The sequence below is a fragment of the Macaca mulatta genome, chromosome 6 (genome assembly GCF_049350105.2).
Source record: "Macaca mulatta isolate MMU2019108-1 chromosome 6, T2T-MMU8v2.0, whole genome shotgun sequence".
Classification (NCBI taxonomy): Eukaryota; Metazoa; Chordata; class Mammalia; order Primates; family Cercopithecidae; genus Macaca; species Macaca mulatta.
The window spans coordinates 91,890,509-91,962,597 of record NC_133411.1 but is presented as its reverse complement, the minus strand read 5'-3'; positions in this window follow the sequence as shown (position 1 = coordinate 91,962,597).

The following is a 72,089-nucleotide window of genomic DNA, read 5'->3' as shown; positions in this document are numbered from 1 at the left end:
GTAGACATCTACAGAACTCTCCACCCCAAATCAACAGAATATACATTCTTCTCAGCACCACATAGCACATACTCTAAAATTGACCACATAATTGGAAGTAAAACACTCCTCAGCAAATGCAAAGGAATGGAAATAATAACAAACAGCCTTTCAGACCACAGTGCATTCAAATTAGAACTCAAGATTAAGAAACACACTCAAGACTGCACAACTACATGGAACCTGAACAGCCTGCTCTTGAATGACTACTGGGTAAATAATGAAATTAAGGCATAAATAAATAAGTTTTTTGAAACCAATGAGAACAAAGACACAACATAACAGAATCTCTAGGACACAGCTAAAGCAGTGTTTAGAGGGAAATTTATAGCACTAAATGCCCACAGGAGAAAGTGAGAAAGATCTAAAATCGACACCCTAATGTCATGATTAAAGAACTAGAGAAGTAAGAGCAAACAAATTTAAAAGCTAGCAGAAGACAAGAAATAACTAGGATCAGAATATAATTAAAAGAGATAGAGACATAAAATAAACCCTTCAAAAATCAATGAAACTAGGAGCTTTTTTTTTTTTTTTTTTTTTTAAAGATTAGCAGAATAGATAGACCACTAGCCAGAGTAATAAAGAAGAAAAGTGAGAAGAATCAGGTAGACACAATAAAAAAATGATAAAGGGGATATCACCACTGATCCACAGAAGTACAAACTACCATCAGTGAATACTATAAACACCTCTACACAAATAAACTAGGAAATGTAGAAGAAATGGATAAATTCCTGGACACATATATCCTCCCAAGACTAAATCAGGAAGAAGCTGAATCCCTGAATAGACCAATAACAAGTTCTGAAATTGAGGAATTAATTAACAGCCTACCGAACAAAAAGCCCAGGACGAGATGGATTCACAGCTTAATTCTACCAGATGTACAAGGAGAAGCTGGTACCATTCCTTCTGAAACTATTCCAAACAATAGAAAAAGAGGGACTCCTCCCTAACTCATTTTATGATGTCAACATCATCCTGACACCAAAACCTGGAAGAGACACACACATGAAAAGAAAATTTCAGGCCAGTATCCCTGGTGAACATTGATGTGAAATTCCTGAATAAAATACTTGCAAACCAAATCCAGCAGCATATCAAAAAGCTTATCCATCAGGATCAAGTCAGCTTCATCCCTGGGATGCAAGGCTGCTTCAACATATGCAAATCAATAAACATAATCTATCACATAAACAGAACCAATGACAAAAACCATACAATTATCTCAATAGATGCAGTGAAGGCCTTCAATAAAATTCAACACCCCTTTATGCTAAAAATCTCAATAAACTTGGTATTGATGGAATGTATCACAAAATAATAAGAGCTATTTATGACAAACCCACAGCCAATATCATTCTGAATGGGCAAAAACTAGAAGCATTCCCTTTGAAAACTGGCACAAGACACAGATGTCCTCTCTCACCACTCCTATTCAACACACAGTATTGGAACTTCTGGCCAGGGCAATCAGTCAAGAGAAAGAATAAAAATGTATTCAAATAGGAAGAGAGTAAGTCAAATTGTCTCTGTTTTCAGACGACATGATTTTATATTTAGAAAACCCCATCATTTCAGCTCAAAAACTTCTCAAACTGATAAGCAAGTTCAGCAGTCTTAGGATACAAAATCAATGTGCAAAAATCACAAGCATTCCTATACACAAACAATAGACAAACAGAGAGGCAAATCATGAGTGAACTCCCATTCACTATTGCTGCAAAGAGAATAAAATACTTTGGAATACAATTTACAAGGACTGTGAAAGACTTCTTCAAGGAGAACTACAAACCACTGCTCAGAGAACTAAAGGAGGACACAAACAAATAGAAAAACCTTCCATGCTCATGGATAGGAAGAATCAATATCATAAAAATGGCCATACTGCCCAAAGTAATTATAGATTCAATGCTATTCCCATCAAGCTACCATTCACTTTCTTCACAGAATTAGAAAAAAACTACTTTAAATTTCATATGGAACCAAAAAAGAGACCGTACAGCCAAGACAATCCAGAGCAAAAAGAACAAAGCTGGAGGCATCATGATACCTGACTTCAAACTATACTACAAAGTTACAATAACCAAAACAGCATGGTACTCACACCAAAACAGATATATAGACCAATGGAACAGAACAGAGGCCTCAGAAATAACACCATATATCTACAACCATCTGATCTTTGACAAACCTAATGAAAACAAGCATGGAGAAAGGATTCCCTATTAATAAATGATGTTGGGAAAAACTGGCTATCCATATGCAAAAAACTGAAACTGGACCCCTTCCTTATACCTTATACAAAAATTAACCAAGACCAATTAAAGACTTAAATGTAAGACCCAAAGCCATAAAAAACCTAGAAGAAAACCTAGGGAATACCATTCAGGACATAGTCATGGGCAAGTACTTCATGACAAAAACAACGAAAGCAATTGCAAACAAAGCCCAAATTGACAAATGGGATCTAATTAAACTAAAGAGCTTCTGCACAGCAAAAGAAACTATCATCAGAGTGAACAGGCAACCTACAGAATAAGAGAAAATTGTTGCAATCTACCCACCTGACGAAGGGCTAATATCCAGATTCCACAAGGAACTTAAACAAATTTACAAGAAAAAATCAAACAACCCCATCAAAAAGTGGGCAAAGGCTATGAAGACACACTCCTCAAAAGAAGACATTTATGCAGCCAACAAACATATGAAAAGCTCATCATCACTAGTCATAAGATACATTCAAATCAAAACCACAATGAGATACCATCTCATGCCAGTTAGAACAGAGATCATTAAAAAGTCAGGAAACAACAGATGCTGGAGAAGATGTTGATGCTTTTACACTATTGGTGGGAGTGTAAATTAGTTCAACCATTATGGAAGACAGTGTGGCAATTTCTCAAGGATCTAGAATCAGAAATACCATTTGACTCAGCAATCCCATTACTGGGTATATACCCAAGGGATTGTAAATCATTCCACTGTAAAGATATATGCACACATATGTTTATTGCAGCACTATTCACAATACAAATTCACAATATCAAAGATTTGGAACCAACCCAAATGCCTATCGATGATAGACTGGATAAAGAAAATGTTGCATATATACGCCATGGAATACTATGCAGTCATAAAAAAGGATGAGTTCATGTCCTTTGCTTGGACATGGATGAAGCAGGAAACCATCATTCTCAGCAAACTAACACAGGAACAGAAAACCAAACACTGCATGTTCTCACTTATAAGTGAGAGCTGAATAATGAAAACATGTGGACACAGGTAGGGGAATGTCACACACCAGGGCCTGCTGGGGGGTGGAGTGTAAGGGGAGGGATAGCATTAGGAGAAATACCTAATGTAGATGATGGCTTGATGGTGCAGCAAACCAACATGGCACATGTATACCTATGTAACAAACCTACATGTTCTTCACTTGTATCCCAGAACTTAAAGTATAATTTTAAAAAATGACTGAAATAAATAATTTTTAGACTACAAAAGACTTTTAATTTGAAAAAAAAAAAGGAAGAAAGTGGGAATTTATATATTATTTGTAAAATGAAGAATAAAGCTAGACAGCTGCCAACATGTCTATAAAAATGATACATATGCATCTTCAATGGTACCCTATAATTCAATTTGTATTATTATCTCCATTTTACAAATAGGAAAATTATATCTCAGTGGAGTGTTAAGGCAGTCAATAAAGGGCAGAGCTAAGTTTTAACCATAGACAGTGGGACTCCAAAAAGATTTCCCTTAAGATGAAGTGACTTTAATTCAGGGCCTTACAAACAAAGATATGTGATATGAGTAAATATTAAGACTAGCCAAAAGGGCAAGCAACTTTTAAAATGTTGCATACAATAAAATACACCTGCCATGATTGTTGGTTTCACAGATTTTATGTCCATGTGCATTCCGTTTTAAAATTAAATAGGTAACTTTTATGAATTCACCCTTTAGTCTTTTGAGGATGAGTAGTGTAATGTGTACAGATTTTGTAGAATAAAACTAGCATTAGCTGAACTTTCACTTGGTTCTTAGGCAGAATGAATTTGCATAAATAATGATAAAGGTTACTGTGAATATATATCCAACACATTGAAATTTGGTGGTTTATTCAATCAGATTAATACAAATGGACATAGGTGATGATATATTTGTAATGGTGTCTCTCTCTCTGAAAGAGAACAACAATTACGAATAAGGCTTTGCAAAAACAAGACATTTTCTGTCCTGAAGAAAAATATGTTCTCTTATACAAATATACCTTATTTCATGAGCTTTTATAAGGATGGGAAGAAATAACTTCCAGCCTACACAAGGCATGATTTATCTGGAAAACAACCCTATTTTTGTGAAGACAGGGCTTTCAGTGAATATCCACTTCAGGCATACAGGGATCTTAAGAGGCTAAATTTGGCCCTGTCTCTAAATCCCAGGAAGGGGCAGATGGCCAATCCATGTTTATGCCACCACGTAATCTACTCTCCCTAAGTGACTGTGAATGAAATGGGAGTTGAAAACTCACTATATTAAATAGATCATTATAATGTATTTATTTGACCTAAGGACTACTGGAGTTATAGAAGGTACTGTTTTTTCTTAAAAAACTATGCCTTTGTACTTCTCAGGAATAAGTGGCTTTCACAAGCTTAGTAATCCCTACATACACAAGAGGACATTTATCCCTTCCACATAGTGTGAATGACAATTAAATATATGGTCCTTTTTTAGATAAGAAATTATTATTACTCCAATTAGAACTTCAAATAAGACTTAATAGTTTGCTATTTATATTTATATGTTTATATGTACACTAGCCTCCATACAAGCTTAATATTTTGCATACACACACTTATTAAGCACACAGCTATCACTCAGGCACTTGACTTTACACATTCTTCCACACAAATGGACATAGTCTATGATATTTTGGCCCTATGCTTACTATAATAGATGAGCTCAATTCATTTGTTGAATCCCTAACCCCAAATGTGATGATGATACATAAAGATGGAACCTTTAAGGAATTAATTAGTGTTAAGTGAGGTAATAAGGAGGGCCTAATTCAATATGATTGGGGTTCTTAGAAAGAGAAAAACATCAAAGATACTGTGCACAAAGGCCTTGTAAAAACACAGTCAGAGGGGAGCTCTCTGTGAGTCAAAGAGCAAAGCCACAGGAAAGAAACCCACCCTGCTGTCATCTTGGTCTTGGACTTCAAGCCTTCAGAACTGTGGGAAAATAAATGTCTATTGTTTGAGCCACCCAGTTGGTGGTATGTTGTTATGGTTGACTTAGTAGAATAATACACTCATCTTTGGCTTTTGACTTGGGGATATGGTGAACACCACCAGACACTGAAAATGTAAAATGTATCATGAACAAGTTTTAGGAAACATAACTCAAAACATGGAACTTCCTGCCTAGTATTCTCCAAAAAGCTGTGATGCAGCAAATGTGTTTATTATTTACAAAGCTTCTTTGGTGGATAGTGGTATAGTCAATGACCCTGGCAAGGAAAAAGCAATCATCCCCTGTTAATGGTGACTTTCACTGAAGGAAGCAATGGAAACTCTTACTATCAATTGGCAGAATGATTTGCTAAATAGAGACTATGTTTGTGGGTAAAAACCAGTATGTAATATGATTGAAAAATGCAATATTAGAAAATAAATCCCTAAGTGTTTAGGTATAATATATACTTTATATATTTTATTATACCTTCATTTACTAAATTTGTTATTTAAACATGGTAATAATATAAGTAATGCTTATTATTTATAATTCTTTTTATATCTATAGGGAAAAGAGTCATTGAATGTATTCTCCCATTAGGTATATTTAATTTAAAAAATATTTGAGTGCCCACTTTAATTATCTATGGCATACTTGGATTTTGTCTTTGGAGGCTTAAAACTTAGTGGAGGTAACAACTTATGGGAAGGGGAAATTTTAATAACATTACAAGATTTAATAAAATCATAACAAAAATAATCACAAGACAGTGTATATCTATGACATGAATATAAAATTATCGTATATTACAAATTATGTCAACATTATGAAAACTTACAGAGTTTATTGTGGACTACACTGATAGGATCAGGTAGTGTTCTATGCAGGACCTAAAAAGGACATTTCCAACTTGTTAACCAAGTAAGAAACATATTAAATGTAACCGTAAATGAAAAAATAAAGAACAGAAGATACATTTCACCAGTCTATAGTTAGAACTGGAGGAATAGGTTCTTATCATCAAAATGATAATAGAACAAGGCACTTAGTAAACAAGGAGAAAAATAATAAATACTTGTCAAGCTAAAAAAAAAAAAAAGCTTACATCTAAATATCAGACTCTTTAAGTACTCTGAATTTCATAAGGCCAAAATGGAGTAATAATAGAAAAAAAACAGAAAATATTTTCCCACTAGCAATCACTTTCCAGAGAAAATCACAAAAATTTAGCAATATAGATCCTTTATCCAGAGAAGGAGTAGGGTTGAAAACAATAGAAATGGAAATCACTTCTTTAGCTAAACAGCAGTCTATAAGTCTCTAATATTTTTCTATTTAGAGAGTAAGGCTATAATTGCTGGAAATTTAGGAAATAAAATATTCAGAGAAATTTCAGTAGTACAGCCCATTTAAAATAATAGAAAAATATTTGTAGAATACTTTTTAATGTTTGGCTACACTGGGGGAGAAGAAAAGTAAAGATATTCCTTGGAGATGAAAAAATTCAAATTAATGATGTATATAATTATAGGCACATACGCATATATAAACATACATGTATTTTCTAAGGAGAAACACAAGATCTCTGGAATAGACCTTTATGTAGTCGCAGGGCATCTTAGAAGTGCAAGTTCCTGACAAGCAAATTCCTCACGAGGTGACACAGTGAAGACCAAATACACTTTCATGTCCAGCCGGATTTGTCCCACAGGAGAGGAACTCAAAAATTATGAGACTGAGATTGAGACCCTATATTCGGTGACTGAAATATCTGTTCCACTTTCCATCTAGAGAGAGAGAGAGACCTTTATCTCCTAATGTAAATAAATACCCTTTACTATAGATCACTAACTGCTCCTTTCATCATCATCTTCTCTTTTGCAAATAAGAGCATTTATTGTGGTTAATAGCTTTCTGTTCATGATGATATTTTTGATATATAGAAGACATATAACTTGTTTTTATTTCATAGTTCTCTATAACAAAAGAAGTCTTAGCTGGACTCAATGTCAGTCACAATATACTGAACCTTGAGTATTTTGTGACCATAAATGGATGAGAATTTTAGGAGCCTTTTTGTGTTACTAAGTATATTTTGCATGCATGAAGGATATAAATATTAATGTATCCATGAACTATCATCAATAGTTCAGAATGAAGTCTGATAAATTTTATTGTTGTTTAGCAATTACTCTGTTTTTATGTCTCACATCTATTAAAACAGCATACTTCCTCTCCCTTTGATAGTAGGGTTGGCGTACGACATGTTTTGGACATAGAATATTAGTAATTGAATTGTGAAATGAGACGTGAATGTGTTAGCACAATTGGCTTTGGCTCCTTGGACTTCTGCTAGTCCCATGAAGTAACATGTCCTAGTATCCCACTGGCTTGGAAGAATTAGACACACAGAGCAGTCTGGAACTAATTCCATACTTGGTAGTCAAGCCAAGCTACATGCTGCCTAGAAACTCCAGATATTAGATGACTCACAGAGGCATAAGCAAAAAATACATGATTGTCAGTTTATTTTATTGGGTTTTGTTATTCAGCCTTATTTGGGTAAACCTGATTGATGGAACTACCGTCTATCATTATATAATATGCAGCAAGTTGACTATGATGGCATTCTCCAGAATATTACACTGTTCCACGATATTAATGACTTCATGTTAATGAGTCCTGGTGAACTGTTTATCAGAGGACAGAAGATAAATGTACATATATTCAGGAGCCAATTTCATTGATGAAGTCATTAAAGGGCCAGTTACCTGGAATAGGCCATGATATTCTTTCTAAAGTAAAGCAGAAGGAACTGTACTTTGGGATGTCTACCACTAAAATATAGCAGTTTTGTGTGTGTGTGTGTGTGTGTGTGTGTATGCCTTTTTGAATCTGGAAAAGATAATATACAGCAGTTGATAATATTACTATAACCAACTTCTCAGTTTACTTTAATGGATTCTAGCTTTAAAGGTGGTCCATAGCAAGCTAGATGTCTGTAACTAGACATGATAGAACAAAGAGAGCTAGAGGACCATTTGAAAAAATATGTTTTTTTTTTAAAGTAACTTTGATATGTTTTTAATCACCACGTAGATTTAAATATAATCCAATTAGTCACCAATATTTAAAATAAACAAGCAATTTTACATGAAAATGTAAATTATAGTTTGTCTTCCCAAATTTGGCATTCTGAGAATTGTTGCTATCTGATCCCATGTTTCATATGTCTAAAATAGGGTGGATCTATAGAGTGACCAACCTTCTATGACAAGACATTTACTATTTAGTTTCCTACAGTACATGTACAATATGCTTAATCATCTAATACTGTCTTCATTAATTAAATCCTGAGACTAGTATTGATGCAAGTAGTATGCCAGGAAATGGTGGAATTGAAACACAGAAGAAAAGAGAAAAGATAAATAATAAACTCCAACTTGAAAACAGTTCACCATAGTGGATGACTAGAGAGCAATACTGTTGACAAGCTCTGGGAAGTCATGCATAAACACACTTCAGAAATACCCCATCTGTGGGATGAAAGATTTGGAGTAATTATACACCAAATGTGGTGGTTCATTGGCTGGGAAATTGTCTTAGCCCATTTTCTGTTGCTATAACAAAACGCCTAAGACTAGTTAATTTCTAATGAAGAGAAATTTGTTTAGCTCATGGTACTAGGGACTAGGAAGTCCAAAAGCATGCCACTAGCATCTGGTAAGGGTCATTATGTGGTGGAAAGAGCATGAGAACAAGAGAGAGGAAATCTAGCCCAATTCATTCTTTTTATCAGGAACCCAATCCTTTGCTAACAAATCTACTTCTACAATAATAGCATTAATCCATTCACGAAGAAAGAGCTCTCATAACACATCCACCTCTTAATACTGTTACAATGGAGACCAAGTTTTCAACACACGAAATTTGAGAACACACATTCCAACCACTGCAGAAATGTTCCTGGGGATGGTTCATTGCCTGGCATGCAGGACTTGTCACATGTACACTTAGTAGGGCAGCATGGCTTTCCCTTAGTAAAGGAGGAAAAAAAACTCTCATGCACAGAGATGTGGGTGTTGGCAGTTCAAAGTCAACTGGGTCATCAGGAAAGATCTGAAAAATTAGGGTGTCAGACTGATAGCTTTGTTTTTTCCCTACTAAGTACCAATTGAAGCCTATTCCAGATCCACCTTGGAAATTTCTTTACTTAGATGTATAAGCTTTACTCAAAGAAATATTCTGAAAAGAAGCATGAAACAGTATTTTTTCCCTCTGATGCTGTGGAAAACATAGTGATTTTTGCTTTGTTTTGTCTTGATTTTAGTAGTTAGAAAATGGTCTACAGAGATATGGTCCTCTCAGTTGAATATAGGAAAGGAAAAAGCATGAAAAATATCTTGAAGTGATGTACCAAAGATCTTTTTATATAAATCATATGATTAATTATTTGGCTTATATTAATTAGACATATTTTTGATCTAAATATAACTCAGGCTATCTCACATGGCAATTTTATGAAAATGAAGAAAAATGGAAGAATGAGTCTGACATATATAATATAATCTTGAAAAACTTGTTAGTAAAAAGAGTCACCCTTTGAGACATGTATACTTTGATGTATCATAAAGTCTTTCTCTAGATCAAACATATAGGCAGCAGAAAATACAGGATGTAAGTCTATTTTGCACAACACCTGTATTGGACCCTAAAGCATAATTCCACATAATGGCTGCCTGAGTTATATCTCTGGACATTTGGAACAAGACATTACCCTTCTCACATCCCATATCTTTCACAGGGTATGTTATGGAAAGATATTTGAGTCAAATGATCCTTAGAATTTATAGTCCATTTACTTTCACTGGCCAGTGTTGATTTTATTCTGATTACAATAAAAGAGTAGCAGGAATAATACTCTAATATTCAACCACATTATAATATTTTATTGCAGTCTGTTAATTCACAATAGCAAATTACTGTCTTTTTTCAAATATAAAATTATATGAAATTCTCTGTAATGGAGAAGACACAAACAAAACCATGGGACAAGAAAAACTATAATAGGCACTTTATAGACCTTCCAAAAATAATAAATAAGAGTGCAGATTTCTATTGAACCACATTAAATAGAAATATTATTAAAGATTTTCCACTAGTTATTACCAGCACAGGATCCCTAGCCAGTAGCTGTGACATTCGCAATGTCACCAGGGTTATATTGTGCCAAAAAGAGATAATTCTTACTTAGAAAATTGTGTGGCTTTATTGGTTTTGGCACACATACCAATTTCAAGGGAGTAAGAAGTATGCCTCAAATCTAATTCTGAGGACTAATTTTCTATGAAATGTACTACCTGTAACTTTTACTATAGATCCCAACAATATTCTCTATTCTCTCCCAGTTTTGTTAATGTTGAATATCATAACAACACACATCCTATTGCACAAAAGTCATGAATGGTATCTAGAGAAGAATTAAGAGTGAATGATATTTATCATCAATGATCTCATCTGAAGATATTTTCCTCTTTTGGATGTTTGGTTGGCATAAGTAATAATTGTCAAATAGAAATTAAAAATCCTCCAGATGGATTAGGAAAATTATGGCATATTAGTATTAGAAATCCAGATAGCATTTAATTTTTTAGCACTGTTATGTTCAGCAATACTTATTAATGTCAAGATGCCTGAAATGATTAAATAGATGCAGGATATAACAATGAATTTTAAAGATGTCTGATTATTATAGTCGATTAACAATCATATCCTTAAAAGTTTAAACCATTTTGGAAAGATTTGACTCACTTATTAAGCTATTGTTCAAAATGAGATATTCAGAACCTTCCAGTTTAACATTTTAAAAATACCTTCAAAATGACCATTAGTTATCTTTATTAAAAACATCTGACAGCATTTAAGAAATATAAGCCAATCATTCATTCTAAAACATGAAAGCTACCCAATTGGAAAGAATTTTTGACACCCTTCTCTCCCTCCTCCTCTTATGACCCATAGTTATCTCTAATCACAACTCTTTCTCTTTGTTATAATAGGTAATAAAATAAATTTGGAAACAGCGAGATCATGGTCAAATTAGAAGTATTGTTTGGGAAAAAGATTAAATAGCCTAACTCTGCGGACTTTAGGAACATACCTTAAAAAGTTTCAAAACTTTCAAGATTATCAGCTAATCTACATAGAGGGAGGGGTTGGGACACATGACACATTATTCCTGGACTAGTCTGTGATTGAATTGAGGATATCATAAAGACATAACATCAATATTAACTTTTGAAAGGAGAGCTATCTTGACATTTATTCACAATCACTGGTTGAATAAGGAAGATAAATTGCAGACATGCTTATTTCTTTCGCACTATGACTGTGATTATCTTTGGACATCATAAGACATCCTTGATCTCACATTGATACAGAAAACGATATGAATTGGAAAATGTAACCTGAAGTATATATTCATGTATTATACATTTATCATGTTCTTGACTGGACAGGGTTTAACATCCTGTTTAGAATACTAAGATATATAGAAAGGAGAACCCAAACTTTATAGAAACCAAAATGCAGCAGATATTCTGCCATGATCATATGAACTAATGGTACATTCAAATTGAAATGACTCTGCTTAACTGTTGGAATCAGCAGGAAGTATCAAATAGGTGTAAAACTAAGTTCTAGGATGTATAAAAAGCCTGTAGCAATTGTGAGACCCTGTGGCACAGTGACAAACATCTGCTGGTGACTGCACCAGAAACAGTGTCCTAAGCTTGCCATTCTCAATGAGGGAATTGAACAAATCTTGTGTCATTTTCTCTTACTCTCAATAATTTCCCCTGCTTTCCTTTTTGATTCAATACGTGAATTTGGTTTGAGTTTAAGTGATAGTATTTATGGTTCACCACAAAGAAACCTAGAAATTTTTGTATCAGAAGAGTTGAATACTAGCAACATTTCAGAGAAACAAATGAAATCTGAAATTGGCTACATGGCTTACTTGGAAGTAAAATAAATAAATAACACTAAAGAAAGAAAAGCAAGGAAATCATGGAAATAAAACAGAAATTATAAAGTAAACTACTGTCTCTGAAATTATAAAATAAAAAGCCTCTAAAAGTTAATAACTTAGGGGACAATAGTTTATGTTCTGCGCTAGTATGAACAACGTGTGTAATTCCAAAACTGTGGGAAGGCTTATATAGCTTCTAATGTCACTGGAAAGACCAAATGAAGATAATGAAAAGATCAAATGCTTATGCTTTTGACTTGAGGCATAGACTGGAAACCTTCTAGCATATAATCAAACGTTTCTATCTTTATGGCCTAATCATTTGAAATCAAATTTCAGATAGGTAGTTTGAGCCTGCAGTTTGCCAAATTACAAGCCTTCATCAGAAAGTTCTTATGTGAAAGTTTGGTCCCTGTCCTGGAATGAGTAGCAACTGGAGAATTTAAATGGTATTATACGAAGGCAGTCATATATGAGCACATCAAATCCATAGCTTTCGTAAAGTTTTCTTGCCTGAAGAGCTCCCCTCTAAAATTGCTTGTTGAAATGGTTTCTTTATTTTGCCTGAAGACCCTGTTACAGCCTCATTTGAGCATTACTTTGAAAGGCGAAATAAATTCCTTTCTTGCCTTTCCCCATCATGTTACATTGTCTCCAGCTCCACAGAGTCAGCATCCCCTGTGTTCCAATAAACAATTTCCAAGTAGAATTTGAAAAGGAAAAAAAATACTGAAAAATTGGAAAGACTCACGTTTTCACATTTAATAAACATAATTGACTATATAATTTATTATATGAATGAATTTTGAACTCACTAGACAAAGGATAAAAAAGGATGCATCTAAATTAATTAATTTAATCTACAATAAAGTGAAATATGGGTGAGCTTTCAGAAATTCTGGATTCCATGTGATAATATTAATTCTGAGGATCTGAGACGCCTCAAATGCTAATATGGTCCATTGGAGCTTATGGCAGCATTAGGTGATAAATGACTCTAGTCTGTTTTATGATAGATTCAGTAAAAAACAGAATTTACCTTGTAGTTATTTACTGGTTATATAGTTGAGAAAATTATTCTTATCAACTGGAAAAATCTCTATTCAAGTTTGTGATAATATTAGCTGTTAAAATATTGACTAGAGTTAGTGAATGAGGCAGACGAAGCAACACAGAAGACTAGACTGATGTCAGTATTTTCAACAAAATTCCCCTATAGAAAGTGTAGGCTTCCAAGGGGATATTTGACCCTGACTACTCTAGGCCACTTTAGAGCAGCAACACCTTCACCTCTCTTCCACATTCCCATACAAAAATACCCAACCCTTTCTTGGTCTGCCTAAAGGCTGCCAAAAGCCACCTGCATTCACTGTGGCTCTGTTTCTAGGCAACATTCATAAATAACATGTTTTCAAAAAGTAAAGATTTTTCTTCACAAACTTTTATACTAATATTTTAATAGCTAATGTTATCATACAATTGTGTACTGGCTAACAGACCTGGAAAATGATTACATGAATGAATTTGTTAAGATGGGGCCAAGAAAGAGGGTATATTTTTGGCCTTGTGATTTGCTATCAAAAGGCATCCCCTCTGAAGAGGTGGGTCTTTGCAAATAATTAGGTGTGCAGATTTGGACTTATTTTTTAGATACAATTCACCTTTCTTATCCAGCTACCCCACTGGATTTATGAGAAATGTGGTCATGGTCACAGGAATGAAAATTATAACCTGTCTCAGTGATAGGAGCATCCCATTTGCAAGTCTGGCCTGGCTACAACCCTGCTATGTGCTCAGCAGGTATTAGGAGCAATCAAAGAGCAAAACGACCTGAAATGATAGAGAAGGAAGGGAAAAATAAAGTTTAGAATGGAAAGTAGTGAAATAGAAAACAGAAAAACTACAGAGAAAATCAATGCAATGAAAAGTTGGTTCTTTAAAAATAGCCACGGAGTATATAGATTTAAGATCAGCCACATTAACAAATAAAAATAGAAAACACATAATCATGAAGCATATGCATGAAAGAAGAAACATTATCACTGATCCTCAGAAATCAAAAGAATTATAAAGGAATACTATGAATAACTTTATGATATAAATGATTTAGCTTATATGAACTAGACAATTTCTTAGAAGGCCACCATTTAATAAAACTGAGTCAATAATAAGATGAAAATCTGAATAGATTTAAGAGTTTAAGAAATTGGATTAGTAATTTAAGATCTTTCAAGGAAAAAAACAAGGCCTAAATTTCTTCACTCTTGAATTTTATCTAACTTTAAAGAAGAAATAATACAAATTCTTCACACTCTGCCAGAAAGTAAAGGACAATGAAACATCTGTAAATTTACTCTATAAGGCCAGTATCACCCTATACCAAAGCTAGATAAATATATCCTAAGAAAGAAAAACTACAGAACAACAGACCCTATTAATATGAATGCAAAAATCCTTGGCAAATATTAGCAAATAAAATCCAGTCACATATAAATGAGATTATACACCATCATTGCTAAATGAAATTTATCTATTGAATACAAAGCTGGTTTGTCATCTGAAAGTAAGTTAATGTAATGTTTGATATTAATAGAAAAAACAACTAAAAAGTCATTTTAATAGACATAATAAAAGCACTTGACTATAATCATTCGTGATAAAAACTCAACAAACTTGAAAAATAACTTTTTTAACCTGATGAAAGGCAACTATGAAAACTTATAGCTAATATACTTAATGGTGAAAGACTTAGGTAAAGATTTCTTAAATACAACATCAAAAGCATAGTACATAAAAGAAAATAATAATAAATTGGACATCATCAAAATTTGTACCTTTTGCATGTCAAAAGACAATTGAGGAAAAAGAGCAACAGAGATAGTATTTGCAAAGCACCCAACAAAGGACTTTTGTCCAGATGGTATAAATAACTCTAAGAATTCAAGAATAAGAAACAAATAACCTAATTAAAAATGGACAGAAGATTTTGCCAAAGATGTACAAATGGCTAATAAATACAGGAGAAGACGTTCGAAATTGTTAGTTATTAAGGAAATACAGACTAACACACAGTAAGATATGCATACCCATTAGAACGGCTTTAATAATCAGACAAACAGTAACAAATGTTGTCAAGGATGGGGAGAAAAGAACCTCTCGTTTATTGTCGGTGCAGCCATTTTGAAGGAACTTTGGCAGTTTCAATGAATGCGAAGGAATATTATTCAGCAATAAAATTTAGCGAACTACTGACACATGCTTATGTCTTGGATGAACCTCCAAAGCCTTGTTATTAGTTTTCTATTGCTGCGTTAACACACTACCACAAACTTAGTGACTTAAAACACCACTTATTTATTATATTAAATTATGTAGATATAATTCTGATGAAAGGTAACTATGAAAAAAAAACCTATAGCTTTAGAGTTTTGATTCAGATCTCATTGAGTTAAAATCAAGGTGTAGGTAGGACTGATCAGTCCTGAAGGCTGTAATGGAAAATCTGCTTCCTTGCCTTTTCAACCTTCTAAAAGCAGCCAACATCTTGGTCCATGGCCTCCTTCTCCCTCTTCAAAGCCAGCCACACTGCATCTCTCTTACCGTCCTTCAGAAGTCATATTCTCCCTCTTTTACAAAAGCATATAAACATTTTCCATTTTTAAGAGCCTAGATGTTTTGAATTTGTTCCCCTGAACAATGCAGGGTATTTCCCATATTTAAAATGTCCATACTCTTAACCTTACCTGCAAATTTCCTTTTGCTATGTAAAGTAACATGTTCACAGATTCCCGGGATGAAGGTGTGAGCATCTGTGAAACCATTATTCTGCCTACCAAAAACATTATGCTAACTAAGAAAAACCAGACCCAAGAGACCACACTATTTTATTTATAAAGAATGTCTGAAAAAGACAAATATATAGAGACTAAAAGTAGGTTAGTGGTTGCCTGAGACTGGGGATAAGAATGGAGTTTTACTGTAGATAATTATGAGGGATCTTATTGGTGGAATGAAAATGCTCTAAAATTGATTTATGATGATGATTGCATCATTAGTAAAGTCACTAAAAATAACTCAATTGTACATCTGAAATGGTAAAATATATTTCAATAATATAAAAAGTGAAGAATTTCAGAAGGCTACATAGCCACTTAAGTGTGTTGACTGCTCCTTTCATTAAAGAGATGTAAGCGTGTCCTCACCTTTAATGTTAAAATGTGCCAATCTAGTTTCATAGTCAAGAGGTTTCTAGTTTGTTTGTTTATCTGTTTGCTTCTTTGTTTTTCTGGTAGATTAAGTGCCATAAGTCCAGGATACTGATACTTGAGTTGACTATTTTATGGAAAAGTGGGACATAGCGCAACAAATTTAAAGCCAAAATGTTTCCATGATCTTAAATTCAGATAGAAATTTCAACAACAGCGTGTCTAGTGTTTACTTGTATAATTTTTAAGTGGGTGATTTCATTAAACTTTGTGCTGAAAGACTGATACAGTATTTAACTTCTTGAAATATTTTAAACGTATTTATATAATACATTTATAATATATATTTAATAATATGTAATACATTAAAATATATATTTAAATATGATGCATATATTTAAATAATACATTTGTATTTGTTACTCAAAACAATCTGATAAGGTGAGATTATTTAGAAATTGCTTTGTCTATATAAAGAAAACTCTCCAGGAAAAAGTAAAAATGTACTGTTTTAGGAGTAGAATTAATTCTCATGAACATTAGGCATAATTTAAACCACAATCTGCCATCATAAAAGAATAAATATTGTTCTCAAGAACAAACAGATGTATGTGTACATATAATTTCAGGTTATTGTGATCCTTGGCAAAATAGTTTATTTTAAAATTCTGATATTTTAAAATATTAAAAATTTATAGGATAATATTTATACTGTCCAGTAATAGAAAATTTGTTTTTCCCTTTAGATAGTATCATGGATGAGATAGTGTGTTTTTTTCATTTTCTCTAATGTAATTATTTTCATGTACATAGATTATTTCAAAAATAAAAATAATATTCAAAAGTAAGATATGCAGAATTTAAATTGTAGAAACTCAAGAAAATGTATGAGTATATAAATATATATGTTAATAAGGGTTAGAAAAGACAAAAAGCAGTTATCTGAGATATATAAAAAGAGGGGAGAAATGTATATAATAGTAAGGAAGAGATAAAGAGACTGAAAGAGTTGAAAGTAACGAAGAAAATCATGTAACTCGCCACCCTCATTTAGAAAAAATTAAGACTTAGAGAAATGTAGGCAGCAAATGATATGAAGAACATATAGGTTTATGAGTTAGAAAAACTGTAGTTCAACTCATGCCTCTACCACTTACTTATGGTGTGACCTTGGAGAGTTAATGGATCTCAGTTTCTCACCTGTAACATTAGTATCACTTCTGTTTCATAAAGCTACTATAAAATTCATAGCAGTAATAAAGCATCTTGCACATCATAAATGCATCATGAATAGTAGTTTCTTTAGCTGGCTCTCTTAGGTCACATAGCTGGTTGGTAGTAAACAAGGAAATCGGAGATTCTGGTGTCCAGTCTAGCAGTTGTTTCATTTTATTTAAGCATCTAATGTTTTGCGTTCCTACAAACATTTAAGAAAATACTTACATCCCAAACTCATCCTTCCCTTTATTTATTTATTATAGAAAAAATCACACTATGACAGTTTACTAGTCTTAGCAGTTATTTGCTTATTGGATCTATTGAAAAATAAATATGTAGAGGATATTATAACTAAAATCTCTTTTTATTATTCTTATTCTCTTATAAATGTTGCATCATCATATTTCCATTATAAACACATTACTGTAGGATCTTACACTTTTACCTTCAATATGCAATAAGACTAAGCTTTCTATAATTTCTAATTGAGAGATCAGATATTCATGTGCCTATTCTTGCTCTAAGACTGTTCCAAAAGTATGAAAATTCTGCTTAGTCTAGTCTATTTCTATTTCCTATTTAAATAGCACATTTGTGTCTTGCTCAAGGAAACAAACTTATTTGTAAATCATTTTTATAAAACCTAGCCAGAGCAATCTAAAAGCACACATAGAACTTCTATGTCTACCCAGACACCTGACAATAATTGGGATTGACATTGTTTTTATTCTTTCTATTTTTCTCTTTTTGGATTCTCATTTAAAAGGAAAAGCACAGAGTTCTTGGTATATTTTCTTTCATATTGATGGAATAGGAGATTGACTGAATTTTTTATCTCTTGTTTCTTTCCTAGCGATTTTCTCATTATCCTAGTTTCTTCTTAAAAATGAAATTTGTGCTCTGTGGCTTCTAGGGAGTTCACACTGTCTTTCTGTGTAGAAACAGAATGTAATTTTGATATATTCAGGTTACAGTTGGCTTATATATCATGGGAACAGTTCACTGTAGGGCTTTTTGAAGTTAGTATTTGCATTTAAGGCTTCTACATACTTGTTATTTTTAACCTTCACTGACCTATAAAAAGAGACTGCAACTATACAATAGCAGGATTTGCAAGAAAATATAGATATTATTTTAGTTATTTTTTTGTTTGTTTTTCTCTAGAATAACCATGGGCAGTAGTCAAACAGCAGTAAGATAATGGCATCATGCTGTGCTTTCATTAAATAGCAAGATAAGAAAATTTTAATCTAGTTTTAAAGAACACCAGATTTACACACTGTCAGTCACCACTGACCAGACTAATGAAGTTAAGGAGTGAGAATCTTAGCCCAGAGAAGCCAATGTTTTTGTTATTGTTTCTGTTGAAGATTTTTGTTTGGCCATGTGTTTTGTCTAGAGATAAAGTCAAATCTAGTAGGAGAAGAAACATCCCAGAAAATCCTGTTCTTTGAATTATTCAGGAAATAGTGTTGACATTTTAGGGATCCAAAAGGAATTATTTTTCTCAGAACAACTTTGGACAGCTGCACAGTTTGTGTACTTCACAATATCTGGGGGCAGCATACACACAGACCTGAAGTCAACACAATTTTTCTAAGGACCAGTATATGTGTGTGTATGTATATGTATATACATACATATGTATATGTGTGTGTGTATATATATGATTTTGCAGACTACATATAGTCTCTATCACATATTCTCTGTTTTTTATTACAGCATTTAAAAATGAAAAAAATTATTAGCTCTTAGGACACAGGCAAATAGTCCACAGGCCAGATTTGGTATGTCAGCTCCTGTTCAGTGACTATTGTTATAGACTACACATTGCAGAACTGAGCATGGTAGACCTTATATTTTTAGGTTGAATGGTTGTGCAGTGGAGAGTAGACAAGGAAAATTATTTATTTAACAATTATATATTGATTAGCATGTGTCAATGCCTATGTATCTATGCTAGATATATTGTCCTAGGATCAAACAATAAACAAAATATTCATAGCTCTTTTCTTTATGAAACTTATGGTCCTGGACTATAAAAAGCATATAAAAGGTGCTATGGCTTTAAGATGCTAGGATGCTAGGTGCTGCAAAATATTCCTCTTTAAGAAAATGAGACTGGTCATGTTGGCTCATACCTGTAATCCAAGTACTTTGGGAGGCCAAGGCAACAGATCACTTTAAGCTCGTGAGTTCGAGACCAGCCTGGGCAACACTCTCTATAAAGAATACAAAAGTTTAGTTGGGAGCAGTGATATGTACCTGTAGTCTCAGATACTAAGGAGGTTGAGGTAGGAGGATGGCTTCAACCCAGGTGTTGGAGGCTGCAGTGAGCCATGATCATGCCACTGAACTCTAGCCTGGGCAACAGAGCAAGACCTTGTCTCCAAAAAGAAAAAAAAAAAAAAAAAAGAAAAGAAAAGAAAGAAAAGAATGTTTACATTGAAATTTGATGAACAAGACAGAGTTTGTTGGATGAAAGGGGAATTGGAAGAAAAGGCAATACATATCTGATATCAAAGTGAAAATATCCAGAAGATGGTAACTGTGAGTTTAGAGATCAAGAGAGTATTCTGAATTGGAAATATAGAAATAAAGATTTAGTTTTGTTGTTATTAAAATATATTTTTGTTTTTTGAAATCATGGGATTTAGTAAGAGCACTGAGAGAGAGAGGGACAGAAAGAATTAGAGAGAGCATGTAGAAAGAAAAGAGGCCTTGGGGAATAGCATTGGGGTTATTTATTTAATGAGTTGAGGATAGTTAACTGCCCAGCAACTGAGAAAGAGTATCTAAAGAAGACAGAGGAAGAACAGTTAACTTGGGATGACAGAAGGTAAAGAAAATAATTGTTTAGCAAAGAAAGAATGATGAGAACAGTTTAGTGTGGCAAAATGAGAGATGCAACTGTAGTAGACACAAAACCAGGATAATATGGAGTTATATAAACATGGTATAGATGAGGGATTATCTTCAAGACTTTGACAGGAATAAGAGTAGGACACTGAAGCAAGACACTTTCAAAAATTTTCCTTAGGGCTGTTCGTAATGGCTGCAATGATGTCTACATTGAGGAGAGGAAGTGAGAAATTATAGCTGTTTCAAGGATGAGATCTGTGCTCTGATTTGGCATTGAATTTTGTTTATTTCTTTCTGTTTATCTTCCCTTAGTTACCCTTCCTCTAACATTTGATTTTACAAATGCATAGTCATAGGTTAGGTTAAACCATTGGCATTAATCCTTTCTCACATTGCTATAAAGAAATACCTGGCTGGGTTTAATTTATAAGAAAAAGAGGTTTAATTGGTTGATGGTTCTGCAGATTTTACAGGAAGGTTAGCTGCTTCTGCTTCCAAGGAAGCTCAGGAAGCTTCCAATCATAGTAGAAGACAAAGTGAGAGCAGGCATCTTACATGGCAGGAGAAGGAGCAAGAGAGAGGGTGGGAGATGCCACACACTTTTGAAGGACTAGATCTCACAAGAACTCACTATTCTGAGGACAGAACCAAGGGAATGGTACTAAGCTAGTCATGAGAAATCATCCCGATAATCCAATCACCTCCCACCAGGGCCACCTCCAACATTAGGGCCTATAATTCAGCATGAGATTTGGGCAGAGAACACAGATTCAAACTATGTCACCATGTATGAGACTTTTTTTCTGAAGAAGAATTATTTATATTAAGTCCCAAGTAATGCTTCTCCACAGTCCATCAAAATCAAGCTCCTCAATTTCACTTTTAATGTTTCTTTCAACGTTCGATTTCCAACTTAACTTGGCCTTCTTGTATTCCATCTAATTTAACCTCAATATAAATACATGAATTCATTTTGGCTGCATAATAGACCTTTCCAATCTGTGGTTCTCAGTATTCCCCATTCCTCATTTTGAAATGATTCAAGATCATTCTCACAGATAGGTCATCATTATAAAATCTCAGCCCAACCATGCAGATGTGATGCCTGTTTTATATTTCCACATTTAATCAAATCAGGATTCAATCAGTTATAAGTTACACAACTATCTTGGCTTAGATGAATTTTTAAAATGCTCTATTTGGGTAGTCTACTAGGAGATCGACATATAAATATGAGACATCCTCAGAGTCAGCATAACAAAGCATAAAGAAAGGCTCAGAAAACATTCTTAAATGTCTTGAACTTGGAATTGTTTGTTGGACATAAAGTTAAAACAGATCTTTCCAAGATTAACATTAAAAGCATGGTCCAAACATTCTTAAGCAGAAATTTTAATTTAAAATTCACTCCCAGGTGGCCGGGCGTAGTTGCTCACACCTGTAATGCCAGCACTTTGGGAGGCCGAGGTGGGTGGATCATGAGGTCAAGAGATCAAGACCATTGTGGACAACTTGGTGAAATCCCGTCTCTACTAACAATACAAAAATTAGCTGGGCAGAGTGGCGTGCTCCTGTAGTCCCAGCTACTCGGGAGGCTGAGGCAGGAGAATCACTTGAACCTGGGAGGCAGAGGTTGCAGTGAGTCGCGATCACACCACTGCACTCCAGCCTGGTGACAGAGTGAGACTTCATCTTAACAAACAAACAAACAACAACAAAAAATTACTCCCAGGTCACTCACAAAAACAAACAAACAAAAATCTTCCTGAAAGAAACTCTATTTCAGTTCAGGCCAACAGCAATTGTAGGCCTTCACTAATTTTATTGTGCATCCCAGTTTCTGAGATATTATCATGTAAAAAGCATACCTAGAAACTCAATGAAATATGATATATAACCTGGGAATAACACAGTTATATGACCTTGTTGTAAGAAACTGTTCCAAGAATCAGAGGATACAGATAAAGTGACTACCTCAGAGCACTTTTTGAAACCATATAAGATAATTATATTGCCATTTCTTTATGCCATGGCTAGGAAAATGATGATGAAACCCAAATATTTAAATACTCTTTGTTCCTGTGAAAACTGGAAAAATCTCATCACCTTCTACTCAAATACCCTGGGAAGGGCTCATAGAGAAGGATATAGGAACTACATTCATCATATAATTCCTACTGAATGATGCCATATTTAATTTGCTAAAGATGTATTTTCCTTAAGCTCAATGCATTAAAATATGATATGCATATCATCTCCATGATCATCGTTATAAATCTTCAAACCACTCTTTGGCTAGTTCATTTTGATTATGCAAAATAAGACAAAATGGCATCTACTTGGAAGGAGTTGTTCAATATAGTTCAAGGAGGTCTAATAGTGTAATAATTCAAATCAACAATGGCCCTGATAATAACATACATTATAGAATTAATCTATGATATTTGGAAATGGAATTTCAATTAGACAAGAAATTTAGGCTTCTTATTAGTGCTGCAAACGAAGTAGAGCTATGTAATGTGCAGGATTAAACCTCTCCCAGACACTTCTGCCTACAAACCCTCTCAAAAGATAAAAACAAAAACAAGAGCCACCTACAGTTTCAATGCTACTCTATTTGTCTAATGACAATCATCACCTGATACTGCTCTTCAATGCAGATCTGGGCTTTCCAATTTCTACATGGAAAGAAAGCAATCTTCTCTCAAATCACTCAGTGACTGAATTTGTTGCTCCTAGTTCCTGATAGAATAGGTAAAGAATGATGCCAGATAACAGGAGAAAGCTATAGCATTCACCATACTTGATGTAACTGATACTATTACAACAATATGACTAAAACAAAAAAAAGTGACAAAGTCCAGAAGATAATTATCTTGATTTTTATCTCTTTCCTATGAAGCAGATCTGAGGAATATTTTTTAAATGCATATAAAATAAGATTTATAACTTTTCTCTAGGTTTCTGTTCTTACAGACATTTAAGTGAAAAATAACTAAACAAACCATATACATTTTCTTTCATGGGCACCTCAATCAAGAATAAGTGAAGGCCACAGACCCAAGCTCAAGCTCCAGTTACTGTCGCTGTTTAAATTTTTTTCTTTATTTTATATTACAATATGTTTAATCTTTCTTGCTATTCTATTTAGATACCATGCCAACTTCTAAATAATATAACTCACATACTTTCTTTTTTTCTACTGGAATAAAATATAATTAAATATCAAGACCTTATATTAAGCATACAGTTGTTTGCAGTTTCTTTCACAGCACATACAAAATATTTAAATATTTTCTGCATATATTTGTCTAAAGTTAGTCTCACATAGTAAGTATTACATTGGTGAGGGTACATAGATGTCAATATTTTTACTTTGCCATTATATCTCTACCGAGCATACCTCCTGAATATTGGTAGATAGAATAAATGATGGCTTATACCCCTTTATACCATTTCATTCTTAGTTTTTCTTTAATTCTGCCATTATTATTATTATTAATGTTTTATTATACTTTTGTGATCTTAACACAATTTCTGTTACTTTCGGTATTTTCTGCTTTTTTTTTCTTGTCTATTTTACAGAGAAATATATTTGCATTGGTTTTGGTCATATAATAATTTCTGTTTTCTAAAAAAATTAACTAGTTTATGTTTTTATAATAGATGTTTTTGATTGTTCTTTAGTTTTATTTCTGTTTTTGTGGGTGGCTATGCTGGTAATAGTTGTAATTAATATTTTATTGATATTTCCTTTCATCAAGAAAGACAACATAGCATAGTGTTTAATAAGTCAAATTGCATCACATTGTTGATTTCACCATATAATACAGGTACTACCATAGTCAAATTAATTTATCAGTTTTGCATTTGTTGCTTGACTTACAAAGAAGCAATGATAAAATAATGTATGTTGAAGATCAGTTTAGTTTTTTTGATACATAATAGTTTTACATATTTATGGGATATGTGTAATATGTTGATACAGGCTACAATGTATAATGACCAAGCCAGGGTAATTGGGATATTTGTCACCTCAAACACTTATCATTTATTTGTGTTGGGAGTATCTCAAGTCTTTCCTTCCAGTCATTTTGAAATATACAATAATAATTTTTCTTTATTTATTTTAAAAAATAAAATTAAAATGGGATACATATGCAGAATGTGCAGGTTTGTGACATAGGTATACATGTGCCATGGTTGTTTTCTGCACCTATTGACCCATCCTCTAAGTTCCCTTCCCTCACCTGCCACCCCCCAACAGGCCCTGGTGTGTGTTGTTCCCCTCTCTGTGTCCACGTGTTCTCAATGTTCAGATCCCACTTATGAGTGAGAGCATGTGGTGTCTCATTTTCTGTTCCTGTGTTAGATTGCTGAGAATGATTGCTTCCAGCTTCTTGCATGTCCCTTCAAAGGACACGATCTCATTCCTTTTTATGGCTGCATAGTATTTCATGGTGGATATATGTAACATGTTATCTATCCAGTCAATCACTGATGGGCATTTCGGTTGGTTCCATGTCTTTGCTATTGTAAATAGTGCTGCAATAAACATACATGTGCATGCTTCTTTATAATAGAATGATTTATATTCCTTTGGGTATATACCTAGTAATAGGATTGCTGGGTCAAATGGTATTTCTGGCTCTATATCCTCAAGGAATCACCATACTGTCTTCCACAATGGTTGAACTAATTTACATTCCCACCAACATTGTAAAAGCATTTATATTTCTCCATAGCCTCACCAGCATCTATTGTTTCTTGACATTTTAATAATTGCCATTCTGACTGGTGTGAGATGGTATCTCATTGTGGTTTGATTTGCATTTTTCTGATGATCGATTATGTTGAGCATGTTTGTTGGTCACGTAAATGTATTTTTTTCAGAAGTGTCTGTTCATATCCTTTGACCACTTTTTGATGGGGTTGATTTTTTCTTATAAATTTGTTTGAGTTCTTTGTAGATTCTGGATATTAGCCCTTTGTCAGATGGGTAAATTGTAAAAATTTTCTCCCATTCTGTAGGTTGTCTGTTCACTCTGATGATAGTTTCTTTTGCTGTGCAGAAGCTCTTTATTTTAACTAGATTGTTTTTGTCAATTTTGGCTTTTGTTGCAATTGCTTTTGCTGTTTTATTCGGAAGTTTTTGCACATGCCTATGTCCTGAATGGTATTACCTAGGTTTTCTTCCACGGTTTTTATGATTTGGGGTTTTGCATTTAAGTCGTTAATCCATCTTGAGTTAATTTTTGAATAAGATATAAGGAAGGGGTCAAGTTTCAGTTTTCTGCATATGGCTAGCCAGTGGGCAAAGTATATGAACAGACACTTCTGAAAAAAAGACATTTACATGGCCAACAAACGTGCTCAACGTAATTGATCATCAGAGAAATGCACCATTTATTGAATAGGAGATCCATTCCCCATTGCTTGTTTTCTTCAGGTTTGTCAAAGATCAGATCGTTAGAAACGTGTGGTGTTATTTCTAAGGTCTCTGTTCTGCTACATTGGTCTATATGTCTGTTTTGGTACCAGTACCATGCTGTTTTGGTTACTGTAGGTTTGTAGTATAGTTTGAAGTCAGGTAGTGTGATGCCTCCAGCTTTGTGCTTATGGCTTAGTATTGCCTTGGCTATACTGGTTCTTATTTGATTCCATGTAAAATTTAAACTAATTTTTTTCTAATTCTGTGGAGAATTTCAATGGTAGTTTCATAGGAATAGCACTGAATCTATAAATTACTTTGGGAAGTATGGCCATTTTCACGATATTGATTCTTCCTATCCATGAGCATGAAATATCTTTACATTTGTTTGTTTCCTCTCTTATTTCCTTGAGCAGTGGTTTATAGTTCTCCTAGAAGAGGTCCTTCATGCCCCTTGTTAGCTGTATGGTATTTTATTCTCTTTGTAGCAATTGTGAATGGGAGTTCATTCATGACTTGGCTTTCTGCTTGTGTATTATTGGTGCAAATGAATACTTGTGATTTTTGCACATTGATTTTTTTATCCTGAGACTTTGCTGAAGTTGCTTATTAGTTCGACAAGATTTTGGGCTGAGATGATGGGGTTTTCTAAATATAAAATTATGTCATCTGCAAATAGAGACAATTTGACTACCTCTCTTCCTATTTGAATACCCTTGATTTCTTTCTCTTGCCTGATTGCACTGGCCAGAACTTCCAGTACTATGCTGAATAGGAGTGGTGAGAAAGGGCATCCTTGTCTTGTGCCAGTTTTCAAAGGGGATGCTTCCAGCTTTTGCTTATTCAATATGATATTGGCTGTGAGTTTTTCACAAATAGCTCTTATTATTTTGGGATATGTTCTATCAATACCTAGTTTGTTGAGGGTTTTTAACATGAAAATATGTTGAAATTTATCAAAGGCATTTTCTGCATCTATTGACATAATTGTCAATACATGTTTTTTGTCTTTGTTTCTGTTTATGTGATGGATTACATTTATTGATTTGCATATGTTGAACCAGCCTCGCATCCCAGGAGTGAAGTCAACTTGATTGCAGGGATAAGTTTTCTGATGTGCTGCTAGATGTGGTTTGCCAGTATTTTATTGAGGATTTTCGCATTGATATTCATCAGGGATATTGGCCTTAAGTTTTCTTTTTTTGTTGTGTCTCTTCCCGGTTTTGGTATCAGGATGATGCTGGCTTCATAAAATGAGTTGGGGGGATTCTCTCCTTTTCAATTGTTTGGAATAGTCTCAGAAGGAATGGTACCAGCTACTGTTTGTATTTCTGGTAGTATTCAGCTGTGAATTCATCTGGTCCAGGGCTTCTTTTGGTTGGTATGTTTTTAATTACTGCCTCAATTTCAGAGTGTTATTTGTCTATTCAGATATTTGACTACTTCCTGATTTAGTCTTGGTAGGGTGTATGCATCCAGGAATTTATCCTTTTTTTTTCCCCTAGATTTTCTAGTTTATTTGCATAGAGGTGCTGATAGTATTCTCTGATGGTAGTCTGTATTTCTGTGGGGTCAGGGGTGATATCCCTTTTATCATTTTTTATTGTGTCTATTTGATTCTTCTCTCTTCTTCTTCTTTATTAGTCTAGCTAGCCGTATATCTATTTTGCTATTTTTTTCCAAAAACCAGCCCCTGGATTCATTGATTTTTTTGGAGGGTTTTTCTTGTCTTTATTTCCTTCAGTTCTTCTCTGATCTCAGTTCTTTCTTATCTTCTGTTAGCTTTCGGGTTAATTTGCTCTTGAATCTCTAGCTCTTTTAATTAATTGTGATGTTAAGGCGTCAATTTGAGAACTTTCTAACTTTCTGATGTGGACATTTAGTACTATAAATTTCACTCTTAACATGGCTTTATCTGTTTCCCAGAGATTCTGGTACGTTGTCTGTTTTCATTGGTTTCAAAGAACTTCTTGAATTCTGCCTTAATTTCATTATTTACCCAGGAGTCATTCAGGAGCAGGTTGTTGAACTTCCACTAAATTGTGTGGTTTCAAGTGAGTTTCTTAATCCTGAGTTTTAAATTCATTGCACTGTAGTCTGAGAGACTGTTGTGATTTCAGTTATTTTTCATTTGCTAAGGAGTGTTTTACTTCCAATTATGTAGTTGATTTTAGAGTAACTGCCATGTGGCACTGAGAAGATTGTATATTCTGTTGATTTGGGTAGACAGTTCTGTAGACATCTACAAGGTCCACTCTTGATCCAGAGCTGAGTTCAAGTCTTGAATATCCTTGCTAATTTTCTGTCCCGTTGATCTGTGTAATACTGAGAGTGGGGTGTTAAAGTCTCCACTTTTAACGTGTGGGAGTCTAAGTCTGTTTGTAGGTGTCTAAAAACTTGTTTATTAATCTGGGTGCTCCTGTATTGGATACATATATATTTAGAATAATTAGCTAGCTCTTCTTATTGAATTGTTCCCTTTATCATCATGTAATGCCTTTCTTTGACTTTTTTCATATTTGTTGGTTTAAAGTCTGCTTTGCCAGAGACTAATATTGCAACCTCTGCATTTTTGCTTTGCATTGGCTTGCTAAATTTTCCTCCATCCCTTTATTTTGAGCCTGTGTGTGTCATTGCATGTAAGATGGATCTCCTGAATACAGCACACCAGTGTGTCTTGACTCCTTATCCAATCTGCCAGTCTGTGTCTTTTTATTAAGGGTATTTAGCCCATTTACATTTAAGGTTAGTATTGTTATGTATGAAATTGCTCCATAATCATGATGCCATTTGTTCATTTTGCACATTAGTTGATGCCATTTCTTCATAATGTCATCAGTCTTTACATTTTGGTGTGTTTTTGCTGTGGCTGGTACCAGTTTTTCCTTTTCATATTTAGTGCTTCTTTCAGGAGCTCTCACAGGGCAGCCTTCATGGTAATGAAATCACTCAGTATTTGCTTGTCTGGAAAGGATTTTATTTCTCCTTCACTTATGAAGCATAGTTTGGCTGGATATCAAATTCTGGGTTGAAAATTCTTTTCTTTAAGAACATTGAATATTGGCTCCAAATCTCCTCTGGCTTGTTGAGTTTCTGCTGAGAAGTCCACTGTTAGTCTGATGGGCTTTCCTTTGTGGGTGACCTGGCCTTATTTATTTATTTATTTATTTATATTTATTTATTTATTGGCTTCCCTTAAGCATTTTGCCTTCATTTTGACCTTGGAGAATCTGACTATTACGTGTCCTGGGGTTGATCTTCTCTTGGAGTATCTTAATGGTGTTCTCTGTGTTTCCTGGATTTGCATGTTGGCTTATCTTGCTAGTTGGGGAAAGTCTCCTGGATAATATCCTGAAGTGTGTTTTCCAGCTTGTTTCCATTCTCCTCATCTGCTTCAGATACTCCAATCAATCATAGGTTTGGTCTTTTTATGCAGTCCTATATTTCTTGGATCATTTGTTCATTACTTTTTATTATTTTTTCTCTATTCTTATCTGCCTGTCTTATTTCTGTGAGATGGTCTACAAACTCTGATGTCCTTTCTTCCACTTGGTGGATTAAGCTATTGATACTTGTGTATGATTCATAAAGTTTCTGTGCTGCATTTTTCACCTCCATCAGTTCATTTATGTTCCTTTCTAAAGTTGTTATTCTAGTAAGCAATTCCTCTAACCTTTTATCAAGGGTCTTAGCTGTTTTTCATTGTCTTAGAACATGCTCCTTGAGCTCCGTGTAGTTTTTTATTACCCATCTTCTGAAGCCTACTTCTGTCAGTTCATCCTTCTGATCCTCCATCCAGTTCTACACTCTTGATGGAGAGACGTTGCAATGATTGGGATAAGAAGAGGCATTCTGGCCTTTTGGGTTTTCAGCATTTTTTCATTGATTCTTTCTCATCTTCATGAGTTTGTCTAGTTTTGGTCTTTGTGGCTGCTGATCCTTGGATGGGGTTTTTGTGGAGGCCCTTTTGTTGTTGTTGTTGATGCTGTTGTTGTTGCTTTTGGTTCTTCTTTTTTTTTTTCAATAGTCATGTCCCTCTTCTGCAGGGCTGCTGCAGCTTGCTGGGGGTTCACTTCAGGCTCTATTTATCTGAGGTCATCTAAGGAGGCTGGAGAACAGCAAAGATGGGTGCCATCTCCTTCTTCTGGGACCTCTGACCTCAAGAGGCACCAAACTGATGCCAGTAGGATCGCTTTCCTATAGGATGTCTGACAATCCACGTTGGAGGGTCTCTCCCAGTTGGGTGGCATGGGGAGCAGGACTCGTTTAATGAAGCACTTTGTCCCAACAAAGAGTCTTTTGCTGGGAAGAAACCCACTCATCTGGGCTGCCCAATTCCGCAGAACTACCAGGAGGAGAGGTTAAGTCTGCTTGTCTGCAGAGATAGCAGCCACCCCTCCCGCTAGGGGCTCAGGCCCAGGGAGATCCAAATTCTTTCCCTGAGCCTCTGGCTGGAGTTATTGGAGATCCTGAATGGCAGCCCCACCCAGTGAGGAAGGATGGGTCTGGTTTGGCCTGAAGAGGCACTCTGACTGCCACAGCTGGGTGTTGGGCTGTGGGGACAAGTCTTGGGACCAGGCCGTCAAGCCTCCCTGGCTCCAACAGGGGAAAAATACAGCCTGGAGCTATAGAAATGGGTGCCGCCCTTCCCTCACCCAGGGATCTTAGTGGGTTAGGAAGTTTTAAGTCCCAGTGCTGTCTGCTGCCCCTCCCCCAAGGAGCTCAAATGACTTAGACAGCAGGCAGTCACAGCAGGTGCTGGTCACCCCTTTCCCCCGGGGGGTTCAGTAGGCTTAAGCAGATTCCAGCTGAAGGGCTTTAAGAGTCTGTGCATTTTGGTGTTGGGACACCAGGCCCCAGTGGCATGGGTTCATGAGTGGGACTTTTCGATCCGTGAGCTGCACAGTTCCATGGAAAAAGCACAGTTTCCCCTGTTGGATAGTACTCTCACTCATACCTCCATTGGCTGGGGGAGGGATTTCCCCTTCCCCATGTGGCTCTCAGGTGGGCCATTGCACCACATTGTTCTTCCTTCTTTCCGTGAGTCACTCCAGCCTTCTAGTCAATTTTGATATGACAAACCAAATACCCTGGTTACTGGTGAAAGATTCACCTGGTTATTATGATTTTTTTGGGTGGGAAACTCTGAAAGCCACTGCTTCTTGTAGGCCATCTTGGTCCCACCCCATACAATACATTTTTGTTAGCTATAGTTGCCCTACTATGTTATTGAACACTAGAACTTCCTTCTCTTATCTAACTGAATTTTTGTACACATTAATCAATTTTTTTTCATACCTGCTTCCTTCTTACCCTTCCCAGCCTCGGGTAACAACTATTCTACTCACCATGTCTATAAAAATCAATTGTTATGGTTCCCACATATGAGTGAGAACATACAATATTTTTCTTTCTGTGCCTGGTTTATTTCACTTATAACGTTCACCAGTTCCATCCATGTTACTGCAAAATAGGATTTTATTTTTTATGACTTAATAGTATTTCACTCTGTATATGTAACATATTTTCTTTAGCCATTCATCTGTTGATGCACACAGGTGGATTGATTATCTTGGCTGTTGTAAATATGCTGCAATAAACAAGAGAGTGTAGATCTCTTTGATGTACTGATTTCCTTTCTTTCGGATATATATATGCAGTTGCTGGATCACGTGGTAGTTCTATTTTTAGTTTTTTTGAGAAAGCTTTACATTCTTTGTCTTAATGGTTGTACTAATTTACATTCCCACCAAAAACATTTAAGAGTTTATTTTTCTTTGCATCCTCACCAGCATGTTATTTTATTTATTTTTTTATAATAGCCATTATAATTAGGGTGAGGTGACATCTCATTTAGGTTTTGATTTGCATTTACTTCATGTTCAGTAATTTTAAATATCTTTTGAGCATTAGTGTGACTTCTTTTAAGAAAAGTATATTAGACTTTTTGACTCATTTTAAATTGATTTATTTGAATTTTATTTTGCTATTGAGTTATTTGAATTTCATATGTATTTTGTTTGTTTTTCCTATTTAGTTGTTTCAGTTCCTTATGTATTCTGTTATTAATCCCTAGTCAGATAGATAGATTGTAAATATTTCTCCATTGTGTAAGTTGTCTCTGCACTTTGTTGGTGGTTTCTTTTGCTGTGCAGCTTTTTAGCTTGATGTAACCCATTCATCAATTTTTGTTTTTGTTTGTTTCATACATTACATTTAAGTCTTTAATGCATGTTGAGTTTATTTTTGTATATAGTGAATGATATGGGTTGGCTCTGTATCCCCACCCAAATCTCATCTCAAATTGTATTCCCCACATGCCAGGGGAGGGGCCTAGTGGGAGGTGATTGAATCATGGGAGAATTCCCACTTCCTGTTCTTGCGATAGTGAGTGAACTCTTGTAAGATCTGGTTGTTTGAAAGTGTGCGGCACTTTCCCCCTCTACTCTCTCTCTCTCCTGCTGCCATGTGAAGAAGATATTTTCTTCCCCTTTACCTTCCATCATGATTGTAAGTTTCCTGACACCTCCCAGTCATGTCTTCTCTTAAACCTGTGGAACTGTGAATAAATTAAACTTCTATTATTCATAAATTACCTAGTATCAGTTCTTTATACCTGTGTAAAAACAGACTAATACAGAAAATTAGTACCAGGAGAGTGGAACACTGCTTTAAAGATACCTGAAAATGAGAACTCAACTTTGGAACTGGGTAAGAGATACAGAGTGGAACAGTTTCAAGGGCTCAGAAGAAAATAGGAAGATGCAGGAAAATTTGGAACCTTCTAGAGACGTGTTGAATGGTTTTAACCAAACTGCTAATAGTCATGTGGACAACAAAGCCTGGACTGAGGAGGTATCACATGGAGATGAGGAACTTAATAGAAACTGGAATAAATGTGACTCCTGCTGTGATTTAGCAAAGATACTGGCATTACTTTGTCCCTGCCTTAGAGATATGTGTAACTATGAACTTGAGGGAAATGATTTAGTCTATCTGGCAGAAGAAATGTCTAAGCAGCAAAGCATTCAAGTTTTGGCCTGCTTGCTCCTAACAGCATATAGTCATATGTGTTCACAAAGATATGATCTGAAATTGGGACTTACGTTTAAAGGGAAGCAAAGTATAAAATTTTGGAAAATTTGCAGCCTGACCATGTGGTAGAAATGAAAACCCATTTTCTGGAGAGAAATTCAAGCCTGTTGCAGAAATTTGCACAAGTACAGCCAAGCCTAATGTTAATAGCAAAGACAATAGAGTAAATGTCTCCAGGGCATTTCAGAGATCTTCACAGCACCACTTCTTATCATAGGATTTAAGGCTTAAAAGGGAAAACGGTTTTGTGTGGCCAGGCCCAGAGTCTTGTTGCTCTGTGCAGCCTTGGGACATGATACTCTGCATCACAACCACTTCAGCTCCAACTGTGGCTAAAAGTGGCAAAGGTACAGCTTAGGCCATGGCTTCAGAGGGTGCAAGTCAAAAGCCTTGGTGGCTTCCACATGTTGTTGAACCTGTGAGTGCACACAAGGCAAGAATTAAGGTTTGGGAACCTCCATCTAGATTTCAGAGGATGTATGGAAATACCTCATATCCAGGCAGAAGTCTGCTATAGAGTCAGAGCCCTTATGGAGAACCTCTACTTTGGCAGTGCAGAGAGAAAATGTGGGTTTGGAGCTCCCACACAGACAGAGTCCTCACTGGGGCGCTGCCTAGTAGAACTGTGAGGAGAGCGCCACTGTCCTCTAGACTCTAGAATGGAGCTGCACCATGTGTCTGGAAAAGCTGTAGGCATTCAAAGCCAGCCCATGAAAGCAGCCACAGGGGCTGTACCCTGCAGAGCTACAGGAGCAGAGCTGCCCAAAAGCTTGGTAGCCCACCCCTTGCATCAGCATGCCCGAGATGTAAGACATGGAGTCAAAGAAGATTACTTTGGAATTTTAAGATTTAATAATTGCCCTTCGGGGTTTCAGACTTGCATGGGGTCTGTAGCCCCTTTGTTTTGGCCAATTTCTTCCTTTTGGAATGGGAACACTTACCCAATATTTGTACTTTCATTGGATCTTGGAAGTAACTAACTTGCTTTTTATTTTACAGGCTCATAGGCGGAGGGGAATTATGTATCTCAGATGAGATTTTGGACTGTGGAATTTTCAGTTAATGCTGAAATGAGTTAAGACTTTGAGGCACTGTTGGGAAGGCATGACTGTATTTTAAAATGTAAGAAAGATATAAGATTTGAGAGGGACCAGAGGTGGATTGATATAGTTTGGCTCTGTGTCCCCACCTAAATTTTATCCAAATTGTAACCCCCACATGTTGGGAAGAGGCCTATTGAGAGGTGAGTGAATCATGGAAGCAGAATTCCCCCTTGCTGTTCTCATGAAAGTGAGTGAGCTTTCATGAGATCTGGTTGTTTGAAAGTGTGTGGCATTTCCTTTTCCGCTCTCTCTCTCTCTCTCTGTCCTGCCACCATGTGAAGAAAACATTCCTTCACCTTTGCCTTCTGCCATGATTGTAAGTTTCCTGTGGAATCCCAGTCATATATCCTGTTAAGTCTGCAGAACTATTAGTCAATTAAACATTTTTTCTTCATAAATTACCCAGCTTCTGATCATTCCTTTTGGCAGTATGAAAACAGACTAATACAGTGAGAGATAGTAGTCCAGTTTCATTCTTCTGTACATGAATATTCAGTTTTCCCAGCACCATTTATTGGATAGATTTTCCTTTCCCCATAGTATGTTCTTGGTGCCTTTTGTAAGAATGAGTTGGCTGTAAACAAATGGATTCATTTCTGAGTTATCTATTCTGATTCATTGGTCTTTGTACCTGTTTTTATACAAGTGCCTGTTTTGACTAGTATAACTTTGTAGTATATTTTGAAGTCTCTTAGTATAATACCTCCAGCTTTGTTATTTTTGCTCAGGATTGCTTTGACTTTTCAAGTATTTCATGGTTTTATACAAAATTTATGATTTTTTTCACTTCTAAGAAGAATGTTATTGCTATTCTGATAGGTATTACATTGAAAATGTAGATCATTTTGCATATTATGGACTTTTTAACAGTGTTAATTTTTCCAGTCCATGAACATGGAACAGCTTTCTACTTTTTTGTGTCCTCTTCTATTTCTTCTATTGATGTTTTATAGTTTTTATTCAAAGGTCTTTTAATTATTTGGCTGCATTTATTCCTATGTATTTTTTGCAGTTATTGTAAATATAATTGCTTTCTTAACTTTTTTTCCAGATTGTTTGCTGTTGACTTACAAAATGCTACTGATTTGTACATGCTAATTTTGTGTCTCGTAACTTTGTTGAATTCATGTATCAATTCTAAGATTATTTAGGTGGAGTCTTTCACTTTCTCTAAACATAGTATCATAGTGTCTGCACACAGGGAACAATTGAATTCTATCTTTCTACTTTTGATGCCCTTTATTTCTTTCCCTTATCTAATCACTCTGCCTAGGACTTTCAGTACTGTACTGAATAAAAATGATAAAAAGAAGCTTCCTTGCCTTGTTCTCGATCTTAAAGAAAAAACCCATTTTTTTCTCACTCAATGTAATGTTAGCTACAGGCTTGTCATATATGACCTTTATTATTTTGAGATATGTTCCTTCTATACCCAGTTTTCTAAGTATTTTTTTTTAATTATAAAAGGATGTTTAATTTTCTCAAATCTGTTTTTAGCATCTATAGAGATTATTATTTGAATTTTGTTTTTGACTGTTAATTCAGTGTATCACATTTTCTTTCACGTGTGTTGATCACTCATCTGTGGGATGTTTGACATTTTATCATGGTGAATGATCTTTTAAATGTGTTGTTGAATTTAGTGTGCAAGTATTTTGTGGAAGATTTTTTCATCTATGTTCATCAGTGATATTGATGTTTAGTTTTCTATTTTTGTTGTGATTTGGTTTTGGTATCAGAATAATGTTGGCTTCATAAAATGAGTTGAAAAGATTCCTTCTTTTTCAATTTTCTTGAAAAGTTAGAATTGAATTTATATTAGTTCTTCTTTGAATGATTGTTAGAATTCAGCAGTGTAGTCATCAGTCCTTGCGCTTTTCTTTAATATGAAAATTTTAATACAATTTTGTTCTGTTTGGAAAAGTTTTTTAAAAATGTATTGTTCATGTTTAAAGGCTAGCTCTGCTAGGTACATTATTTTTGGTTTTTAGTTTATTTTTCTTCAGCAGTTTAAATATTTCATTCTCCTTTCTGACCCTTAGCATTTCCACTAAGAAGTCTGCCGCCAGTTGTTTCTGAATTTCTTTGTATGTTATTTGCTTTTTTTCTCTTGCTTCTTTTAGTATCCTTTCTTTTTCATTGACCTTTGAGAGTTAGACACCTTAGAATTGTCTTATTTGCATTGAGTCTGTGTGGTGATCGTTGGTCTTCTTGCACCTGGATATTAATATGTTTCTCTAGGTTTCTAAAGTTCTCTGTTAATTTCTGAATAAACTTTCTACCCCTATCTTTTCTCTACTCTCTTTTTAAGGTACTCACTCTTATATTTGCACATTCGAGGCTATTTTCTAGACCTCATATGCATTCTCTATCTCTTTATCATTCTTTTTCTATTTCCTTTGACTTTGTATTTTAAATAGCCTATCTTTGAGCTTACCACTTTTTTTTCTGTTTGATCAATTCTGCTTTTGTGACATGTTGATTCAATTTTCAACTTCTCAATTGTATTTTTTAGCTAAAGAATTTCCATTTGACATTTTAAAATTATTTCAATCTTCTTGTTAAATTTTTATAATAAATTAACAAATTGTTTACGTGTGTGTATTTGTATGTTTTCCTGAAGTTCATTGAACTTTCTCAAAACAATGAATTTTAATTCCCTGTCAGAGAGGTTACATATCTTTATCCATACAGGGCTGATTATGGTGTTTTATTCAGTTCATTTAGTGTGGTTATATTTTCCAGGATGTTATTAATGTTTGTGAATGTTTGTTACTGTCTGGATATTGAAGAATTAGATATTAATCTAGTCTTCACATCTTACCTCGTTTGTATTTGTCCTTTTTCAAAGGGTCTTCCAAGAGTTCAAAGGGGACTAATTGTTGAGTTTCCTAAGCCTGTTGTTGCTGCAACTATTTCCACACAAGAGGGCATGCCAACTGCAGATTCCTACATACTCAGCCCTGATAGACTTAGTGAAGATTAGGGAGAATTTCTTGGGATCCCAGGTAAAGTCCCTTGCTCACTTGCCTCTCTGTTCTCTAAGCAAATGGAGTCTCATGCTGTTCTGAGATGCCTGGAGTTGAGGGAGGAATGATATGGGCACTCCTGTGACCACCGCTGGCACCAAGCCACAAACCCATGGCCTCCTAGACCAATAAAGTCCCAGGGATAGTCCAAAGACTGTGACCACTATTTATTCAATTCCTGAGGCCACGATAGTCAGCTAGTGGTGAATCCACTCAGTAGTGCATTCCCTTCTGGCCCGGGATAGGTTCAAAAGCCCTCTTCTGGGGCAACAGCCTGAAATGAAGGGTTTTGGGGCTCTTTCCAGGGCTGCCTTCCTATTGCGGTACTGGTACTAGGTTCTAAGGTAAAGTCCTCTGTGGATGTCTCTCTTCTTCCCCCAAATGAAGTCTCTCTCTATGCTGCACTGCATGGAGATGGAGGAGGGGTGTTGCAGGTACTCCTGTGGCCAGTGAACCTGGTATTACACTGAGTTACACCCTGAGCTCACAACCTCCCAGACCAGAGCAATCCTGAGATTTGATCAAGGACCGTGGTCAGTCACTACAGGATGTCTGCTGTTAAAATTTATTTGCACAAAAATCTCAGAAATTATCACCAAAGAACTTAACCATTTAACCAAATACTATCTGTTCCCCAAAAACCTATAGAAATAAAAAAAATAACAATTAAAAAATTATTTGGGTGCAGAAGCCACTTTATTCAGTTGGTAGTGAAGTACACAGGTACACAATTTCCTCCAGCAGAAGAGGGAAATTCTCCTCTAGCTTTGAGCAGATTTCAGTGTTTCCTTCATGGGCACCAGCCTGAAATCAAGGACCGCAGAATTTTGCCCAGTGCTGTGTTCCATTACAATGGAGCCAGCATTGAGTTCCAGTGTAAAGTCCTACATTCACTTCCTTCTCCCTCCCACAAGCACACAGGTTTTCTCTCCCCATTCCCCTGCCAGGGGTTGGAGCAATGCGGGTGTAGGCAGTGTGAAACTGCCCTTCCTACTCTCTTCAGTGTGTCTTTTCTTGTTATACTAAAACTGCCTACTACAATCTCTCATCTGATTTTTTAATTCTTGTGAAAGTGATTTCTCACATCAATAGTTGTTCAATTTGATGTTCCTGCAGGGGAATTAACTTGAGGATGCTGAACAGTTTTGTAAAAGTTTATTCTAAATTCCATGAACATTTTTTGCTGATATGCTCTTTTTGATTCTTTAACATGATAATCTTAAAATCTGTATTATAATATTAGCCTCGGGTGTCATTTTTCATCTTTACTTTAGTCTTAAAAAGATTGATGTCTATCTTAAATTAGGATTTTCAACAGATGGACTGAGTGAGTAGTCTTTGACTCACTCACTGTTTACCAATGACAGTGGGCTTCATCTTCTGTAGGTTTCCAACTGTAGACTAAAGTGATTGACATTATTTCCATCATGATCTCATTTCTACTGATATTTTTCTAGATTATCTTTGTTGTCTCAAGGTGGAAAATATTTCTACTTTAAAACAGAGCCAGCAACAAAAACAAATACGTATAGGGTTAGTGTTATTATAGATGAGATATTCTACTCTACACTCTAAAGTTGTCTGTTGGTGTACAGTTGTGCTTCCTATTTCTGAATACTCTGAAATGACAGATAGAAAGTAGCAGAAACATATGAAAACCCAATGCACATTGCTAACTGTCTTTATCTCTCTCTTCTTTTTCCTGTAGTCTCTTCTAACTTTCACATATATACAATTACATGGTTTGATTTTAGGGAACACTGCTCTTGTTACCCTATGCAACTGCCTATGTACAGCAGAATTACAATTTCTGATTAATAAGAAACTTATTTATTTAGGAAAGTGGAAAAACTTTAGACAATGTAACATGTTTCTTTCTAAATTTTTGGAGGCATAATGGACAGTCATAAACTAAATCCTAGTAATGATTTAACTAACATATTATCTTAACCCAACTCCATAGTTCATAAACTAAAATATTTTTACCACATTATGTTTATTGGATATCTCTATTCTCTGTTCTATGTTATCTTGAAAATGTACCTTTTTTCACAATTGCAGATATTTGTGTGAGTGTGAAATTAGAAAAGACTAAATTTGAGCACAAAATTGAATTCTTTTAAAAATAAGAGTCTCTACTGTTTTGTATCATATTTGTTGCTGTTTGTTTTCAAAGTGAACACAAACTAGCATCATACTTCTAAGCATTTTGCTCAAAAGCAACTTTTATTTGGTGATATGCAATCAAAATATTAAAACAGAGCCAGCAATAAAAACAATACTTATGAGGTTTAGTGTTATTAAAGATGAGATATTCTACTCTAAACCCTAAAGCTGACTGCCTGTGCACAGTTGTCCTACAACCAGATCTACAGGAAAAGGCATAGTCAGCTTGATCTAGAGAACAATCTGGTTATCAGTTCAATGATGAGACAATTCACAAGAATTTCTAGAAATTAACATAACTCATATCAGTTTAAAATTTTAAAATGAGAATTTTAGTAAAATGGAAAAAATTGAGAATAAAAATAGATTATTTTTTTTATTTATTTATTTTTTTTTTTGAGACGGAGTCTCGCTCTGCCGCCCAGGCTGGAGTGCGGTGGCCGGATCTCAGCTCACTGCAAGCTCCGCCTCCCGGGTTTACGCCATTCTCCTGCCTCAGCCTCCCGAGTAGCTGGGACTACAGGCGCCCACCACCTCGCCCAGCTAGTTTTTTGTATTTTTTAGTAGAGACGGGGTTTCCCCCTGTTAGCCAGGATGGTCTCGATTTCCTGACCTCGTGATCCGCCTGTCTCGGCCTCCCAAAGTGCTGGGATTACAGGCTTGAGCCACCGCGCCCGGCCTGTTAATTTTATATAGTTGATTGCACATAAATATGGTGTTAAAAGTCTCAGATCTCATACCGATATTAAAAGGCAATAATTAGAACAAGAGATACATACTAGACAATGTAGTTCTCTTTCCAGAGGACAAAAACAACCACCACCACCACATGTACTTCTTAAATTATAAACAAGATTTTTAACAATTATTTTCATCATTCTGTATGTTTTTCAGTTTTTAGATTTTTACCAACAATGGAACACACCATCCAAGAACAACACACACTACCAAGCCTAGAATTTCCTTGATACAGCATACTTAATGATTTCCTTTTTATAATCCTCAATTCTATTGTCTACATGATCTCTCCTTCTTATCATTTGTATAACCACTTTTTTTCACAAGTTTTAGAAAACAGCAATAAGCGTAATTGAATATTCAAATAAATGTTCATAAATTTAACGGTTAATTTTATGGAATTACATCCTTTGGACTTAAACACTTAGATATCATTTTGTTAACAAATAGAGCAAATCTAGATTATAATACAAAAGGTATTTTGGAGTTGCCAATAAATAGTGAGCCACTGTGAAGTTTGTGTATGTGTCCTCTGTAAACTTTGTCAACAACAATCACCAAAAATTAGGATAACTGAAGTTGACTATGCATTTAAATTAGATATAAAACAGACAATTTAAAAACACACATTTATACAATTATATCTCTCAGTTGGTTATATAAAAACTACCTTTTTTTTTTTTTTAATTGGGATGGCTAGTGTGATTTCTCACAGGTTTTGGCAAGAGTTCAGTCACCAGAGTTACCTAAACCCTTGTGTCATTTTCAGTCTCCTTGTTATCCTTTTCCTGTATGTCCCAGTACATCACCCCTGATTGCGTTTGCTGAATTGGTGGCTCTCTTACCTTGTTCTTTTGTGCTTTGCTGTGGCTATGGACTCCCATTGCAAGTATCTCAGTGTCATGCAGTTAGCATCAGGACTTGGCCAGCTTTAGGGTTTCTTTACTGTGTACTGACACTGATCATTTTCTTTTTTCTTAGCCTCTGTCCTGCCTTGTGTATTGAGTCTTTTCTCCTTATTTCCTTTATCGTTCTACCCCTTTTTTCCCTCCCTTCTTTTCTCATTTTGATTTTCTTTCGTTCTTCCCTGTCCATCCCATTTTAATATATATGATGCATGACCCTGCGGTTTTTTTTTTTTTTTTTTGGTGGAGGGGGAAGGGCGGCTTTTTTTGGATGTATTTTAAATTATGCTTTTGCTCTGGTCATTTTGGGAAAACATTTGTTTATAACAAGGAAACCTTGTCACTTTGATGAGACGTGAAGATGTTTCCCGATATAACCATTAAAATAATATCACCCTCTGGAAATAAACTCTCCTTCTCTAGTACTTCCAGTTCTCTAGTATAGCAAACATTATAATATAGTAAAAAGACAGCAACATTAAAATAACAGTATTTAAGCTCCAAATGATTAGTAATAACTTAGAGGGAAACACATATGTTGCTGAGTGATTTCTAATCTTTTATTCTCCACCATATGTAAGTTACATTAAGAGAGCTGTAATTTTTTTTTACAGAAGCATTTAAGTGAAAATATTTTAGTATTGATTTTACATTGAGATGTAAATCTTACATTTGAACTTGTACCAGGATTAATTTTATCAAAAGTATTCATTAATATTTTTCTGAACATACCCTAGAATTTTGCTGATTATGGTATCACATTATGTGTCATAGGATTATAAGTGTAATATCTCTTTTGCCCAACTTTAGCCACTCATCTTTACTATATAATATAGTTTATTTTATTTAATCTTTTTCCTAAAATAGGTTATTGTAATTCAGTTTGACTGAGGAATTAGTATAAAATATTAACCTTTAGCAAGATGTCAACTTCTATTCTTTCAACCACCACTTAAAACAGCATAGTGATTACATGTCATTTTGTTTTACAGTCTTTGCATGCTACTCCCTCAAACCTTTTTCTGGTATCAGCAACACATTTTGGCTGGTAGAAACTGCCTAATAACATTTGCATGAAAATGTGTTCAGTCAAGGTACCCTTTTCTCTTCTGGCCAAACATCAGCATTCAATCTAATACAAAACACTTGAATTCTCTCTGGCAGAAAATGGAATCCTAAGAGATACGACAAAAAAATAAAAGCTATTTTCTCCCTGATTAATCTGTTCATTAGCTTCTAATTTCTAGATCCCTGTAGCTACAAAATGCCTGCCCTTCAGAGACTTAGGCCAGCTTTGCCTATAAGCCTATGAGTTAGCATATGTCTTCACAATATCTTGGAGTGGCTGGAGGAAGAGTGATACATTAGCCAGACCTGGAGTCTGTTATTTGCAACCAAGATACCTAAATAATATAATTAAAAAGTATAATATTGACCAAAATATAGATTTCTAGGGCAAATTTGTACATTCAGTGAGAGGAAAAACACAGTTAAAATCTGTATAGTTTCAATGAAAGACTCATCCTCTTTGGTTTGATTTGGGGTGCCTTTATACTTAAGATTTCTTTATCTTCCATTTCTACTACCAAGTGCAATAAAATAGGTTAAGAATCTTTATTGGACTGGGAAGGAAGTGCTCACTCCTTGATCATCCCTTTATGTAAACTAAGACAAAACTGGGCCTTAACACAAAGAAAAGAAGGAATGAAGAAAGCTGTTTTATATTTATTTCTTAGTTAAATCATGAAACTCAAAACTAAAAAAAAAAAAAAAAAAAAAAAAAAAAAACTGAAATCTCTTGGACACACATTTGCTTAATACAAAATCAGAAAATGTACAGAACTCCAAACAAATGCTAGCAATCACTGAAATCATCTTTTGAATTAAAACTATGTTTAGTCTTCATAAGCCTAACAGAGTTCATATTAAATTTCAAAGGTGATTCATAATTACAGATACGTAATCTTGCAAATCAATAGAGAAAGCCAGGCAATCCCATAGATATATGAGAAAATAAATTGGATAGGTCTTTTATAAAATATAATATCCAAATGACCAATGAACACATCAAATGTGATTATTTTATTAGTCATAAAAATAAAAATTAAAACTACAATACTCTTGGAAATCTAATGTACAACCAGGTTACTAGAGTGAATAATACTGTAATGTATACTTGAAATTTGCAGGAATAGGTATTAAATGTTTTCATTTTCCCCCCAAAATTGGTATCAATATAAGATGATGGATATTTTAATTAGCCTGATTGTGGTAATCATTTAGCAATGCATACAAATACCAAAACATCATGTTGGACACCTTAAATAGATATAATTTTTTTTTTTTTTGAGACAGAGTCTTGCTGTGTTGCCAGGCTGGAGTGCAGTGGTGCGATCTTGGCTCATTGCAACCTCCTCCTCCTAGGTTCAAGTCATTCTTCTGCCTCAGCCTCCTGAGTAGCTGGGACTACAGGCATGCACTACCATGCCCAGTTAATTTTTTGTATTTTTAGTAGAGACGGTGTTTTATCATGTTGACCAGTATAAGATAAAATTTTTATTTGGAATTACACCTCAATAAAGTTGAGAGAGAGAAACCTATAATATTCTACTATTACACAGCTGTTAAATTGCTAAAATGAAAATGAGGAAAATAAGTATTGGCAAGGATATGGAGCAACTTAAATTCTCATATGTGGCTGATAGAAATGTAAAACTGATAGGCAGAATATGTTAAAATGAGTGTATAAATATACGATAACTCAATAATTTTACTCCCAGTTATGTTCTCATATAAATATGTACATATATTCACAAAATTTTATATACAGGGATATTCAAAGTGATACTACCTATACTTGTCCAAAAGGAAACCAACACAAATGTAATCAAAAATACATTGATATATAAATTGTATTATATTTATACAACAAAGTAATACTTTGCAACAATGAAAATGGATAAACTACAATTATATGCAACCATATGGATGACTCTCACCTGCATAATGTTAAATGAGACAAGTCATTTAAAAAAGTACGTATATATTGGATAATATCATTTGCATAATGATCAAAAACTAATTATGAGGCTACAAATCAGAATACTGGAAAGGCTTGGGGAGAGCAGTATCAAAAAGAGGGAAGGAGAGAGTGTGCATGCAGTTTCTGGAGAAGTTCTGTTTCTTGTTCCTCTTGCCAGTTACACCACTAAATTCATTTAGTGAAAAACTTATGAAACAACCTACTTTTTATTGGTGTACTTTTCTAGGCACAAATTGTACTTGGATAAAATATTTACTATAAAAATAAGTGGCTGGAATAAAAATCAGTGTTAGAGATCTTGAATATTTCCTGTGAAGAGACAAAGCTTACATGACACTAAAGAGCAAAAATTTGTTTACTTGTAATATTGTACCAATTATTAAAAACACTTCACATATCTCATCTACTGTCTGTCTTTCCTTGATAACCTTTAATGCAGTGAAATAAAATCTTAGTAATCAATTATTGTTGGCTGATGCAAAATGGACAGAATTAGTTCTACTAAGAGTAATGAAGTGAAACAGTATATGAAAAAACGATAGAACATTAGGTACTAACAAACTACTTTAGAATATTTTTTAGTTTAAAAATGTTCGGAAATATGCATGGGAATAGAACTTTAAACATACTCATGACCACATCCTCCCACAATAGGGTCTAGCTTGTATAGTCAATATATTTGCTATGAAACTTTGGAAAAACAGTATTTTAAACAGTGTTCGAAGAATAAATGACAAAAAGAAATGAAATTTTACACACAAAATGTAATTTTTTAATTAGAAAAAAAAACACCCTGATGATTTAGTGAGAAATAATTGTCTATTTTTCTTTTCAGTTATGTTAAACTTTTAGCATAAGAATAGCTAAGGACAATAGGCTTTTAAAATTTAGTAAGCTATTTTTGTTTGTTTTTCAAAGTGAAAAGAAACCAGAATATAACAATATTAGCTTACAGAATCCTAGTGGTACAAAACTTAAAACAGTAGCAGTGTTTGAAGGATGAGAATGCAACAGAAACATGTTTACAAAGAAATCAACCTCTCAACTCTGTTTTATTTAAAAGTATCATTACATTTATTTACTTCAACATTTAAAAACACTCAGCTCCTTCCCCTCGTCTAAGCTTTCAAATCTATCATTAAATATTACTAGCATATTATCATTGATATGAGCATCTTGAAAGTGAGGACCAGGGTTTTTAGACTTTGTATACTCAGACTGACACATAGTTGTTGCTCATTTCATTAATTTACAGTGGAACTCTTGAATGTTCAAAAATTCAGTAGATGAAATAATATATTCCATAATTTGTATAAGCTGTTGAATGATTGTTTTAAAGAATTAAGTGTGATTTTTTAAAGGTGCAAACAGTTTGTGCTTACAAAATCTAAGAATGTTGAAGAGAAAGCTAATGATTTTAGAATCTGACATCAAAGTGTTTTCAATCATGTCAGATATTTGTGTGTGTGCGTGTGCATGTGTGTGTTTATGTCTTAAACATAATCATCCAGAATCCTGTCTCAATACACTTTTCTTTGAGTTAACGCCTTATACTTGGCATTATGGATAAAAGTAGAAGCCTTTATCAAATAACCTTTTATACAGGAAGAAGTCAGCAGGTGAACAGTATATTTTTTCTTTTTCATAATGCTTTCTGCAAGTCTTGTTTACATACTCATGTACAGATGAGAATATCATATATTTGAGCATCCTTCCTCTATCATAAGAAACACCCTTCACTCTCTTTACATTAGTCATAGTGTATATTGTGTTTATAAATAAACTAGCTACAGAGAATCACCCACGTGTTCAAGGAACATTAATATAAAATTATATGAAAGACTGTATAACCATATCTAATACTTAAAAAAAATTTGATAACAAAAATTATTTTATTAACACTTATTTTTTATTTTTATTTTTATGTTAGGTTCAGGGGGTACCTATACAGAATTGTTACATGGGTAAATTGTGTGTCACTGAGGTTTGGTGCACAAATGATCTCATCACCCAGGTAGTGAGCATAGTATCCTATAGGTAGTTTTTCAACACACACCCTCCTCCTGCTCTCCCACCTCAGGAAGTCCTCATTGTCAATAAATATTGTTTCTATCTTTGTGTCCCTGTGTGTTTAAGGTTTAGTTCCTGCTTATAACCAAGAACATAATGGTATTTGTTTTGCTGTCCCTTCATTAATTTGCTTAGGATGATGGTCTCCAGCTGCATTCATGTTGCTGCAAAGAACATGATTTTGTTCTTTTTATGGCTGCATAGTATTATTTGGAGTAATGCTTATTTTTAATTTTTTCTTCTAGCAATTGGCAGCATTAATACATGATCTGGTCAAGCACAGTCAGAGTTGGTGTTTGCATGATTCAAGGTGGAAGATGATATTAGAATTATTTTTTAAAAATAAAAACTGGGAAGCCCAATTCCAACTAATCAGAAAATGTATTGAGCCTCTCAGTTAAGGAATAAAACTGCTATTAGGTACAATTGTACTTTCTGTCTCATATTGCAGTGCTAGAAACTGACCATGTTTTGGTGCTACACATTCTTCCTTGGTTTTATTCTGACACATTTTTTTTTGCACATGGAAAATAGAATCTTCTCCCTCGATGTCCCTGTGTGAATATCAGAGACATTTTCTTATTATACGTGGGATACATATTTTTCTCTATGTCATGCACGTGTTGCATGGGGTGGATGGGATGCAGGGTAATAAGATACACAGCTTCCAACTAAAGTGAAGAAGAGGAGAAGAGGTTTCACAAAATGTCTTGCCAGAAAATTACAAGGAAAAGTCTGGGTTGTGCTATATTTACAGCTATGATAACTCACTGTACAGTGAATTACAACTAGTGATAAATAACAAAAACAATAAACTATTTACTTAATAGTAAATAGTTAAGAGTTTAAAACAGCGTAAGAGTTTTTGCTACTGAAAGAATAATTCTCAGAACACTTTCATGTCAATATTAGCAGTGCAATTTTGAGAAGCAGACAAAGATATTATAATTCTTTAAATGTAATGGATAAGGAAAATTATAATCATAGAGTTTATGTAATATTGCTGCAGATACGTAGTAAGCCAAGATGCTATATCTTTTGTTTGCCATAAAAATCACGAAAAAATACCGCTGGTACAAAGATTATTCATTTATTATAATGAAAACAATTTACTAACAAAAATTCCTCTTTTCCTATGAAATTGAAGTCTCATAGTATATTACATATTAAGTATGTAAAGTATAAGTAATTCATATGACCATTAAATGTAGTTTTTCTTTTTTTTGTATTTTTTTTCTTTTTTATTATACTTTAAGTTCTAGGGTACATGTGCACAATGTGCAGGGTTGTTACATATGTATACATTTCAATGCACATGTTGAATGTTTATTGTCTTACCTTAGTTTTCCATGAAAAAATAGGTGGATATGAACTTCTTTAATAAGATTTTATTGACAAGCGCCGTCATAAAACTACAAGGGTGAAGAAGGAAAGGGCCTCTAACCCTTATATCGGACTATCCCTCCCTCAGTGTCATCTTTCTGGTTGATAATTCTGATTTTCCCCAAAAACATTATTGTTTTACCTCTAAGACTTCAGGCATATCCTAATAAAATAAAATCTTCCAAGCCTAGTTTTCCAGCAATAAAAAGACAATACAGTAATTTTAGGAACAGAACGAAAATAAAGAAGAAATTGGTGGCACCCATCTCTCTCTGGATCTCTTCCCTTAAAGAGTAGGATCATTAAACATGCTTTTCAGGAAGTGATACATTTAGATAAACCTATTTCCTGTCTGGCTTTTAGAAGAACCTATTGCCTGTCTGTGGCTTTAATCTATTTGTTAAAATCTGCAGAGATATATGTGAGGAACTATTTAATTTATCTGGGCCTCACATTCTGAATCTCTAAAGTGGAGAAAATAATAGTACTCATAGGATTGCTGTGAGGATTATTATTATTGATTATTATTATTTTTGAGACAATATGGATGAGCTCACTGTAACCTCAAACCCCCGGACTCAAGAGATCCTCCTGCCTCAGCCTCCCAAAGCTGGGATACAGGTGTGTGCCACTATGCCCGACTACTTCACTTTTTATCTTTTATAGAGGCATAGACTCGTTTTGTTGCCTGGGGTTCGTTTCAAACTCTGGAATCCAACGATCCTCCCACCTCAGCCTCTCAAAGTGCTGGGATTGCAAGCATGAGCCACTGTGTCTGGCCTTGCTGTAAGAATTATAATTAACATATGAAAAGCATTTAGAACAATTTCTGGTCTATAAAGTAAAAGCAATAGTGACATGTACCTACACTCACCTCCTCTTGTGTACTCATTACCTTGTGCAATTATTATCAAAATTTGGGCATTTTCTTTCAACTCTACACTTGCACGCTTTATTCCCTTCACTACAGTGTTCTAAAGCAAACCCCAAATGTCAGCTTTTTATCCATAAATGATTTGCATAAACATTGTAAATGTTTATCTCTAGTGGATCATATCTGTCTCTCTAACATTATCAAAACTAACAATATTAATAACAAGACCTTAATCACATGTAGTATCACATCCACATTCCAACTTTCAGTAATTTTTCAAGACATGCTTTTTTCTTCTATAACAAGATCCAAACAAGTTGCAAATGTTTGATTGACATAACTTTTTAAGTCTTCTTTAAAATAACAGTAGATTTAAAATTTGGCATCCTACCATTAAAAATTGGCTGAAAAGTGCTCAATATTTCAGAAAAATTCTTTAAAAATCCACAAAAACAAGTTTTCTGAATGTGCCTTGTGCATCAGTATAATTTTCCTTAGCAACAATGCTGAAATTGCAGAATGCACTGCAACTGTAAAGTAGCAATAGTCTGGAACTATCCCATGCTTAGCTGTGACCACATATGCTGCTGTTAGGCTGGTTTATATTCAGTGAAAGTGCTATAAGCACTTATGAAATCTAACTACAGACTCACTTTATTAAAAATACTATTTTTAGAACTAGAATAAATAAGAATAGAAATATAATGTTTGATTAAACTAAATTAAATAGTTTAAGCATGAAGATAGAAGATCCATGTTTAATGCACTTATTACTTTTTTGAAACCTACTTTGTTTTTAAATATGGCTTTTTCCTTGCATTCACTGTAGTGAGCTACAGCCTAGATTTTTAATTTTATCACACGAGTTCCTTGAACTGATAAGTTACTCTATAAATAGTTTATGAAAGAATTTCTTTCATAAATATATGTTTAAGTTTATGAAAGAAATTCTTTCATAAACTATTTCACGTTAATGCAAGCTATTTCCTCCTAGACAGTTTTGCAACTGGTTTCTTAAGCTAAATATATTGTTTGATTATTTTCAATATTACAGAAATAAAGTTATAACACCTACTTCCAGGTTCTTTGATGATTTCTCCATTACGTAAAATAAAACAGAATGTCTAAATACCCAAAGAACAAATAAATTCCCTAGATATTTTACAAATTAATACTTGAATTTCAAAAAAAGGATAAAAAGTCTCCAAAATATGTATTTAAAATCAGCATGAGATTACCAATTTATACTCCATAGTAATGTGTTTATCATCTAAAAACAATGTCAGTGAAATGGAAAATTGGTACAGCTATCCTGATATTCATTCTATTTAAGCAAAAATATGTGGTGGCATGAATTATCAAATAATCGCTTCAAATTTTCACGTTAATTTGCATGTGTGTAAGCAGAACCAAAGATGAATCTTATCAGCAAAGATGAAATAACCTTATTTTTATGGCATTGGATTCTTTCCAGATGGAGGAATATGTAAGTAGAGTACTTAAAATTCATGTTTTTATTCTTTCATTTGCTGAGATCTGAATCTGAAGCCTAAGTTGTTCCAAGTGCAGATGTTCTTATTGCTGAATTCATCTGTGCCAATAAGGTAAAAGACATGTATACAAATACAGATTTTAATCTTTGATTCATCCTGTTCACTAGTACTATCCATATACTCAAAGGTTTGCTTTATGTTGGTAATTCAAACACCCAATTTGTGTATTATAATGTTTTACCCTAATTACTTGATTTTAACTATGTCATATCTTTTATGAAGATAATATAATATGGTAATGGTCATATTTTTCTTATAAAGCTTGAAAAATCCTACCACTACACTATGTCAAACAATACAAACCCATAAGACCAGTAGAAATATATTTTTGCTTTCATTCACGTAATCCCCTTACAGGTGTTTTTTATGTTGCCTGAACTCATACATGGTGAGCAATGACAGTAGGTACTGCCTGCCCTGTCTTGCCCTCTGCAGTCTACTCAGCACCACCCACTCTTTGTGCTGAATCCCTGACTGGTACAGTTTCTTCTTCCATAACAGGAGTACCTATTTCTTTTCTGCTCTCTCTCTCTGGTCTTGAAAGTCCCTTTGTAATCTCACAGATCAAATACCTTTCACTGTTATAGTCCAGCCACATCAGGCTCTATAGTTCACCACTGGCTTGACGCAAGTTCACAATGCTACCTGATTCAAGCAGTCTTTATACATGTAGGATTTGGTAAGTTCAGTGATTGTATTACTAGATATTTGAATAAGAATTTGTTGCCACATTTAATGCTTTAATACTAAAAGTCATCTCTCTAAAACAAGTTATTTGACAAGTAAACTAATTTGTAGCTTAAAGTATGACAAACATAATAATATATGGATGATTTTACAAGTTCAATTGATTTTATTATTTTATAGGCAAATCATATGTGTATCTTAAAATATTTTAATATATTTTTAAATACTTCCATAAAATAAGTTGAACGGTAAGTCTTTTTCTTTATGTAAATAAAATTTGTGGAATGCAGATTTAATAAAAAGAAACCTTTACCATTACACTCAGTAATAGAAATGATTGATTTATTATGCATCACTTAAATTATAGTAGTCTTTCAGTGAGCTTAATTTTGTATCACATTGCCTAAACAATTCTGAAGTTCTCTAAAGATGCCAACCTGATGTAGGATTAAATAAGATAACACGGCCGGGCGCGGTGGCTCACGCCTGTAATCCCAGCACTTTGGGAGGCCGAGGCGGGCGGATCACAAGGTCAGGAGATCGAGACCACGGTGAAACCCCGTCTCTACTAAAAATACAAAAAAAAAAAAAATTAGCCGGGCGCGGTTGTGGGCGCCTGTAGTCCCAGCTACTCGGGAGGCTGAGGCAGGAGAATGGCGTGAACCCAGGAGGCGGAGCTTGCAGTGAGCCGAGATCGCGCCACTGCACTCCAGCCTGGGCGACAGAGCGAGACTCCGTCTCAAAAAAAAAAAAAAAAAAAAAAAAAAAAAAAAAAAAAAAAAAATAAGATAACACTAAGGAACATGATTTTTATAAATATCACAGTGATTCACTAATTTATAAGAAAAATTTATATTCATTTTATAAATAAATTTCTTAATTCTAGAAAAAAAAATCCTACATTAAAAAATTGAGAAAATTTGAATTTATCATAATAGATGATTAGGAAGAATGTAGGAAGAAAATTTCCTAGAAATGTGATCTAAATATTACTTTTAAAAAACTATATGACTAAACAAACTAAATGCTCATGTATCAAGCACTCAGAATTGAAGAACATAATAATGACAATGATTATATCCTTAAATGTTTATTCAAGACACCAAGGCAGATGAAAATTGAAGTCCCCAGTGTTTTCTTCTCTTTCTTCCACCCCAGAGGCAACTACTGTCATGAAATTAGTGTCTTTGGTTTTATACCTTAATACTAACTTATGTTCCATTCAAAGATTAGTTTTGAAATTGTAAGTTCCATGACTGTTTTCTGTATGTGAGACTATCAAACAAGCTGTATTTATTCAACAGTATGATTTCAGGTTTAAAAATGACATTTCAGTTACCTGTCTTGTGCTGTAATGATAAACCTGTGATGAATAACTATGCATGTGTCTTTATGTACTTATATGTGCTCATGTGCAAAAATTTTTTAATGAATTTCATTTTTAATTAACTTATGTACTCAGGACATCCTCAAATTCAGAGGTGTAATTTTATCTGTCCTTCCAGGTTTTTGATGAAACATGATAGCGACAACATTTGGAAAGATGTTTAATGATAAAAATGGTGTCTGGGAGATAAAGAACTACCAAAAAAGCCGTGAAACCAGTGATGCAGATCAAAATGAACAATTAAAAAGATATTTTATTCTCTGAAAAGAATCCACTAAATAGCTATGATATTTATTTTAGGCAAAGTAATTAATAGTGCTCAAATGTGAGGTGCAGTTTATATCCCTGGGAAACCAGTATATGATCTAAAGATTATCATAATTTCCTAAATTATAATCTTAGTGCTACCTATCCAAAATACAATAATCATGGTGAAAATAAAATGTTTCAATATCCTCTCTTGGTATGTTATAAGGAATATGGCTTCACAAGCCTGGAAGATAATGTTTGCCTGGTTCTATGGAGCAAAACAAGAAAAAAAAAGACCTACCATGAACATGCATATTTGGCAACTTGTGCCTAATCCAGTCATCACACTGGACAATCACTTAACCTCTAGAGCCTCAATTTCTCACTTTTAAAATTGTTATAACAGTGTCTACCTTGCCATTTTCACTGGATTGTATTGCAGTAATTATCAAGCAAACCAATAGATATGAATAGGCTTTTAAAACTGACAATTTTATGTAAATGTATGCAGTATTTATGCAATATTTCCTCATGCATTCATAGAATAATGACACCAATGAACATGTGGCTTTGGTGACAGGTAATACTGTCTTTGAGACTCTTAACACTAAAAGTAACACTGCTTACTGCTATAAAAACCATGTGTAAACACACACACAAACAAAGGCACACACACACACTCATGTATTGTAATTAATTACCTTCAAGTAGTATATAGTTTTCTAAATGATACTTTGAAACGAATACTAGCAGAAGAGCATCTTTGATAATGTTAAGTCTAGATGGCAATTCAGTTGATTGTAACACTGTTCTGGCATTGAATCTGTGTTAATCAACAACCTGAGTAAATGAACCAAAAAAGTGTCTTATGATTGCTGTTAACCTCAGCAAAGACAGAGGCAACAACAGCAGTAGTAACAGCTTCATGGATGCCAAGGGAATTGGTGCACTGCCATTTCTTGCATAAGCTGACAGCTGCTAAGTCATTTCTGATGTAATTGCTATTTGTTTTACTCCTTAATTTTGTACATTTGATTTTGACTGTGAAATATCAAAGTTAGCATAGAGATTATGCAAGACTGCATTAAGTTATAAAAAACAATTGCTCAAATCAATCATTGTTCATTTTCAACAGCATTTTATAAGAAATGGTTACATATATGTACACAAACATATATATTACATATATATGTACATATATGGTTATATATATGCACACAAACTGTATGTGTATATATACACAACCTATACACACACACTCTCTCACACGCACACACTCACACACTCATTCCCAGATTTAACCACACTTTAATTCAGAGGTGGCTCAAACTGGGGATCTGTCCGATCTGAAGAAGAAGGTAATGCACAGTAATTTTTACATTGCTTAATTGTCTTAAGGACTTCTAGCAACTGACTAAACACTAAGTTTACAACTTTAGAATTTCCTTTAACTATTTGATTTCCTTATTATAAATATATATTCTTATGCAAACTAATCCAAAATGCCATACTATTAAACCTTATAAATCTAAAATTCTTATAATATTTTAAATTATAGAATTTACATAATAGAATATATAGAGATAATATATAAATATTCTATATAGCCTATATATAGCCTATATATATTTTATGTATATTATATATTATATTCTATATCTATATATTCTATACTAGAATAGAATATATGGAACATATATAATTTGTATATTTATTATATAATATAATATATAATATATGTAATAGAATTATATATAAAATTCATATGTAGACATGCACATAAATAATACTGAATAAATATGAGAAAAAAATATAAATATTGTGAAAGTTGAAATGCTATTAGGTTTCTAAGGTCTTTGACAGATATGAAATGTATCTCTGATACAGGTCACAGCATAGGTCAGAAAAAATTATTGGAGGTTATAACCAACCAATCTTAAAGACACATATATTTTTTAAACACAATAACTATATGGCATAATAAAAACTAATAATCATTTTGATGTGAAAAACAACAGAACAGAATAATCCCCTTCTGATGGATAGATAGATATCTGTTTTTAGAAATGTGTATATGTATTTATACATACATAGATATATACACATATGTTCATATATATAGGCTATATTCAAAATTCTAAATATTTCTCAAAATATTTCAAAACTTCTCTTTGCATGTCTCAATGTGTTTGTGTTTATACACACATACATGTATGTAAGGATCTAAGATCACAAGTGCTGAATCATATAGTAACCTATGTTTAGCTTTGTAGAAATTGCCAAATCATCTTCCAAAGTGGCTTCACTATTTTGCATTCTCACTAGCCATGCTTAAAATTGCCTGTTGCTTTACATTCCTACCAGTAACTGAGCAATACCTGCAACTAAAATCTTAAATCTTAAATTCCCCCTTACCTTGAATTCCAAGTTCTACTCTGGAATGAAACATTGTTATTTTTATGGCCTTGGAGTCTGAGGTACAAGGAAGATATGAAAATTCTTTGCAGTTATTACTTAGTCATTGGTGAGGATTTGGAGAAACAGAAACTTTTATTCATGGTTGGTAAAAAATGCAAGACGGTAAAACCACTTTGCAAGACAATTTGGCAGTTTCTACAAAGGTAACCATAGTCAACATAAAACATAGCATTCATAACCTTAGATTCTACCAAATTAATTTGAAAAACATGTCAATACACAAAACCTGCACATGGATATGTATAGAAGATTAAGTCATAATGAAAAACTTGGAGAGAAACAAAATATCTTTCAATAGATTAAAGGATAAATGAACTATGGTGCATTCATACACTGGACAACTACTTAGCAATAAAAAGAGGTTATGTTATCAAATTAGGTAACCATCTGGAAGAATCATGTATACATATTGCTAAATGAAAGAGGCCAAGGTATGGGCAGTGACTCACGCCTATAATCCCAGCACTTTAGGAGGTAGAGGCAGATGGACCCAGGAGTTCAAGACAACTCTGCGCAACATAGCAAGACCTCATCTCTCCAAAAATATTACAAAAGTTAGCCAGGTGTGGTGGTGCAGGCCTTTACAGTCCCAGAGGAGAGGATAGCTTGAGCCGAGAAGGTAAAGGCTGCAGTGAATGGTGACTGCACAGCTACACTCCACTACAGCCTGGGTGACAGAGTGAAACGCTGTCTCAAAAACATAATAATAATTTTAAAAAAGGAAATAAAGAAGCCAAATTGGAAAACCTAATACAATATGATTTTATTTAGAGAATATTCTGGGAAAGCCAGCAGTTTAGAATTCATAAAAGGATCAATGATTGCCAGATGTATGTGGGGGGTGGTAATATATGGACGAGGTGAAGTCCCTAGGATTTTGGGGGTGGGGCAGGAGTGTTGAATTTATTCTGTATGCTACTGTAATGGTGGATACGTAACACTATGAACTTGTTAAAACCCATCGAACTTTATAGCACAGAGTGAACATTAGAGTCTGCAGTCTCAAAAAATAGATATTTAGAGGTGGAGGAATTCCATGACAGGATGCGGACTATGAAAAAATAATTGCCTTAAAATGTGTATCAAATAACATCATGAAATGTTCTTAGGGTGAGGTGTAGGGGTTGAAAATTCTGACCCGAGTAACTCTGGAAGAGATTGAAGTCTGTAAGACCTAAGACAAAAGAAATTGTATGTAAGCCCTATATTTGGTGGAATTTCCTCCCCTCCACCATGGGAATACAGACTAATAATTCAGAAAACATTTTATATATATATGCACTAAAATGAAACACATAAATGGGTGGCAGAGGTTGAAGTAGGATTTCTCACTCTCAGACTGGGATAAATCATGGAAAGAAAGCTACATAGTTTTATGTAGTAATGGATTACAGCTAAAGGCACCAGTATAACCTCATATTTAATAATACGTGGACAAATGGTCACATATAAAAATGTTTACAGATATGTATATATGTATGCAGGTTACTATATGCACATATATTTTCCTCTTCTTTCAGCAGAGAAGGTTTAGCAAAAATGACACCACACAAGCAATGAGAATAGCTAACACCCACATCTTGGTTTCTAATACCGTTCTTCTAAAAAGGGAATGAGAATGCTGAGAAATAGTTGTTACTACAACTGGGCAGAGAATATACAAGATAATGTTGGAGCATTCTATGATGTCAGAATGTAAGGGAGTAATGAAAAAAAAAAAAGAAGAAGAAGAAGAAGATGGGGTTTGATGAAGAAACACATGAACCAAATGAAAGAGCCTCCAATGGTCAAACGTAGATTGTTGTGCAATTCCAGATTTGCACAACCAAATAATAGAATCAAACTGCAACCCAAAATATAAAATAACTACCCATGTATCCATACTAATATATAAATAAGTGATCGAATGAACAAATAGGGCAATTGTACAACTTTTTTTTTGTTCAGGAGAATTCTAAATAACTTATATAGATATTATTCCATTTAAAAAGTGCCAAATAACTCTCCACTTCTTAAGTATGCACTGCAAAAAGTGACTTTTTTTCACAGAACATAGTTAGTAGAGGGGAAAAAAATCGAACTGTATTTCTTTACATGCTGTATAGAACTATAAATTGATTTTATATTACCTACTATGATTAATAACAACAATTCAAATTGTTTTCTTTATTTGGCTTCTTTGATTATATTTTATTATCAACAGATTTAATAGTTATGTTCTAACAGAAAATAAAAACCATAATCAAGATAGGATGTATTTTCAAAAGCAGAGAGGTTTAAAGTTAATTTTATTATGAAGCCATCAGCAAAATTTTGCTCCCTTGACATATCATCTCAACTCTTCAAAATTCTCAATACAGTAAAAATTTCAGGAGCTTTTGCCTCAAATTTAGACTTTTTTTCATTCAGAGTCTGAGCCCATTTATCCATCATATTTTCACACCACAGACACAAAAGAAAGGAATACAGCATGCATTTGAAAGTATCTTTTAAATAATATAATACTGGAGGGAACGATGGCCCGACTGATTCAATAATATTTGCAGATTCCTACAGACTGATCCCCTTTGAGACATTTGACTGTAATCAAGGGAACACTGTTTATAAACAAAGATAGAAACACTATTGAAAGCTTCTGAAGGATTATTGATCATTGAAAACTAAATTTAAATATTCACATACTGTGTGTGGCTATCCTAGGGGAGAGCATTGTTCCAGTGCTAGAAGCACTTAGTAGAATCCACTCATTCTACTCATCTACTCATCTACTTATTCTAGCATGAGTAGTATCTCATTCTGTGTGAAGTGGCATAATAGTAACTGGGATAAGGTAAACATGTGTGATGTAACTGTTACACTAAACAGTAAAAAGTTACAAAGAATTGCAGCTTAAAAGCAAATAGGAACGATAAAATTGAATAAGATACAATGGAGGAGATATTTAAAAAGAAATTACAGAAAGCAATTAGGAACAGGAAGCATTTTTACAAAATCATATTTACATAAATATAAATGGACTCTATTCTCTAATAAAATTTAAAAATTGTCAAAATAAATTTGTAAAGATCAAATAACATTTTACTTATAAAAGATGAACTTTAAATATAAAAAAATAGAGCAAATGGTTGGCGTTCCAGGATGGTCAAATAGGAACAGCTCCGATCTGTAGCTACCAGCATGATCGATACAGAAGACGCGTGATTTCTGCATTTCCAACTGAGGTACCTGGTTCATCTCACTGGGAATGGTTGAACAGTGGGTGCAGACCACGGAAGGTGAGCTGAAGCAGGTCAGGGCATTGCCTCACCCGGGAAGCACAAGGGGTCAGGGGATTTCCCTTTCCCAGCCAAGGGAAGCCACGACAGACTACCTGGAAAAACAGGACACTCCCACCCAAATACTGTGCTTTTACCAAGATCTTAGTAACTGGCAACTTAGCAACTGCTGAGCCAGGCACAGGGTCAGCAGGCCTCCCCTCCATAGATCCTTGCTCACTGCTACTGCAGCAGTCTGAGATCAATCTGTGAGGCAGCAGCCTGGCTGGGGGAGGGGGGTCCACCATTGCTGAGGCTTGACTAGGTAAACAAAGTGTCTGGGAAGCGAGAACTGGACAGAGCCCACTGCAGCTCAACAAGGCCTACTGCCTCTAGACTCTACCTCTGTGGGTAGGGCATAGCTGAGCAAAAGGCAGCAGACAACTTCTGCAGACTTAAATGTCCCTGTCTGACAGCTCTGAAGAGAGCAATGGTTCTCCAAGCACAATGTTTGAGCTCTGAGAATGGTCAGACTGCCTCATCAAGTGGGTCCTTGACCCCTGTATAGCCTAACTGGGAGACACCTCCCAGTAGAGGCCAACAGACACCTCATATAGGTGGCTGCCCCTCTGGGACAAAGCTTCCAGAGAAAGGAACAGGCAGCAGTATTTGCTATTCTGCAATATTTGCTGTTCTGCAGCCTCCTCTGGTGATACCCAGGCAAAGAGGGTCTGGAGTGGAACTCCAGTAAACTCCAACAGACCTGCAGCTGAGGGATCTCACTGTTAGAAGGAAAACAAACAGAAAGAAATAGCAACAACATCAATAAAAAGGCCATCTACACCAAAACCCCATCTGTAGGTCACCAACATCAAAGATCACAGGTAGATAAAACCACAAACATGGGGAGAAACCAGAGCAGAAAAGCTGAAAATTCTAAAAATCAGAGCACCTCTTCTCCTCCAAAGGATCACAGCTCCTCATGAGAAACGGAACAATGCTGGATGGAGAATGACTTGGAGAGTTGACAGAAGTAGGCTTCAGAAGGTTGGTAATAACAAACTTCTCCGAGCTAAAAGAGGATGTTCGAACCCATCATGAGCAAGCTAAAAACCTTGAAAAAAAGATTAGACAAATGGCTAACTAGAATAAACAGTGTAGAGAAGACCTTAAATGATCTGATGGAGCTGAAAACCATGACACAAGAACTTCGTAACACGTGCACAAGCTTCAATAGCCAATTCAAACAAGTGGAAGAAAGGGTATCAGTGATTGAAGATCAAATTAATGAAATAAAGTGAGAAGACAAGATTATAGAAAAAAGAGTGAAAAGAAACAAACAAAGCCTCCAAGAAATATGAAACTATGTGAAAAGACCATGTTTTATTGGTGTACCTAAAAGAGATGGGGTGAATGGAACGAAGTTGGAAAACACTCTTCAGGATATTATCCGAGAGAACTTCCCCAACCTAGCAAGGCAGGCCAACATTAAAATTCAGGAAATACACAGACTACTACAAAGATACTCCTTGAGAAGAGAAACCGCAAGACACATAATAGTCAGATTCACCATGGTTGAAATCTTGGGAAAAAGTGTTAAGGGCAGACAGAGAGAAAGGTCGAGTTACCCACAAAGGGAAGCCCATCAGACTAATAGCAGATCTCTAGGCAAAAACTCTACAAGCCAGAAGAGAGTAAGGGCCAATATTCAACATTCTTAAAGAAAAGAATTTTCAACCCAGAATTTCATATCCAGCCAAACTAAGCTTCATAAGTGAAGGAGAAATAAATCCTTTACAGACAAGCAAATGCTGAGAGATTTTGTCACCGTAAGGCCTGCCTTACAAGACCTCCTGTAGGAAGCACTAAACATGGAAAGAAACAACCGGTACCAGCCACTGCAAAAACATGCCATATCGTAAACACCATCGATGCGATGAAGAAACTGCACCAACTAATTGACAAAATAACAAGCTAATATCATAATGAAAGGATCAAATTCACATATAACAATATCAACCTTAAATGTAAATGGGCTAAATGCCCCAATTAAAAGACACAGACTGGCAAATTGGATAAAGAGTCAAGACTCATCAGTGTGCTGTATTCCGAAGACCCGTCTCATGTGTAAAGATGCATATAGGCTAAAAATAAAGAGATGAAGGAAAAACTACCAAGCAAATGGAAAGAAAAAAAAAAAAAAAAAAGCAGGGGTTGCAATCCTAGTCTCTGATAAAACAGACTTTAAACCAACAAAGATCAAAAGAGACAAAGAAGGCCATTACATGATGGCAAAGGGATCAATTCAACAAGAAGAGCTAACTATCCTAAATATATATGCACCCTATACAGGAGCACCCAGATTCATAAAGCAAGTCCTTAGAGTCCTACAAAGAGACTTAGACTCCCCTACAATAATAATGGGAGATTTTAACACCCCACTATCAATATTAGACAGATCAATGAGACAGAAGGTTAACAAGGATATCCAGGACCTGAACTCAGCTCTGCAACAAATAGACTTAATAGACATCTACAGAACTCTCCACCCCAAATCAACAGAATATACATTCTTCTCAGCACCACATCACACTTATTTTAAAACTGACCACATAATTGGAAGTAAAGCACTCCTTAGCAAGTGTAAAAGAACAGAAATCACAACAAACTGTCTCTTGGACCACAGTGCAATCAAATTAGAACTCAGGAATAAGAAACTCACTCAAAACCTCACAACTACATGGAAACGGAACAACTTGCTCCTGAACAACTAATGGGTAAATAACAAAATGAAGGCAGAAGTAAAGATGTTGTTTGAAACCAATGAGAACAAAGACACAATGCACCATAATCTCTGGGGCACATTTAAAGCAGTGTGTAGAGGGAAGTTTATAGCACTAAATGCCCACAAAACAAAGTAGGAAAGATCTAAAATCAACACCCTAACATCACAATTAAAAGAACTAGAGAAGCAAGAGCAAACAAATACAAAAGCTAGCATAAGGCAAGAAATAACTAAGATCAGAGCAGAACTAAAGGAGATAGAGACACAAAAAACCCTTCAAAAAATCAAAGAATCCAGGAGCTGGTTTTTTGAAAAGATCAACAAAATTGATAGACTGCTAGCAAGACTAATAAAGAAGAAAAGAGAGAAGAATCAAATAGATGCATTAAAAAATGATAAAGGGGACATTACCACTCATCCCAAAGAAATACCCACAGAAATACAAAACTACCATCAGAGAATACTATAAACACCTCTATGCAAATAAAGTAGAATATCTAGAAGAAATGGATAAATTCCTGGACATATACACCCTCCCAAGACTAAACCAGGAAGAAGTTGAATCTCTAAGTAGACCAATAACAGGCTCTGAAATTGAGGCAGTAATTAATAGCCTACCAATCTAAAACAGTCCAGGAACAAATGGATTCACAGCTGAATTCCACAGAGGTACAAAGAGGAGCTGGTACCATTCCTTCTGAAACTATTCCAATCAAAAAAAAAAGAATGAATCCTCCCTAACTCATTTAGAGGCCAGCACCACCCAGATACCAAAGCCTGGCAGAGACACAACAAAAAAAGAGAATTTTAGACCAATATCCCTGATGAACATTGATGCAAATATCCTCAATAAAATACTGGCAAACCAAATCAAGCAGCACATCAAAATGCTTACACCACAATCAAGTCAGCATCATCCCTGGGATGCAAGGCTGGTTCGACATACACAAATCAATAAATGCAATACACATAAACAGAACCAACGACAAAAAACACATGATTATCTCAATAGATGCAGAAAGGGCCTTTGACAAGATTCAACAGTCCTTCATGCTAAAAATTCTCAATAAACTAGGTATTGATGGAATGTATCTCAAAATGATGAGAGCTATTTATGACAAACTCACAGCCAATATCATTCTAAATGGGCAAATATTGGAAGCATTCCCTTTGAAAACTGGCACAAGACCAGGATGCCCTCTCTCACCACTCTTATTCAACATAGTACTGGAAGTTCTGGCCAGGGTAATCACACAAGAGGAAAAATTACAGTATATTCAAATACGAAGAGAGTAAGTCAAATTGTCTCTGTTTTTAGATGACATGATTTTGTATTTAGAAAACCCCATCATTTCAGCTCAAAAACTTCTCAAACTGATAAGCAAGTTCAGCAAAGTCTCACGATATAAAATCAATGTGCAAAACTCACAAGTATTCCTATACACCAATAACAGACAAACAGAAAGCCAAATCATGAGTGAAATCCCATTCACATTAGCTACAAAGAGAATAAAATACCTAGGAATCCAACTTACAAGGGATGTGAAGGACTTCTTCAAGGAGAACTACAAACCACTGCTCAACGAAATAAAAGAGGACACAAACAAATTAAGAATATTCCATGCTCATGGATAGGAAGAATCAATATCATGAAAATGGCCATAATGCACAAAGTAATTTATAGATTCAATACCATCCCCATCAAGCTACCAATTACTTTTTTCATAGAATTGGAAAAAACTACTTTAAAGTTCATATGGAACCATAAAAGAGCCCACATTACAAAGATGACCTAAGCAAAAAGATCAAAGCTGGAGGCATCACGCTACCTGACTTCAAACTATACTACAAGGCTACAGTAACCAAAACAGCATGGTACTGGTACTGAAACAGAGATATAGACCAATGGAACAGAACAGAGGCCTCAGAAATAATACCACACATCTACAGCCATCTGATATTTGACAAACCTGAGAAAAACAAGGAATGGGGAAAGGATTCCTTATTTAATAAATGGTACTGGGAAAATTGGCTAACCATAAGTAGAAAGCTGAAACTGGATTCTTTCCTTACTCCTTATACGAAAATTAATTCAAGATGGATTAGAGACTTAAATGTTAGACCTAAAACCATAAAAACCCTAGAAGAAAACCTAGGCAATACCATTCAGGACATAGGCATGGGCAAATACTTCATGACTAAAACACCAAAAGTAATGGCAACAAAAGCCAAAATAGACAAATGGGATCTAATTAAACTAAAGATCTTTTGCACAGCAGAAGAAATTATCATCAGAGTGAACAGGCAACCTACAGAATGGCTGAAAAATTTTGCAATCTACCCATCTAACAAAGCACTAATATCCAGAATCTACAAAGAACTCAAACAAATTTACAAGAAAAAAACAAACAACAAAAAAAGTGGGCAAATGATATGAACAGACACTTCTCAAAAGAAGACATCTATACAGCCAACAGACACATGAAAAAATGCTCATCATCACTGGTCATCACAATGAGATACCATCTCACGCCAGGTAGAATGGCAATTGTTAAAAAGTCAGGAAAAAACGGATGCTGGAGAGGATGTGAAGAAATATGAATGCTTTTACACTGTTGGTGAGAGTGTAAATTAGTTCAACCATTGTGGAAGACAGTGTAGTGATTTCCGAAGTATCTAGAACTAGAATCACCATTTGACCCAGCAATCCCATTACTGGGTATATACCCAAGGGATTATAAAGCATGCTACCAGAAAGACACATGGACACGTATGTTTATTGCAGCACTATTCACAATAGCAAAGACTTGAAATCAACCCAAATGCTCATGAATGATAGATTGGTTTAAGAAAATGTGGCACATATACACCATAGAATACTATGAAGCCATAAAAAAGGATGAGTTTATGTTCTTTGCAGGCACATGGATGAAGCTGGAAACCATCATTCTCAGCAAACTATCACAAGGACAGAAAACCAAACACCGCATTGAACAATGAGGTCACTTGGACACAGGGAGGGGAACATCACACATCAGGGCCTGTTGGGGGTTGGGGAGCTGGGGGAGGGATAACATTAGGAGAAATACCTAATGTAAATGATGAGTTGATGGGTGCAGAAAAACCAGCATGGCACATGTATACCTATGTATCAAACCTGTATGTTGTGCACATGTAACCTAGAACTTAAAGTATAAAAAGAAAAAAAAATAGATCAAATGTAAAATGATGGAAAATTAATATTATAGAAACAATAATATGAAAATCAGAGTAACTATGTCGATATCATGGAGAAACAAATAGTATTAACAGAAATAGAGATTTTACAAAGAGAAACAATTCATGAAGAAGACATAAAAATTCTATATGTATACACAGGTATGAAATATATCCAAAAGTGGTTTAAAATTATATGAAACAAAATCTACTAGGACTAAAAAGGAGACATGTTCATCATTGCAGTTACAAATTTGAACCCCCATTTCTTAGACATTTTCAAAACAGACAATATCCAATATGGCTATAGAAAATTTGAATACTATTATCAATCAAACTAACTTTTTTTTATGTGTATAATCCTGAACACAACAACAAATACATGTTCCTTTCAAGTGCACATGGAAAACGTGCCAACATAACATATATGTTAGTCTGTAAGGCAAATTTTAGCTTATTTCGAATAATTGAAATAATGCAAATGTTCCCTCTTACAGCATAGATTAAATTATTAATAAAACCATAAAAATATGTTTTAAAATGTCCAAATATTTGAATTAAATGGTACACACCTATAACCTATGTTTCAACCAAGAATATGAAGCGTTTCAGAATTTACCCTAGTTCCAATCTAACCCATTAATCTGCCTTAAGTTTACGGATGCTGGTATATATTTAAAACTTCTGAGTCAAAGATAAAATAGAGTCTTTATATTTTTTGTACTTTCCTGAGCACTAATTCCTCCAGAGTAATACAGTTATAGACCTATAAGCTCCTGAAACTCTAAAACTCCTACAGTTAAACACAGGATTGGATCTTTGTGGTCTTGGAGAGGACACCAGGTATTTAAAGTGAAGAAAATAACATTTGGTAAGTTTTACTGCTTCAACTGTAAAAACCTCCTTCTCATGAGAAAAATCTTTAAAAACCAACACGAATATTGAACTCTGTATAATAATATACATGCATAAGTATTTAGGGACAATCATACTTACTACTGGAATTTACTTTGAAATGTGTCAAAACTAAGGTAGACTAAGTGGATTGATAGAGGAAGCAGGGTTACATATTAAAGGTCTGATCTAGGTGTGACTATTCAGATGGTATTTATAAAATTATTTAAATTTTGCTGTGTGTTTAAAATTTTATAATAAAATATTGTGGAAAACAATGTTTAAAAATTAAAAGGCAACCTAATAAAAGGGAGAAAAATATTGTAGTATATATGTTTAACAAAAGACTCATATCCAGAATATATAAGTGGCTCATATATTTAAACTGTAAAAGCTGATCTACCTGGTTAAAAAATAGGGGGAAAAAAACCCTTAAACTGATACTTCATAAAGGAAAGTATTCAAATGGCCAATAAAAAAGTGAAGACATTTTTCAACATTATCAATCATTAAGTATATGGTATTTACACCATAGTAAGATAGCAATATATACTCATCTAAAATTCTAAACTAAATACCAACAACCCCATGGGAACATTAAATGACTGGTTCTCATATGTAATCAAGAAATAGCCATTTGACTTTTAAGTATTTACCCAAGAGAAACAAAAGCATATGTACACAGAAACATTTAGATGAAAATGTTCCTAGAAATGTCATTAATAACAGAAATTGGAAAAAAACAAAAAAACAAAAATGCCTGTAGTTCTTGTAGGACCTAAGATTGTGTCATGTAAATAAGTTCTATGTACATATGTTTTTGTTTCTCTCGGGTACATAACTATTATGTACATAGTACATAATAGTTCTATGTACTTATGTTTTTGTTTCTCTTGGGTGAATACTTAAAAGTCAAATAGCTATTTCTTGATTACATTTGAGACCAGTCACGTAATATTTGCTTGTGGTGTGCGTGTGTGTGTGTGTGTGTGTGTGTGTGTGTGCATGTGTATAAAATATTTTATATATGCACGTGTGTGTGTGTGTGTGTGTGTGTGTGTATATATATATAAAATTTTAAAATGGCTCACATGATTATGGAGAGAAGTCCAAAATCTATAGAGCTAATGTCTTGGTTTTTCTCAATTTCTTTAATTGTATCAAATGCAGTAACCAAAATATTCATTGCTTTCACAGTTTATAAGAAGTTATGAACTTTATGGGATCAGACTATCCTTGGCATTTTCTGGAAAGATGAACTATATAATTATTTCAAATAACTTTTCTGAGTTTCAAACGGAAGTCATCCCCTGTGTTTATCATTCTTCTTTGGGTTCACTATTTGAGATCTGTGTAGAAAGAATGAAAATAACATTTATGGCCATTAATTTTATGTGTCAACTTGCTTGGACCATGGAGTTCCCAGATATTTGACCAAACATTATTCTGAATGTTTCTGTGACAGAGTGTTTTCAGATGATATTAATATTTATAACAAACAATAAACTAAATAAAGCTTATTGCCCTCCATGAAGTGGGTAGGCCTCATCTAATTGGCTGAAGTCCTGATTAAACAAAAGACTGACCCTGCCCCAAGTAAGAGAGAATTCTGCCTGAGAGCCTGAAAACTGTAACAGAGCTCTTTCTGGTTCTATAGCAGCTTGCCACCCTTCAGACTCAAACTGAGACATGAGCTATGTAGATTTTGTACTTGTCAGCATCCATAATTGTGTGAGCCAATTTTTTTATTATATATGTATAGAGAAAATATTTTACACACACTCACACACACACCCCAAGGGAATATTAAGTAGTTGGTTCTCATATGTAACCAAGAAATAGACATTTGACTTTCAAGTATTTACCCAAGAGAAACAAAAACATATGTACATAGAACCATTTAGATGAAAATGTTAATACAAATGTCATTCATAACAAAAATATATATAACAAAAATAACTATATGCTTATCCTAATTTATTTGATCCTGAATATTTGCAAGTTTACACAAGTCGGGTAATACATAGCATAATTATTAGTTGTTTCTGGTCATATTTTATTTTATTAAATTATATGCATTTTTAGGTTTTTATATCAATTCACATTTAAAATGATAGAATAATGATTCAACCCTTCAATAAAGTTAGCGAGTATGTGGCAAGCTCTGAATTCAATAGCCCCAAAATTGAGGATGGAATTCACAAATTCATTTTCGAATTGTTTACAGCCTACTTGGGTGATAGTTGCATTTTTAAACTCTGTTATATCTCAGGTATAAAAATGTAAGTTTCTTTGTGGAACGTAATTTTGACAACTTATGTTCTTTGTAGTTACGTTTGGAAAAAATAAAAGTGTACTTGTATTTTTTATACAAGAAAATCTTTCCCCAATAATTATAAAATCTTACCATAATCATTATAATCTTTGTTTTACCTAAAGCTGTAGAATTCTTGGGTCTAGCTATCCTTCATAACTGTATATTCTTTGTATATTCATACAGTATCTACACAGTGACATTTGAGTTATTTTAACCTGAATGTTATTGTATATAATGTATTGCTCCTAAATTTTACCGAAATTATAAAAACCAATTTCTTATACTTGAAAATTCATAAGGAATGATAAGAAAACATTTGATTCTTCAAAAGATAAGTCTCAGTGTACTATTATTGGTACCTAAATACATTACAATAAGACTCTAAATGGTTCTAGGTTGCATAATATTGTCTCACAAATAAATATTGTAAAATAAGACATATTCATATGTTCCAATGTGTGCTCTCAATTAATTTGAAGGCCAAAAACTTTTGAATTGATATCATAAACTCTTAACGGATAAAGAATTATATGTCCTAATATCCAAATGATAGGTACCAGGTGTTGTTTTTATTAACGGGCTAACTGCATGGGAAGAATAGCAGGTGGGTACTGAGATGTGCTCTGAATCAGAACATTTTTAGTGTAGTTAAATGGATGGTTAAATGCTTGTGAATTAAATGTTAGATTATTTATTCTCCTCTTATTTCCTATTTATTTCTTTTTTATGAAGTTTGCACTTGTGAAATACATACTATGCAGCAGTGTAATAGTTATTCCCCTAAGAGTTAAGTCTTGCAATTGTTCAACAATTTATATTGACCTTTCTCAAATCTCTCACTGTCTGTCAATATTGATTCGGATGGATAGCTTTAACTCAGACATTTTAGCATTATTACCATATTTAAATAGTCAGAATAAGCTTGTTTCTATCTTAGCAAATGTAAACTTAATGTTGAAATTGACTCAATTCCAATTTTCATCTCCATGGTCATGAGGAAAAAAATATATGAAAACCTATTCTAGGTTTTGGCTGAGTACTTTTTAAAAGTAATCATTTTTAACATCTTATCCATTCAAGTCAAGAAATGCTCATTTGAGTTTCTAAATTTCTAAATTCTTATTTGACTGCACAAAATGTACAAATAATCTGTACCACTTATCTGTTTTATAGGTGATACTTTTCTTGCCACCGTATACCAAAGCACTTCCTAAAATAAGTAAACAGAATTAGGGGCATCCTTTCAATCTATCCACAATCTCTCTTCTATATGCTTCCTTTAAAAACTGAGATTCTTAAAATTAACCTTCTTTGTGAAAAAGCCTTATCTAAAATGAGTAATGCCAAACTATGTTTGCATTAGTCTGTACTCACACTGCTAGAAGTAACTACTAAGATTAAACCTGGAGCCTTGGATCTGACCCACAAAACCACTTCTTCCTCATAGACCTTCAATTCTGTGATGGAAGGTCTCTGAAATGCCCTGGATGCATTTTCCCCATTGTCTAGTGATTAATATTTGGCTCTTCTTTACTTGTGCAAATTTCTGTAGCTTTGAGTTTCTCCCCAGAAAATGAGTTTGTTTGTTTGTTTGTTTTTTCTACCACATCGTCAGGCTGCAAATTTCCCAAATTTTAATGCACTGCTTCCCTTTTAAGTTTAATTACAGTTTCCGTCGTTTATTTGTTTATGCAAATGCATATAGACTTTTAGAAGCAACCGGGCCACATCTTGAACTCTTCACTGCTTAGACATTTCTTCCACCAGAAAACCAAGTCATCTCTCTGAAGTTCAAAGTTTCACAGATCTCTAGAGCAGGGACACAATACCACCAGTCTCTTTGCTAAAGCACAGCAAGAGTGACCTTTACTCCAGTTCCCAGTAAGTTCCCATCTTCATCTGAGATCATCTCAGCCTGGACTTCACTGTTCACAAAACTATCAGCATTTTGATCACAACCCTTCAACAAGTCTCTAGGATGTTCCAAACGTTCCCACATATTCCTGTCTTATGTTAATTCCTTGAAGCTGTGCCAGTCTGCCTATTACCCAGTTCCAAAGTCATTTCCACATTTTCAGACATCTTTATAGCAATACACCACTTCTCTGGTACCAAATTCTGTATCAGTCCATTCTCACACTGCTATAAAGAACTACATGAGACTGAGTAATTTATGAAGAAGTGTTTTAAGTGACTCACAGTTCCACAGGCTGTATAAGAAATACTGTATGGGAGGCCTCAGGAAACTTACAATAATGGCAGAAGGTGAAGGGGAAGCAGGCACAAACTTCACATGGTGGATCAAGAGGGACAGAGAGCAAAAGGAGAAGTGCTAAGCACTTTTAAATAACCAGATCTCATGAGAACTCACTCACTATTATGAGAACAGAAAGGGGAAAACTACCCGCATAATCCAATCACCTCCCACCAAGGCCCTCCCACAACATTGAGGATTACAATTCAACATGATATTTGGGTGGAGACATAGAGCCAAACCATATCAATGTGCTAACACAGCAGGACCTATAAACATCTCAGGAGACAATATTATATTTCATGAACTAGCAGCTATCAGGATCCGAGGGAATTTTGATACTAGACAGGCAATTTTATAGGACAAGGTGATCTTATTGACTAATGTGGAGAGACGGTCTACATAATCTGATAGTACTCAGTTGTGTTGTGAAAAAAGGAATGGGAGGGAAAATGAGGAGATAAGGCAGTTGGGCAGATTAAAAGAGCTATTAAAAACAAAAAGTTTCCTTTCTTTCAATTTTGCTCTACTCATGGATGCATAACTATATCTGCAATGTCTGTAGGATTATATTTAAAGTCTTTTTTAAACTTTCATATTAAAATTAAGCTGGAGCACTACTAGGAAAAGTAAATTTGATACAAATGTGTACTCTTAAGATTTTCCAATTTCAATCATAAATTACCTTTGAAATCGCCGTTATTTTGAATGATTCATAACAAACGTGAAAACAGACTGCATGAGAAGGCATGTCATAAATTTTGCGTATGTCCTCCTTTTCAAATGACATCAATTTGTATGCTTTTTAGGGCTGAACCAATTACTTTGTAACATCAGCTTAATAAAACTTATGCACTTAATATAAGCTCACTTAGTTTAATGTGTTGCTTATGTTGTCTATAAAGTTCCAAAAAACCCAAAGAATTGAAAAAGACAATAATTATTTTGATAGTTAACATTATATGCCACTTAAATATTGAATTGTCACTTTTTTGTTATTTTCTGATGATTTTTAAAAGCATAGTCCACAAACAAATTGCATATTTTGACTATTAGAGAAGCGATTTTGTGAATCTTTGCATGCTTAGAGAAATTCTGCTCACATTTTGGTAAGTTATGGCTCCTCAAACCGTGGCTGTCAGATGGCAACTAACTAATCTAATACAAATGGTAGGAGAAATTAATCACAATAGTTTAACATAGAAAGTAGAATAATTTAATATACAAATGGACATAAGTAATTGATTTGGGTTTATTTTTATCTACAGCCATCCTATTGTGGTTATTGATCACAGATAATTCATACAATTAATTAGCATAAAAATAATTTACCTGAGTGCTTACATTTTTTTTTTTTTTTTTTCATCTCCTGCCTGTTCCTGTTTCTATTCATTTTTTCTTGGTTGGTTGGCTTCTGTGTATGTTGAATTAGAAATAAAAAAAAAAAAAAAATCAAGCTTTCTTTTCTTTATGTCCACCTTTTTAAAAGTTCATATAAAATCCTTAATAACAACACAGCAAAACAATAACAAGAACAACAAGATGTAGGGTCATTGACTAAACAGAAGTTGAACTCTAGATAATGTGGACTATAATCAAAAGTATTTGTCTATAAAATCATCTTCAAAATTTTAGTTGAAATTTACAGGTCATTGACTTCTTTATTTTTTTGTCATTCCCTAGGAAAAGTAGTTTCAAGTAAAAAGTCACCTACTAGCCAAGCTGCAATATGTGAGAACTGCACTAGTTCACCTATGACTGCAGGGTTTGAATACACATTTAATAAACATTTGCATTCTACTTTGAGGTTTCTCAGCAGAATGACTTCCAATTGGGAAAGAAATGCAAAAGTGGAAAAAATAAAGGAAATGAAAAGTTTAAACATCTTTTAACAGAATGTTTTGCTGATATAAAGTATTCTGGCATTTAAGACCATTAATAATTTTTTAAAATGGTGACCAGTGAAGTCATTTGTGGCACGTACCAAATCCCTCAGCTGGGATTATCAGCCATATTGTGAGGTACAACAATAATAACAAAATTATTATGGACTTTATATCTAATTTAGGGGTCAGAGAACAGGGGCAAGTTTGGGTTGACAACAAACTTCCTATATTTATTAGCTTCTTCATTGCTCTACAAAATAGTAATGAATTATATATTTATAATATTATATAATACATAGTATGTATGTAATATTAAATTTTATAAAATAAAATTTTCATATATTTTAAATTTTTACATAATAAAATACATGCAAATATGTTTAAAGCATTAAAATGCATATGGTGAATAAAATTGATTAGTATTTTAAGAACAGATAACCAGTTTTGCTAATTTCACAATAATGGTACTTACAAAATCTTTAGCACTAAATTAAAGTGAAATTTTACCAAACCTAGTTATGTATAAAACACTAAGAGTTTTGTATATTGCTTTATTTAATCTTCAAGTGTGTCAAGTAGTATAAATCCAGTCTACCAATGAGGAAGCTAATTTTAATTTTTCTTCTGTCAGCAAACTTGTAAGAGCCCATATAGTTTTCACTTTGCACAGGAAGAAAATATACTT